At 38.5% G+C, this 72,089-nt stretch overlaps 1 protein-coding gene across 5 annotated transcripts; it reads left to right on the forward strand.

Moving 5' to 3' along the window:
* The first annotated feature begins 14,532 nt into the window (after positions 1–14,532).
* TRA2B (transformer 2 beta homolog) lies at positions 14,533–33,360 on the forward strand. 5 transcript variants are annotated; one of them, XM_049628422.1, is made up of 9 exons: positions 14,539–14,761; positions 26,210–26,343; positions 27,396–27,558; positions 28,422–28,610; positions 28,840–28,955; positions 30,067–30,150; positions 31,889–31,948; positions 32,428–32,501; positions 32,939–33,360. In XM_049628422.1, exons 1-9 carry the CDS (start codon positions 14,726–14,728, stop codon positions 32,947–32,949), a joined length of 867 nt encoding a protein of 288 aa, XP_049484379.1. In that variant the 5' UTR covers positions 14,539–14,725; the 3' UTR covers positions 32,950–33,360. The 5 variants fall into 5 exon arrangements, 2 of the variants coding, with proteins under 2 accessions (XP_049484379.1, XP_049484380.1); XM_049628423.1 differs by having other exon boundaries at positions 32,431–32,501; XR_007457298.1 differs by lacking the exons at positions 27,396–27,558; positions 28,422–28,610; positions 28,840–28,955; ... (2 more) ...; positions 32,428–32,501; positions 32,939–33,360 and adding an exon at positions 20,989–22,960 and having other exon boundaries at positions 14,533–14,761; positions 26,210–26,288.
* Positions 33,361–72,089: the final 38,729 nt, after the last annotated feature.

Below are 72,089 nucleotides of genomic sequence, written 5' to 3' on the forward strand. Positions count from 1 at the left end.
ACCCCCATTTGATAAAGGAGGACATTGAAGCTTAGGGGAATTTAAAAAATTTTTTTCTAATTAAAAAACTTTTTTTTTTATGTTTAAATGCACAAGTGGGGAAAGGGGCAGACAGAGAGGGAAAGAGAGCATCTTAGGCAGGCTCCATGCTCAGTGTGGAGCCCAACATGGGGCTCGATCCCATGAACCATGAGATTACAACCTGAGCTGAAATCAAGAGTTGGACACTCAACAGACTGAGCCATCTACATGCCCCAAAGATAGATACTTTTAAAAATAAAAAAAAAATCCCCCAAATCCATGATGAAAATATATCAAAACATTCAATAAAGACTGGATCCAATAAGGCCAGGATTAGGGTGAGGCAAGTGAGGCCAAGTCTCCTTAGCAAGTATAGGACGCCAGAGCATCTTAAATTCTCACATTTTACACAAGGCAGCCACTCACTGCTCTCTAGTAAAAAACACATTTGTGTCATTTTCTTTTAAATTAGTTGACTCCCTTTGTGTAGGAGCCTGGCCTAGGATCCTTCATTCTGCAGGTTCCCTTTGGAGCAGACTAGCCTCGGTGTCCTGCATTTCCCAGACCGGCCTCGAGTGTGTGTGTGCGTGTGTGTGTGTGTGTGTGTCCTCACCCCTGACAATGGGGACAAATTCTCAGGGGAGTCAATCTGATTGGCCTAACTTGGGTAAGTATCTACTTACAGTCTACACAGCTGAGACATCTTTATTCAGTGCTGTCACAGATTGTATACCTACTCCATCTCAGTCACTATGTTAGGTATTAACAAAATATCTGCCCCTTACATTAGCCCTGTCATTTAGGTATTACTGCCTTCACTTTTCAGATGAGGAAAGTACGTTTACAAAGACATTCCAGGGATTCGTCTAAATCCACAGAACTAGTAATTGGCAGAGCCAAGATTAGAATTCAGTTCTTCTTTCTGTCTAGCTGCAAAGCCCACGCTCTTTTCAATAAATACACTGCCTCCCTTTCTATATATGAAGGACATGATAGGGGCACCTGGGTGGCTCAGTTAGTTAAACATCCAACTTCGGCTCAGGTCATAATCTCGCGGTCCGTGAGTTTGAGCCCCGCGTCGGGCTCTGTGCTGATGGCTCAGAGCCTGGAGCCTGCTTCAGATTCTGTATCTCCCTCTCTCTCTGCCCCTCCCCTGCTCTTTCTCTCTCTCTCTCTCAAAAGTAAATAAAATATATGTTTTTTAAAAGCAGGACATGATAACTGTTCAAGAATTTCTCAATATTACAGTAAATTTAAGCTAAATTGCTGGACTTTTCAAAAGGGAAAAAATTACTTATCACTTGGAGAGAAGCTGGTTAAGGGGAAAAAACAAGGGAAATACTTATGAAAGGCATGGTATGCTAGTTTAGATAGGAATTAGGACTGCAGAACTGGCTACGAAAGATACTCCTGCTAAAAGAAAAAGCTTTACAAGCCCATGACTACTTTAAGCATGAAAAAGTTTAGATGAAGCTCTTTGCTTTTGTTTTTGTTTCTCAGATTTTAATGTTTTTTTTCCTGTTTATCAAATAATGCATTCCCCTGAAGAGGATTTGGATAATTCTAGTAAGTATAAATTAGGAACACTTTCCCCCAACTATCACTACCTTCCTTGAGGGAGCCACATTTGACATATTTGGCCCCGTATCTTTTATTCATTTTCTTCTCTATATAGTTGAGATAATTCTTTTTTTTTTTAACGTTTATTTATTTTTGGGACAGAGAGAGACAGAGCATGAACGGGGGAGGGTCAGAGAGAGGGAGACACAGAATCTGAAACAGGCTCCAGGCTCCGAGCTGTCAGCACAGAGCCCGACGCGGGGCTCGAACTCACGGACCGCGAGATCATGACCTAAGCCGAAGTCGGCCACTTAACCGACTGAGCCACCCAGGCGCCCCGAGATAATTCTTTACATACAGTTTGACAGCTATTAAGGAGTAAAATAAAGATGAACAAAAATAAAGATGAATAAAATCTAATAAAAACATGTTAGTATATTCAGGATTTTATTTGTCAGGACTCTCATTTGCAAACCATAGACACTGATTATGGAAATTATTCAAAAGATATCAGTCATGGGCATTGAGGAGGGCACCTGTTGGGATGAGCACTGGGTGTTGTATGGAAACAAATTTGACAATAAATTATATTTTAATAAAAAATAAAAATAAAAGATATCAGTGAATTTTAGACTCTTCAGAAACTCTGAGAACAAACTCAGAAGCTGAATGGTCAGAACATGCCTCAAAATGATGCTATAGAACTGGTGTGGCAAAGATACAAGGGCTACTGTCCCTGAGCACAGCCACCATAGCTTAGAGCCACCCATACTGCTGACCCTGGATGGGGGACAATGGCAGCTCCAAGATAAAACTGTATACAAATGGGAACTTAATTTACAATGGAAGCAGTACCACATAGGAAAGAACACATTATTTAATGTGCTTCCCCCAGTATTGGGGAAGCAGGAGGTACCTATATGGGCAAAAGTAAAATGATCTATGTCTCACACCATACACAAAAGTAGACTCTACATGGAATTTAACCTAAATGTGATAAATGAAAACAGTAAACAGAACAAAGTATAGAATATCTTTATAATTTATGATCAAGGAAAGGCTTCATAAATAAAATTTCTCAGTACACTGGTAGCCAGTTTAAGACCATAACAGGGATCATATCAAATGAAAGAGCTATAGCACCAGAATCTCCATCAGATGCTGAGGGACAAGCCATGCAGCCTAAATCAGAGCCCTGAATACCCTTGGTCCTGGATAGGAGTGGTAGAGAAATGCCACAAGGAGGAAGCAAGTGACAGACACCCTCTTAGGGCCTTCTTGGACTAAATCAGGAGTGACTGGGGATGGAAGGGAAGGTTCCAGAGATTTAGCTGGAGATTTTTACTGTGTTGTAACTGATCATTCGACCTCTCACCATGCCATGCTGATGTGGTCTGGGAAGATTTGTGTTAAATTTTTAAAAAAACTCTATCTGCTCAATTTTAATGGTATTGGCCCTATAATATTCTGATGAGGGTGTTATTAACATTAAGACACTCATCTTCTCCATAGCAAATCAGCAAAAGAGAATCTCTCATATCAGATTTGTCTAATAGACAAACATCAGAAGACAAAGAGAGTTTTAACCCTCTCTCTCACTTCGGTCCTGTTCAGAAAATTTTTCCTGTGTGCCACGCCCTGTTTTCTATATTTCATCATGTGTTTTCATTTTTTTAAGGTTTATTTATTTATTTTTAGAGGGGCGGGAAGGGGCAGAGAAAGAGAATGCCAAGCAGGCTCTGTGCTGTCAGCACAAAGGATAAGATTATGACCTGAGCCAAAATCAAGATCAAACGCTTAATGGACTGAGCCATCCAGGTGCCCCTCCTCCTGTGTTTTCATAAGAAAACTACAACTGCAGGGGCGCCTGGGTGCGGCAGTCGGTTAAGCGTCCGACTTCAGCCAGGTCACGGTCTCGCGGTCCGTGAGTTCGAGCCCCGCGTCAGGCTCTGGGCTGATGGCTCGGAGCCTGGAGCCTGTTTCCGATTCTGTGTCTCCCTCTCTCTCTGCCCCTCCCCCGTTCATGCTCTGTCTCTCTCTGTCCCAAAAATAAATAAAAAAATGTTGAAAAAAAAATTTAAAAAAAAAAAGAAAACTACAACTGCTGTCAAATGTTTAACAGAAACCATGAGAAGAAAAACCTAGAGGGACATGTAAGGGTACATTCATCTTAGGGTGAGAAAGAATTTTCTCAGCTTAAATATAATTTAAAAAAATTCCTAACAAAGAAAATGTGTAGCTCTGATTACATGAAAATTTAGAATTTCTTGTGGTCCACGCACATGGAGATAGCTGCCGAGCTAACAGTGATTTCCTATTGACCATGTTTGTTCCATTATTTCTTTTTCCAGTAAAAGAGCTGCACCCCGGGAAAGGGACAGGCACATGACCCAAGCTAGCCAATCATAGCACCTCTCTCCTCTCACTTCCTATTCATTTTTTTCTCCATTCATTACATAACTATTTATTGAGTGGGGATTCAGTAATGAGCAAAATATTCCTGTCTTCTTGAAGCTTAGCATTTTAGTCAACGCATTGATAAACTGCCTCCACTAATATATAATTACAAACAGAAATAAGTTCTCTGAAGGAGAGGAACTTGATTCTGAGAACATATTTCAAAGAAAATAGACATATATTAGCAGCAAGAAGGAGGAGGAGGTCAGTCACTGGGAGGCGTGGTAGGGTGGAGGGAAGAACTGGGTAGGAATTAGCCAGGTGAAAGGGGCGGTGGGGGCAGAGAAAGCACTGTAGGCCAGGAGAACCACAGCCATCAGTCAGTGGTAAAAGCAACAGATTAGGGGCACCTGGGTGGCCCAGTGGGTTGAGCGTCCTACTTTGGTAATGATCTCGCAGTTCATTAATTCAAGCCCCACACGGGGCTCTCTGCTGTCAGTGCAGAGTCTGCTTTAGATCCTCTGTCCCCCCACTCTCTGCCCCTCCCCCACTTGCACTCGCTCAAAAATAAAACGTGGAAAAAAAAAAAAGCAACAGATTAGCAGAGATAATCTCTATCACTGGTTGTTAAAGAAATGCAAATTAAATTAAATGGCTTCCAGACGTCCTGTTTCACTTATTAGATTAACAGAGTTCTTCATTGGGGTTGCAATGGTATGAACATTTGTAGATTGGAACTAGGAATGTAAAGTAATTCAACTCTGGAAAGCAAGTTGACATTATGTTTCAAAAGTCCTGGAAAAGGGATCTAATGTAGAGTAAATGAATACAGACAATGACACTGTACTATTCAAAAAAAAAAAAGTCCTAAAAAAGATCGTACTTGTTGACAAAGTATTTCTCCTCCTAGGACTCTATCTTAAGCAAGCAAAAGAAAAAAAATTTAAATTCAGATGTAGATTTATTAACAAAACTATTCACTGAAGAATTATTTGAAATGTTGAAAAAATAGGGAAAAAAACATAGAAAGTTGTTCAAAAAATTATATACAGTACAGCCATATGGTAGAATATTATACAGCCAGTAGGTATACATGCAAGCTGTAACATCACTTTTATAATCAGAGAAAAGAATCCAATTAAAATGTTCCAACTGCCAACAAGATATTTTAGTATTCAGTGCATAATTTGTTGTTTACTTACAACTTGCTGAATAAAAATTCCTGATTGAAAACAAATATGATTTATAAATACCAGATGTATTGTAAGATTTTAATGTGTGTCCAATTTGTACTATATGCAACTGCCTACTTGACAGCTTCCACTCTGTTTCATAGCATCTCTAACATACTCAGTTCAAAATTCAACCCTTATCCCTTCTCTTCACCCCCTTTAAATTCCTTGTCTCCCAGGTTTCCTCCTATGTCTGGAGGACCACCACCCTTCTTGAGTCCTTCTTGACATCCCTATCCCCATACCCTCCAAGGCAACTCAATTCTGTCTCCAAAATAGATCTAAAATCTGTCCATTTCTCCCATCTCCTTTGTTACCACCCTATTACAATGGTCTCTCTCCTGGACCAGCGTGACAGCTCCCTAACTGGTCTAGTTTTCCCCCCCTTCTATCCCATTCTCCACCCAACGGGGAATGGGATCTTATAAAAATAAAAATTGAGTCAAGCCATTCCCCTGCAGGGTTCCACACTGCATATAAATAACATCTGACATCCTTTCTATGACCTACATAATACTTGCTAACTTACGGACTAGACAGTTGTTCTAAATGTTTTATATTTACTAACTCATGGAATCCTAACAACAAATCTGTGAGGTAGGTATCCTTATAACTCCTAATTTATAGATGAAGCAAATGAAGTACAGAGGTTAAACTTGTCCAGGGTCTCTCAGTCAGTCGTGAAGGAGACAGGATTCTACTTCATGTGGTAGATCTGCTCTGGGCACCAAGCCCTCTTCGTACTCTGACGTACTCACTGATATCCCATGGTCTGGTCTCTAGGCTCCTAGAACCTGCCAAACATTCTCACCTCAATGCCTCTGTGCCCTGGCTGATTCCTTCCTAGGAACACTGCTTTCTTGCCCCCCCCCACCTTTTTCTTAACATTTATTTATTTATTTGTTTATTTTGAGAGAAAGGCAGAGACAGAGGGAGAGCGAGAATCCCAAGTATGATCTGTGCTGCCAGCGCAGAGCCTGATGTGGATGTGGGGCTCAGTCTCACTGATGTGAGATCACAACCTGAGCTGAAATAAAAAATTGGATGCATAACCAAGTTTCTTGCTCTTTAAAACAGCTGGCTTCTTGGGATCCCATGGTGGCTCAGTTGGTTAAGCATCCATCCAGCCCTTGATTTCTCCCCAGGTCATGATCTCGTGGCTATGGAACTGAGCCCTGCATCTGGCTCCATGCTGAGTGTGAAGTCTACTTAAGATTCTCTCTCTCTCCCTCTGTCTCTCTTCCCTATGTGCTCTCTTTCTCTCTCTCTAAAATAAAAAAAATAAAAACTAAAAATAAATAAACAGCTGGCTTCTCATCTTTATAAAAAGAGCATGGTATAAAGATCATGGCATATATTTACAATGGAATACCATGCAACTGTTTTTAAAATATGAGCTAAATCTATATTTACCAATATGGAAAAATATTCAGTGTATTTTAGATTGCTAAGTGAAAAAAAAGCAAGTTGCAGAATATCATGTTAAAAGAATATGGATAGCATGATTCCATGCATTTTGTAAAAAAAAAATCTATCAAAGGTCTAAATGTTTATACGCTAAATTTTTAAGTGGGAGAGAGTGAGGGGTGAAACTGGGAAAGAAAGGGGTAGGGTAAACCGGAATTTTCACTTTTTACATTGCACACTTATGATTTGAGGGTTTTTTTTTTTTAATCTTCAGCCTGTATTGTTTATATAATAAGAATTCTAAGACAGAGGCGCCTGCATGGTTCAGTCAGTTAAGCATCCAACTTCCACTCAGGTCATGATCTCATGGTTCATGAGTTCGAGCTTGGGATTCTCTCTCTCCCTCTCCTTCTGTCCCTCCACTACTCACACACGTGTGCTCTCTTACTCTCTCTCAAAAATAAAAAATACACATAAAAAAAAGAATTCTAATACAAACATTTTCTTTGTATGTTAAATGTCTGAGTTCTAAATTTTGTTATTTTGGTATTCTAATTTTTGCTACCTTTATTTCTTTCCCAGATTTCTCTAGATAGCTGGAGAAGGTCTCTAATTATTTTATTTTTTAAGCTGACTTTTTGTTTAGTGCTCAGGACACTCCAAAGTGATTGGTTACTTCACCACAGTTATTTATATTATACAGCCATAGTCATCACAGTAAGTGTTTCGTAATTTCCTCTCAGTTCTAAACTGGTTCATGAAAATCTGCCTTAACTAAGTCTCCAAGTTTTGACTTGCACATTCATGTTTCTAAGCAACAGACAGGCGTTGAGTCATTTAATCTACTATTAGTTCTCCGAGGACATCCCCACATCACTCCTTTAAGGATCTTGCTTATTCAATGTAAGGTTTCTGTGACCATCGCTATACTGGTAATTCCAGGTCTGTATATTCTACCCAGATCTCCTCTGAGTCCCAGGTTGCTATAACCAGTACTCACTGGGCATCTTTGTTTGGATGTCCCAGCAATACCTCATTTTCTACATGTCTCAAACTGAACTCATCATTCTGCCCACTTGACCCTATTTTCCTTCCTAATGACACCATTGTCCTTCCACCTTGTCACCCACGCTAAACCTAAAAGTTGGTGTAGCTTTTCTCTTGCCTTCACTTCCACGCCCCAGCAGAATTTTAGGGGACCACTCCTGGGAGCACTTCTGAATCAGTCAGGGTCTAATGAGGAGATATAAACCACATGGTAACATGAACAGGGAATTTTTTGTTTGTGTGTGGTTCTCAAACAACTTTTAATGACCAGAGTCACTCTCTAGTAGGTGTTCATTTCCTAGAAGGACAGTCTTTGTCCAGCAATACGGCCATGATATCCATCTGGCTACATCTGACCTTCTTCCTGATACAAGAATAAGGCAATTTCAAACATTTCCCATGGAATTGTATGCTGTGCTTTTCTTCTTTATAGGGAATTTATCTTTTCTGATTATAAAAGCTTTTGGGTTTTGTAAACTTCCCAGTTTCAGATACATGCAAGTGAGACCAGTAAGAATTCCTGAGTCACACTCCAGGGCAGACTTTCCACAGTTTGTGCCCCTGAGTCACGCCGAGCCCTGAAACCATGGGGTTTGAGGTAGGAAAGCAGCAAGCCTTACTTGCTGACTTCCTATCTGTTCGAGAAGATTCTTTTCCAGTTCTAGAGGCCACTCATGTTCCTTGGCTTATGGCCCCTTCCTCCATCTACAAAGCCAGCAGGATGACATCTTCTGACACCATTTCACTCTGATCTCAAACTTTTAATATAAATAATTATTAACTATAACTGGGGATAGAGGCAATGAGAAAATAACTAGTAAGAAGTAAAGGGATCTCTGAAGAACATAGGAACAGCAGATATAAGGAGAAGCCTTACCCCTAGGTCTGTCAGAGTCCCCTCAAAAGACCCTCTTCTCCTCAAGAGCTAAAGTCCAGACTGTTTCACAGAGAGCACAGCTGTGGCTCACTGGATGTCAGAGAAGTTGCTGAGGTGCCATCCTGGCAGAACTTAACAGAAATTTGCCCTCTAGAATTTTTCAGAAATTGGCTCTCTAATACCAGGGAAAGCTGTTCAGGGGACAGTGTCTCACCCACAAAACCACCTGATGGCGGTGCCAGGGCAAGCCACCAGCTTCTGGAAGCCTCTGGGTGCTGCTGTGTGCTATGTACTATGGAGGCAGGGCACTGGAGAAGCTGCAAATGCTGCAGGAGCCAGAGGCCTCTGCTACAAGACCTGCTTAGGGGTGGGAGTGGGTGCTTGAAAGGAAGCTGCTGGCTGCTACGAGCTGCTTAAAGCCATGCACTGCAGGAGCTGGGATCTGGAGACGCTGCCAACACACTGCAGAAATTCAGGGCTGAAGAGAGCTGAATGTCTGTAGGAGCTGGTCACCAGGGAAGCTTCATGTGCTGCAGGAGCCTGCGGAACACTCTAGAACATAGTAAACCCTTTCCTCCTATAACACCTGCATAATGCCTTATACTGACAAAGCTTCAGTGCCAGCTGGCAAAAAGAATATATATATTTAAAGGGCCCATATCTATTTTCACGGGAGCAGGCAAGAAGGATGAATTTGGGGCAACTAGTACAGGAAGGCATGTCCATTCTTTCTTCTCTAACACCATTGCCACCGCTTTGGTTCAGGTTTACTCACTTGCTCACTCTTTTTATTCCTCGTCTGGAACATTGGAAGAGTCTAGAAACTGGTCTCCTGGCTTGGCTGCCCCTGGCCAAAATGATGATGTTGTGTGAATTTGCAAAAGTAGGGCCTTCCTTTGGGTGTACAAAGCACACTGCCTGGGTCTCAGCTTTCACAGACCCTTGCTAGGTATGCCCTGCACAGCTGACAGCAGAGATCTTGTTCCTCATCTGTCCCTAGACTCCAGTCTTTCTTGGCCACATCACTCCTCAAATCCATGCTCCAAACTGCCAACATTTTTCTAGAACCTAAACATGACAATATAACTCACCTCTTAACACTTCAATACTTCCCTATTCCCTACTAAATAAAATCTAAACTCCTTAAAAAGGCATACAAGGTCCTGTGTGATCTACCCCTTGCTTTCTTCTCTAGTTTACTGAATGACTAAACGAATAAAAACAAAACAATAAATCAAAGAAAGAATGAATGCATGAATTCCAGGACAGAAGTTGAATATCAACAACAACAAAAAAATATGTTGAGGAAGAGGGTCTAGTCTCTAAGGAGAAACAATAATCAAATTTGGGGGCAGCTTCTTGCTTTTCTCTATGCTATGAGATTAAGCCTCAGTTAAGAGGGCACCCCCAAGCAGGCACATTATTTCCTCTTGCATGTACTTCCCCTACCGAGACAAAGTTTTTATGGTCATTTTCCCCATCTCTTTGTCTTTTCTCCACATATTCCCATCATCAAGACCAGTCAGGTCTACCGTCTCAGTCTACTCACTTACTGTTTCCTCTCTGTTCTTTCTGTCACTGGAGTCCAGTCCTTTCCACCTTGTATTTGCAGTACAGGAACCACATCCCACAGGGCCCCTCATTCAACAGCCTGGCCCTTTACTAGATGCTGGAGATATAGACATGAATGGCACATAAGCCCTCCATTGACTGACCTCAATGTCTTTGCCAGGACAATATTCCCCCCTTTCAGTAAGTCAGTCCCATGCTCAGGGACCTAAAAAGATACTCGTTGCCTTCCCAATCATTTCTAAATTCACACTTTGTTGTCTTTCATTCACTCAACAAGGGTTACTAAAGGCTTACTACATGCCAAGTGCTGGTACTAGGTATAAAGCAGGGGATAATATAGGCATAGGCCTTGTCCTCAAGGAATCTAGTCTAATGAAGAAGAGATATAAAAGCCAAAATCACAAAAGTAATTATATAATTATTGTTTAATTGCAACTGCTATGAATGATATGAGGGGTGCTTATAAGCGTATGTAAACAAGAGATCTAATCTAATCTAAACCAGGAAGCAAGGCAAGGTCTGAGATCTGAGTAGGAGCCCAGCTTTAGGGGAGTGTTGGGAGAAAGAGCTGTTGTTGAATGTCCCAGGAAGGACATTCAAAGGTCTAAGATTGAGAATACAAAGAGTGTGAGAAACTGTGTCTACAGCATAGCAAACAAGGGGGAGAGTGGCAGATAAGGAACAGATCTTGAGAGAATTGCAACTTGTATTAAGGTTTTTGGAAGTTAAGAGAATCCATTGATAGTTCCAGAACATGTGGTTACCATGACCTGACTTACTTTTTTCCCTCAACATTTTATTATGAAAATGTTCAAACATAGTGAAGAGAATTGTACAATGAACACTTATAACATTTTGCTCCTGACCTAATTTTTAAGTTACATCACAGTGACAAGTATCTAGGTGTTAAAAAAGGGAGAAAGAAATTTAACCTCTTCCTCCCAGGGAGAATACAGGAAGTTTAGAAATGGTATAGGCTAGCCAATAAAATGACTAGAAATTAATAACTGCACAAAAACACAAGGGCTATCTGCAAAATTTGAAATAATTATTGGGGGGAAATGTACTAGAATTTTTTTCTCAGGTACACCCTATATCATTTCAAATTGGTGAACTATGACTCCAGCTCCAAGGTAATGGTTGGAATCTTTTTGTAACTCTTTTCTCTTATTAGAATTAGAAATAAAGTGTTTAAAGCTGTGAAAACGCCCAAACACCAACTCACTTTTAAGATAATTAGAAATTCTCTGGGCACTTGAGTGGCTCAGTTGGTTGGGCGTCCGACTTCGGCTCAAGTCATGATCTCACGGTCTGTGAGTTTGAGCCCCGCGTTGGGCTCTGTGCTGACAGCTCAGAGCCTGGAGCCTGTTTCAGATTCTGTGTCTCCCTCTCTCTCTGCCCCTCCCCTACTCACGCTCTGTCTCTGTCTCTCTTAAAAATAAATAAACATTTTAAAAAATTAAAAAAAAAACAAACTCTCTAGCTAACTGAGTTGATGAGGCCCTGATAAATGGTGGCAAGGGACCTGGAGAAGAAAAGAAAATTTTTTAAATTATACAGGAAGTAGAATTGACAAACTATGTTAACTAAATAAGGAGGGGAAGAGAGAAGAAAGTTTTAGCAGGGACATTTAGATGGCAGAGGAGGAACAGATTAAAATGATTAGTTTTGGGCATGGTAATTTTTATAAGCTTCTGAAATATCCAGGTAAAAATTCAAGCAGGCAACAAGAATTTAAGCACAAGACTGAGGAGGGCGTTCAAAGGTGTAAATTTAAAATCGGAAACCATCAGCATGTAGGTCGCCAATTGAAACTATGAAAGCAGATGAGGGTGACCCTGGAGACTATGTAAAAAGAGGACAATTGTCACCTTGAGTCATCACCAAACCCCTGGGTCTCAGGTGCCTTAAATACTGATGCTGTACCAAGCAAGAATCAAATTGCCAATTCTTACAACTCAATAACAAAAATATTAATAATCCAACTAAAAAAACGGGCAAGGTATATGAATAGACACTTCTCCAGAGACAATCTACACATGATTGATAAACACATGAAAAGATGCTTAACGTCATAATTAGGGAAATGCGAATCAAAACCATAAAGAGATACCATTTCACACTCATTAGAGTGGCTAGAATTAAATGGCATCTTCCTCTCCACCCTCCTCCTGCATCCCTCCCAGCTCTAAGGAATCTGAAATCTACTTTGTCTCTATACTTTTGCTTATTCTGGACACTTCATATAAATAGAACCATATAATATGAAGTCTTTTGTGACTGGCTTCCTTAACTTAGTGTAATGTTTTCAAGGTTTATCCATGTTGTAGCTCAAAAAGTTAAACATAGAGTTACCATACAACCTAGCAATTCCACCCCTAGGTGTATTCCCCAAATAATTGAAAATTATGTTCGGACAAAACTTGTACATGAATATTCATAGCAGCAGCTATTACTATTCACAATGGCTAAAAAGTGGAAAAGTGCACTTTTGGGTGCAAAAGTCTATCAAATGATGAATGGATAAAAAAACATGATTATGTCTATATAATAAAATATTATTCACTAATAAAAAGGAATGAAATACTGATATGCTACAACATGGATGAACCTTGAAAACATTACACTAAGTTAAGGAAGCCAGTCACAAAGGACTTCATATTATATGGTTCTATTTATATGAAATGTCCAGAATAAACAAATGTATAGAGGCAAAATAGATTTCAGATTCCTTAGAGCTGGGAGGGATGCAGGAGGATGGAGAGGAAGATGTGCAATGACTATTAGTGAGTACAGGTTTTTTTTCCAGGGGTGATGAAACTGTTCTAAAATTGTGGTGATGATTGCACAGTTCTGTAAATACAATAAAAAACATTTGAATTGTGCACAGGTCTTACAGGTATCAAAATGCATCACCAGCCAGGTACCATACTTCTTTTTTAATGGGTGGGGGAATGACAGGTGCAGTGAGTAAGGTCTGAACAGTACAGTACTGTTTATATTTATATTTATACTTACTTATATTTATATGCACTTGGGTGGCTCAGTTAGTTAAGCGTTGGACCATAGCTCAGGTGATGATCTCATGGTTCATGGGTTCCAGCCCTGCTTAGGGCTCTGTGCTGACAGCTCAGAGCCTGGAGCCTGCTCTGGATTCTGTCTCTCTCTCTCTCTCTCTCTCTCTCTCTCTCTCTGCCCCTCCCCTGTTCATGCTCTGTCTCTCTCTCTCTCTCTCTCTCAAAAAAGAATATTTAAAAAAATTAAAAAACAAAATCCCAGTTAGGAGTGCACCCAACCAGTTCAAACCCATGTTGTTCAAGAATTAACTGTAGGAATTAGCTGAGCACCGGGTGGCTCAGTCAGTTAATTGTCAGTCCCTTGGTCTCAGCTCAGGTCATGGTCTCATGGTTTGAGAATTCAAGGCCCACATCTGACTCTTCACTAGCATCACAGAGCCTGCTTGGGATTCTCTGTCTCTCTCTCTGCCCCTCCTCTGCTCCCTCTCTCTCAAAACAAATAAACGTAGGTTTTTTTTTTTTTTTAAGTTTATTCATTTTGAGACAGAGAGAGCAAGTGGGGGAGGGGCAGAGAGAGAATCCCAAGCAGGCTCCGCACTGTCAGCATGGAGCTCAATGCCTGCTGGAACTCATGAAACATGAGCTCATGACCTGAGCTGAAACCAAGAGTCACTTAAACCATTGAGCCACCCAGGCACCCTAAGACGAATAAACTTAAAAAAAAAAAAAAAAAAAAAAAGAATCAACTGTAGATCATGCTGTTGGGGGGTAGCAGAATTAATCTTCCCTCCTGTTACATCATTATAGCAGTACATGCTTCTAGCACTTAAAATCATAGTTTACAAACGTGTTTAACGGTTCTCCCTCACTAGACCACTAACTTCTGCAGAAAAGAGAGATTGTGCCTGATTTCATCACATCAAGATGTGATAAAGTCCTTTGGCATTTAATAGGTGCTCAAATGAAAGTTTACTCAGGAAGAAAACATCTACAATTGAAGCTAAATAAATGCAAAGTAAAGCAAGGAACCTAGCATACGGATATCCACCCTCTCCAACCAAAGGAAGGCAGAATAAAAGACAAAAACTCATAAAGCAGAAGAAAGGACTCAAGGATGGGCGAAAAGGAGGGCATCTCCTCCCTCCCACCGCCACGACAGTTTCCCTGGTAGGTTCCAGAACATTCAGGCGTGGCTGGTGTCACTGCGCCCCTTGGCGACCACCTCTTGGTCAGACCATCCAGCGCGCTCACTTTCCCGCCTCATTGAGACCCAAAGATAGGGGTAGGGCCGCGCGAGGTGCGGGACTTACGTCACGTCCGGTTCCGGACGCGGCACGCTAGAAAGAGGAGGCAGAGCGCGGAGGGGCGGAGCCAAGAAAGCGCGCGTTCTGAAAGGGGGAGGGGCCGGGTTAAGGAGCGCCGCGTCACGTCCGGCAGACTTAGAGCCCGTGCGGAGGCGGTGCGGAGCGCTTCGATACTCAGCGGCTCGGGAACTTGTGCGTTCTACGAGGCTGCGGCGGAGCCTCTATATAGAAGGCGCAAGAGGTTGGCAGCTTCGATTGAAGCACGTCGAGCGGCGATAGCAGCTAGGAGTCATGAGCGACAGCGGCGAGCAGAATTACGGCGAGCGGGTACGTAGAGATGGTGCAGGGGGCGGCTGTGTGGTCCCAGCTTGCTTCTCTTCCAGGCCCGTCGGCCTCAGACCTGGAGACAGAGGCGATTTAGGCTCCGAAGTCTGAGGCTGGGGAGGAAGGGAGTTGGGTCTAAAAAACCCTTGCGGGGAGTGTCTTTGGTCGTGAAGGAGGCCGCCGTGGGGGGTTATGTAGCTCCTTACCCAAGACGGCGGCTTTTTTCCGTTACGAGAGGGGGAAAGCTTAAAAATGGCCGCTGCGTCCCCTCGGTGTTGGGGGAGGGGAGCGGTATCTCATTTCGCCGTTGCTCTCCTGCGAAGCTTCGCTGCCGCCATCTTGGGCTGGCGGGCCGGGCGGGCTGCCAGAGGCACAAAATGGCGGAGAAGCCGCGCGTCCAAGGCGGGCCCGCGCCTCAGTGGGCCGTGTGGGGCGGGGAGAAAGAGGGGCAACCTACTCAGAGGGTTTTCGCCCGGCGTTTAGGTTAAGAAAGGATCGTCTGTGGACCCCGAAGTGATGGAATCTAGGAAGTTCTTGGGACCTCTCTTACGGTGGGGGAAACTAATCCGAGGTAGTCAAGTTCTGGGCCCGATAGAGGTGGTTTCGCGCGCGCTTTGTGTTCGGCCTAAATGGAGTGTTTCTCTTTGATACCGAAAGTGCTTTCAAACGAAAAGTCATTATCGGAGTATCCGAATAGACTAGACCCCGAGGCCGCTGAGATTTTCTTCTTAAATGGAGTAGGTATTTTTCACGGGATTGTGTAGGAGAAACTGGCGGGCAACTTGCGGCGCCGTTATTTCCTTTTGTTTTGAGGCATTCTAAATCTGTGAACCACTACTCTGTTGGTACACTTTTTTTTTCTTTTTCTTTTTTTTTTTTTTAAAGCCTCCACCTCTCATGTGGAGTTGGGTGAATGTTAACTGGAGGAGTAAGACCGTTTCCGGGCTTAAAAAACGTGATGTAAAGCTGGTTGCGAGGCTGTGGGTACTAACAGTGATGCAAAAATAGAAAACTTGCCAGAATCTTAACATTCGAGGTTGTGGAGAACTTTATTGAAGAAGGAAGTTGATTTTTTACTTGGTAGGAATACGTGGGGGTGCTTTTACAGTTTGGTAGGTTTTCTTTTTCTTCTAGGGCCATCGTAAGACCTCCGTAACAGTCGTCAGGTAAATCTATTCAAGTATCTTAGCAAACTCTTGTAAAAAGATTTGGGGCCTTTCATTAGAAAGGCATTTCTAGAAACCTCTATCATAGCTCCTGGAACGTTGTCGAAATTACTGTTTAACTTGGGAGCTAAATCTGATTGATTTTGGTCTGAGATAATCAGGCTTGACCCCCTATTCAGAGGAATATTAGCTTTTTTCATTTTTCCCTAAGGCTTTTGATCCCAACATTACCAAAACGTGTACGATTATTTTTATACCTTTGCTTTCTTATGGTTAGAAAGTTTGGAGTGAGCGCACAAAGGGTTAAATGTGATTTCTGATTTCTGCCGGTTGACTACACTGTTGAACTGTATTTGGACTGGAAAGCAAATGATGACTTTAAGTCTTTTGTTTTCTGAACGGTTATTGGGTACTATTTGCACTATTGAGAGGATGCAAAATGGCCGGTTTCTGAGAAAAGCTCTCAGTTGAACATACCTTAATGTTACTTGTAATCATGTGCTTGTGAAGACGAAACTTGCCCCAAAATAATATTTGAGCATATTTTACATATGGGAGGAAACAATTGTTGGAAGTAGGTTCCTGGCTTGAGACCGTTCAAGAGAGGTTGTCATCCAAATAATTTGACATTTTTGAACATCTGTTTTCTTCCATAATCTTATTTATGTAGATTTATTCACCAAAACCTTATGGAAGGAAAGTTACAAAATAATTTCAAGCTGTATGTTAGAAATTGATGTATTTCTTACGTAAGAGTCTTGGATCCTGGAAAGGTTTCTAAACTTTCAAGTTGTGGCATACTTCTATGTTGTTTTGTTTGGCATTTGTTTTGTGTGTAGATTGCTTTGCAATTGGTGAATTGGAAACTGAAGAGGTTAGAATAGGCCTAAAAAAAAAGTTTGGATTCGTAGAGTGCCTGGCAAAAACCCTGAAGCTTAATGGAACAGATTAGATATAATGCTGTAAAAATGATGATGTATATAGTAGGTCTGACTGGCTATAAAAAAAAACAAAAAACCCTTCTTTTGACAGTGCCTGAAAGCAGTGAAAAAGTTGCATTCAGGGTAATAATCTTGGACATGTTTGGTATGAATAGCTTCTCTGAAGCCTGAAAAATTAATTCAGCTCTAGGCCCTCAAACATTTCAAACTGTTAATGTAAATCATTAAAACAAGCCTAATCTGTATTAATGTAATTGCTTAAAATACAAATCTCTTTAGTTTGGCTGGAACCCCACCCATCCCCAGCCTGTCCCTTCATTTAGCTATCCAGAATCCAGACACTCCCATATCCCCAGCATAATTCTGGAAGTTTTTTTTCCCCCAGTCCTTTAGACTTCAGAAGTTTCTTTCCTAAACAGACTGTAGGCGTGTGATAAATTGTCCTCCATCTGGTCACCTATAGGGTTTTACTTCTTGGGTGAATGAATATACGAACAGAACTGTTGTTCGGTGTGTCCTTTTATCTTCTTTTAAATGCATAATTAGGGTATGTTGCAGAATTTTTGTGGTTCATGTCACACTATTATAGCAGAGTGGCTTTTACCTTTATTGTGAGATTTTTTTCATGTGATTTAACTCAAAGTCTGTTTCTATCTAGAGTTAACTTATTTGATGTAGGCAAACCCGTGCAAAATAAAATACTTTTCATCTCCAAATTCACTTCTCCCAATACTTTCCAAAAGTTGCTGGCAAATATTTTTGGGAAAAGGGTTGACCAGTCAGCCCCTTTGCAAAAAGTCCTAGCAGTTATGTCATAATATGGACAAATAACATAAAAAGAGTTGTTGGTGGCTAGTTTGTAGGTGCATAGCAATATTGAGGCGGGTAATCTTTAAGGCCTGGTAATGGTCATAGTATTCTATTTAGAGTATGCGATGTTTGTGTGTTTGGTCTTGACACTGGTTTAATGCTCTGCCTTCCTAATGAATGTAATTTCTTTAGTTTCTACAAATAAGTCTATACTTAGAGAATCCAGAAACTAAATAAGGAAACACTATTATATGAACAGGTGGTTTTAATTTCTGCCTTGCTGTCAAGATTACAATAGCAAGCAGTTCAAGAACATATTCTGGTAGAATATTGGCTATAGTTACTGTAGAAATAATGTTTGCACTGTAGGTACAATATTATCTAGTCTTACTCTTTATGGAGATGAGTAGTATCCAGATACCATCCCATCAAACTGCCTTTCAGCTTTCTGCAGTTTTTCTCTTCTGCTTAATCTTGGGTTGTCTTTCTGTAGTCTTTGTTTTTGGCCCCTAACTCTGAATTCTGATTTCCAAAAACTGAACCATCTGAATCTATTTCTTTCTAAAGAATTGCAGCCATTGCACCACATTCCTTTAATAAAGGATTGAATTAATGTCAAGTGAAAGGAAATAGTTTGCATTGTTTCACTGTGAGTCTGGTTAGGTATGAGTCTCTTGAAAAAACCAGGTTGAAGAATATTTTTCTTGGTTTTAACTAAGAATGTTTTTAATGTTGTTTGGAACTAGAAGGTGGCATTTTCAAACTGAAATTACAAGTGATAACAAGGTAAGTACTACGGTTTTTTTAAAGAGGAATTCAGATGGTGAGATGTTAATTAATAGCATTCACCTTTCCCCTTTATCTCTAACAAAGCCCAAAACCTAATTGATAAATATTAACATTTTCATAGTTAACATTCTGCCCAAGAGAAGTATTTTTAGAGCCTTAGCATTCTGTGTTATGTTCAGTTTTCATACATAATTGTATTTCATTATTTTTTCTAGAAGGGATAGTGATTAGTGTTTAGGAATTTTAAGTGTTTTATCCAGTTTAGTTTTTTGGGGTATGGATTACATCGAATTTTAGATCTTGTTTTCATTTAGTCTTGTTTTTAAGCAAGCCAAAAAAAGTTGTTCACTATAGCAAATTTGAGTTTCTAAATTCTCAAAAATCTTTTTGGATTGGGTGTGGAGGTTATTTTCAGATTTCTACTTTGATTAATATAGACTGCCCAATACTGCAGAATGCATGAGCCCCTTCTTAGAGTCAATATTATTGATGCAAGAGATGGGCTTAAAACTGATATAGGTAAGTCATTTTTTTTTCCCCCTTCCAGAAAATATTCTGTCTTTGGAGTATTTTTCTCCACCCAACCTTCTGGTAGAGTTTACAGAAAAATAAAAACAGTCCATTAGTATGAGCATTAACCTTTATATAGCAGGATCAACCAATTTTTCTTTGTCTCATCCCAATTTTTTAAATATTACCTTGTTAGCAACCTACTGAATTTGTACATGTTTTTAATGTTATTTGAATTCAGTTGTAGTCCCTAGAGTCGTTCTAACAAAAAATTATGTTGATGATGTAAGTTTCTGCTTATTTCTTCACCAAATGGGCAATAACATTAGCCCAGTAGTTGGTTGTCTGGTTTTATTAAAGTGGCCACTTGAGCTCAGTAGTTGAGTTAAAATAAACCTAATATTTACATTATCTAGCAACATGTTTTTTGGTCTTTGAATATAAAAGGAGGAAGATGGTTTGGAAGAGGTAATAAAATATAAAAGCAGGAAGGCATCCATATTGAAAAGTTCCAATGCATAGAGCTTTGGCCTCCATTCCAGTATTTCGTGCATCTAAAGCCCTGTTTCTGTATGTTATCTTTAGGAGGCCCCAAGAGGAAACCTGCTTGGGCATTCTGATTCCACGATTACATTTGTGCTGCCAGCAAACATATCCCATTACATTTTAGTGATGGATATTAAAAGGAAATCAATTACTGTGATTCCCTTAAAAAGCTATTTAAAATTTTTCCTGGGTTAAACAATAATTGACTTTCAGCGACAAAAAAACGAGACTGAAAATTATGCTTACTTTCTCAGGAAAGGCATCACAACACTTGCCACTATAGCCATGGTTGTCTTCATGCCCACATAAGTTATAAAGACTTTGTTTTCTCTCCCTCCCTCCCTCCCTCCGTCTCTCTCTCTCTCTCTCTCTTTTTAAAGGAAGCTTTAGCCCCAATCACCCCCAAAGAAAATAAACTAGTAAATTGTTGACAAGTGAGGTACAGGTGAGGTACAGGATAACAGGGAGAAGTAGAATGTTTTGTGAGGCAGTATTTATTTTGTTTAGGGTGTTGAACAGACACTATTACATTTTATTGATCTGTTAAGTGATGATTGAGTTTTTTGGTTTTTGGGTTTGGTTTTTTTTTTTAATAATTTTAGGAGGTGAGCTATAATTTTTTCCCAATATTGCCACCTTAAAAAGTAGGATTTCTTCTTTGGACTGCATAAGATTTTAATACGTTTGTTCATTGAGGGGGAATTCACAAAAAAATTCTTTGAAAACCTCACTGTTGGATTCAAGTTCGTTTGCTTTCTTTCATAACTACTTGGATACAGTAGTTGGTTGATCTGATTTTGTCTTTTTATGGTTCTAGTGCTAAATTTAGTAGTCGGACCATTCATATTTAAAATTTCACTAGAGCAGCTTTCTAGGGGTGGGTTTTGAGCACTTTAGTCCAAATTTTCTGATTCCCTGACATTGTCTTCTACGGAGCTCTTTATGCAGTACAAAAATGTGTGACATTACATATCTTTACCTTATCTATTATCTAGACAAGTCACAATTTGTAAACCTGTCCAGCCCTGAGCTTTGTCATCATTGTACAAATGAATTGTCCGTGCTTTCCTTTCTTGCACTTTTGTATTAATGTGTCACTTTTTGACTAGAGTTGTGCTTTTGACACTTAACATTCTCTTGATGAATACAATAAGTAAGAAGTGTGAAATGTAATTAAAGTTCTTAAATGTTAGATGAACAGCAAATGTTCAGTTGCGCACTTCGCATTCAACTTAAGCATGATAAATCTGTCTGAAGTAGACAATGAGAATGAGGTTGGTTACCTAGTATATTTTAGAACCAACAGGAAGCTAGTTCCAGTTTTTTGAGCTGCATATTCTAGGGTTTTTTTGTTTTTGTTTTTTTTTTAATCAAAAAAAGGGATTTTTTTTTTTCTAGTTTCAGTTTTGGCACTGGATTTTATCCTGGAGTTTTAAAATATTCTTCATCCTGTTCTTTTTCTATTAAGGTTAATGTTGAAGAAGGAAAATGCGGAAGTCGTCATTTGACAAGTTTTATAAATGAGTATTTGAAGCTCAGGAATAAGTGAAGCTGAAATTTGAAAAAATAAAAGAAAGAATGCATGCTAATTATCAGACCAGAAGTCCCACTTGTAGAATATTGAGCAATTTGTGTGAAGTGGGGAAGATGAAAGAAGTCAGAATTTGAAACGGAAGAATGAAGAAAAGAAATAAAAATGAAGTTAAGATAAGAAGTAATCTGGAATCAGAAAGCACTACGCTAAGTAATTACTAGTCTGTTTATGTGTCCCTGTATATTTTGCTAAACATGCATGCATTATTTGTTTAATAGAAGAAAATATATACAGGGCAAAGAAGTGCCTTCCAGGGGAAACGTTTAAATTAGGTAATTCTAATTTTAACTTCTTAGTCAAATGATTGAAATGCAATTTTAAAAAATAACCCTTTGTAGTCAAATATGAGGCAGGAATGAGCTCTCCAGCATGGGTAACAGTTGGCTTCATGTTGTCTCTCTAGATTTTTTTGTATAATGCTGCTGGTCCTGGGCCATGAGTGAGTACCTCCAGAGTTGGGATTGGTGGTCTGTGCCACCTCCATGGACTCTTAAAATTCATTGACCCCTATCTTTTAGTACTGAGCAATATATAGTAGAATGTTTTCTAAGTTTGTCGTAGTTTTCCCAAAGAATGTCACCAGGATGGTTATAGAAGCAAACCAGTGAAGAGGATAGTTCCTTTTGGCATTTATGAAAATTCTTTCTAGATGGCATAGGGGAAACCTATGACCAATTAGGCCCTAACTTTAAGATGCAGGTTCTAAATTCACAAGGATGATTCTTTTCTTCTGTTTAATGCCTGTTCCAGTTGAATGACTAGGATTACTGCTAAAAATATATTAGCTTCCCTTACAATGAGGTGGGTCACATAAGTGAACAGGATCTCTAACTCAAAGTGGCAATAGTGGTAGTTCAGAAAACTGCTCTATTCCCTTTTTCTCATTTGCTGCTGTTAAAGTTTAACTGTTACAATGACGTGAGAGGTATAGATTATAAAGTAACTTAGTTTTGGTTCCTCACTCCCACCACTTACTTTGAAAAATAAACCCTAAAGGTCTGTCCTTTCCCCTTCCATGTGTTTTGTTTTAGTTGAATAAAAGAATACGATGGTTAGCGAAATGTTACTTTCTATTGGATAGGACAAGTGAACTGTCAAAATAATACCCAGTGGTAGCTAACCAGTAGTTGTTTTCTGTTGGGAAAGCCAAGGGTATCACTTCTTCCTGAAATGAAGACAACCTAAAAAAACAGAGTTGTCAGGTCTTCTAGCTCTTGGAAAAAGTGGTTTAAATTACGTATCTAAAAGGATCTATCTTCTAGGATTTTAGGGCCAGTTGTCAATATGAAATTTGTGCTTTTTATAATTATTTCTGCCTTGCAAGGAGAAGAAAATTATTCTCAATTCATAGTAGTTTCCAGCATTTGCTTTACTGGTTTGTAAATTTTGCCACGTATAAACTAATAACGTTAATTTTGCGCTCTGAATTACAGATTAGGCAGAGAGCTGAGGTAAAAAAGAGGTGAATTGATACTTTCTGTTCAAGTCCATGAATTCCTGAAAGGCCCTTGGGGTCTAAAAGAGGAAAAACCTATTAATCCTCTAAATGGAAAGAAAGCACTTTGGAATTTGATTATATGGCCTAAGCTTGGATAGATGTATGGCAAAAATAAACGCTGATGCCCATAGACCATTGCATCCATTCAGGGTTTTCTTCTCTTCCCACCCCACCCATCCCCCCCCCTTGACCAAGGCATCTTTGAGTCTGACAGTGCCTCCTCTCAGCCCTGCTCTGCCTATTGGGGAAGTAAGAGGGAGACAGGCCTCTTGTCCTGGGGCAGGTGGAGCAGAGAAAACGAGAGAAACAAGGTTCCACGAAGATAATTTCACCAAGAGAAATCAGTAGGTAGGAAGCCTAAAATTTCTGAAATTGAGTAAATCAATGAGACTTAGCATTAAAAACATGTATGGTGCTTTTAACAAATGTAGAAGATGAACTCCAAAGTTATTAGAATAAGCTCTAGTTTAGGGACTTGTATTTTTAAATGCTGTGTAGGTTTACTGTATACCTCTAAGAGCCACTGTTCAAAATCTAATTTACTGCATCCAGTTTCTAATACAGGAGAAACCTAATGATTTGATGGTTCCAGATCTTCTGGTTTCCTTCATCTCTTTCAAAAGGTTTTTCTAAGATACTGTCATGCTCAGAATAGGAAGATGCAGAAAAAGGTATTTTGTTGAAAGGCTGAGTTAGTTTTTGTGACATGTTCCCTTTAAGTTGTATATTAGAATATGACTAAGATCCAGTCTACAGAAATGATTCCCTGAGCAGAAATTCAGGGAATTTTTTGGCTTTGTTATTTATGCTAATTGTAAGTTCATGATCCTTTTTCTTGAGGTATTGATGTCCAGAGAAGTGTTTTTGGTACGGTTTAAATGTGCTGACACTTAAAACTTTTTAGCCCTAAGAGTGGACTTCACGTTTTCCTTGTGTGGAGGTTTTCCCAGCTGGGTTTGCAGATTTGCCTGTGGATTAAGGTTTAAAGTTAACTTTGTTTTTAGATTTGGCTAATAATTTTAGGTCTCATTTTTTTTTCTCGAGCTAAATTTCCTTGAATATGTATTTCCAAAATAGCTAATGGCTAACATAACCGTAAAGGGGTTTAAATTCTTTAAGAAATATTCCTGACCAGAAAGGGAGGAGGAGGCATTATTTAGGTGTTAGCCTAACCAAATGTTAGTGTAGAAGGGGAAATCTTTGGATTCTGGCTGGTGTTTCCCCTATTCCTGGTCTAAGAAATGATTGCTTACAAAATATGTCTGCAGATAGTTAATTTTAGAGGTTGAGAGAAAAAGCTCATAATTTCGTAGATACTGTATCTTTGACCCTAGAGATTACTAGAAATTCATGAGAAGCTTCATAAGGCTTATGACCTAGGCTAAAAGTGCTGTCTCTTCTCTCAGTGGACCGACTGGTAACGCAGGTTAGAATAAGGCTTTTCTGCTTAATGAAGCCAGAGGCTTAAAAAGAGATCTTGACTTTCCACTCTTTTTTCCTTTGTATTTTGATTCCTAGGCTGATGGATTTAACTACTTGATTGATAATCTTTTAACTGTTACTGTGAGCTATTTGAGCACTCTGCTCTCCTTTCCAGGGTAAATTGTTTTCTTTTGGTTTCCACTAAAAGCTATATAATCATTCCATGAAGTAATTTTTCTAGCATTGAGATAAACAAAGACAGTTAATTTAGGGGGTCTCAATTTATCTCTTTGCTTCTAGATTAGTTTTTGCCTGTGGTAAAGATGTCAGAAACCACACCACTATTTTTGAGAACTTTGTCCAAGAAGAGGAGGGAGGTGGAGTGTGCTTTTAAATGTCTCTGTGCAGAGTATTAAATGTCTCTCTGCCAGAGAACCCCAAGAGATTAATTGGGGTCGCCTAAGATGCAGTGCACCCTTTAACCATTCCTTGTTAAAGGCAGCTGTTCTCATTAATAACAGTATCCTTTTTTTCCTTGAATTTCTTTATAGTCACTCCAGGGGAAGGAGAGGATGCTGTCACATTCCATGTCCCTTCCATGTTTTATATTGACTAAAGTCTTAACTAGGGAAGTTTCTAGAGTTGTCAGGCCTAATGACCAGAACTCCTTTTACTGGCAAGTTATTCTCTTTCCTGTTCTAAACTTCAAACTCAGTTTCTTCTGTATTGCATATAAATTTTTTCCCATTATGCTGTAGACCACAGAACATATTCCAAAAAGGTTTGATGAACTGTAATTTAAAATAATCCTATTCTATCCTTTCAAGAATGGCCAGAATATTCTGAAAGTCTACCACACAGGGAGGTCTCTGTGATCATTTTTATCCAGTAGCTTCGACATAGATTATTACCCCTATAGTAATGTTGGGTCCTCTTGAATCTGGCCATTTCTGCTCTGTCTTGGGTGGAAAGACTCACCAGACTTTATGCCTTTTAATTTGCATTAAATTGGATAACCTAAAATGAGGGTTGTCTTGCTAGCTGCTGATACCTTAGTTAGCTATCAGACTGAGTGGCTTTGTTCTCTCTCCTCTGAATCCACTGGGTTTTTTTGTCTGTTTCGGTGCGTTGGCAGAACATCTCCTTGGTTCAGTTACTTTAAATGTATGCTTTTTATACTGATAAGTTGGCTGTGCTTTTGCTCATTGATGAGCTAGTCAACCCTTTTTATCCATTCTCTTTGCTGCTTTCTTTAGAGATCTTCCTTACTGTGTCACTTAACTATCAGCTAGTCTAGTTTTGATTGGGAATACTATGGCTATACAGTATATACTTACTTAGACTTTGGTTTTTTCACATACAATTCTGAACTCTCCCTTCCTTAGCCTAGATAGGAGCCCCTGATTTAATATGTTAACTTTCCTAGCTACTTACTCCCTAATCCCCATCAGTTTGCCATGGTTCATCTCCATTTAGCTGAGGAGGCTCTAGATCTCTGGCACTATCTACTCTTCCTTCTGCACAGTTCACTGCCTTTTCTGCTGTGGCTCCATCTGGTTGCTTTATTTGAGCTTCTTAAGGGCCTCCTACCATGGTTAGGTGGAATTAGGGTCTAGTATCTTTCAAGCTGGTCCTTTCTACTAGGTTTCTACCTTTTGCTAGGACTTGAAACTGATCGTCCTTGCCTCTTTTCCCACTCAATAAATATAACTTGAGAAGTGAGGTCTTCTGAAAAAAATCAAAAGCATTTTAAAGTAAGTTTTATGATTTTCATAGGGTTTTGTTTTATTGATGGCAACTTGATTGAAAATAGGTATAAGATATAGGTGTCATAGTTAATAAGATTCTTTCTTACCCTAGTCTTTATGGAGTAACAATCCCAAAACACAATCCTTGGACAGTTCCCTTAACTGCTTGGCTTTGGCACCCCTTTCTGAGGAGAGTGGGGTCAGTTAATTCTTATCCCTGCTCCAGGAAAGGTGGAAGTTCAAGTAAATTGGCTTATGTCAGTTGGAGCAATGTAAATATATGAGGTATATTCAGTTCCTGCCCTTACCTATGTTTTCTTATCTTGGAAGGGGATTGCTTTCCCTCACCATTTATCTCACAGCAGCTTATTTGTTTTTAAAGTTGCCCAGAAAGTATACAAATTAAACTTTTGACATCTACGTGTAGGAATCCCGTTCTGCTTCCAGAAGTGGAAGTGCTCATGGATCTGGGAAATCTGCAAGGCATACCCCTGCAAGGTCTCGCTCCAAGGAAGATTCCAGGCGTTCCAGATCAAAGTCCAGGTCCAGATCTGAATCTAGGTAAGAAAGACTGTCTTGGGATTTTCTTCTGTTACTCTTAGCTTTGAAATTGGTGTGTGCTTTGTAAATTAGGAAGATAGAGAGGGTTGGATCATTTGTTGGCTTATTTAATATTGGTATTAGTAATGAACTTAATCGTAAGTTCTGGGATAGAAGACTAAGTGGTTAAGAACCTGGGCTTTTGGCGTTAGGGTTCAAATCTTACCTCTATTTTTTCTGGCTTGGGCAGATTACTTAACCTTTTTCCACCTTAGCTTCCTTATCTTTAAAAGGCAAGTTAGTAATACTAGTTCTTGAGAATTGTGAGGATTCACTAGGAGTTTAAGTATGACAGACTGCAGGACATTGGCTTTCATAACTAATTCTTGATAAGTAGGTGTAGTCTAATATTATATACATGTGTATAAAACAAAAATAATACCTTAACACAGCGCACTTTTTTTTTTTTTTTTTTTAATGTTGGTCAAGAGTAGGCTACACATCCTTGTTTGCCCAGGACAGCCCCAGTTTATGCCTATTGTCAGGCATAATTAACTGCACCTCTTTTCTCTCTTACAATGTGTCCTGTCTGGTTTAGATGACAGTTCATATGATCACTCCAGTTAGGAGCAATTGATTGGTTTTAAAACACTGCTGGAGAAAACTTACGGTGATGGTGATTTTATCTTAAGTGAATGGTGGGCATAAGTGGGAGAAGCCGGAAAAAAAACAGGGTGGTATTCTGAGGGGGAAGGTGGGCACAAATTAAGCTAGTGTGAAGTGCTGCATGTTTTATGATTATCAAGGTTTTTTTTTGAGTATGTTAATTGATCTTGAGTATGTAATTTTGATCTCCTTTATCTTAATTATCTTAAGAAATGGAAGAGAGCAAGTAGTGGTTTTGGAGCTCTTCCTAGTAGAGTTGACTGTAGATACAGCAGAAAAGTCTTGATCCCATGTCTGGATTATGTTTCGCCTTTTGGACTTTAACCCTAGAATAGATTATTAGAAGAATTGGAAACTATCTTATTGTCAGCTAATTAGTTATACTCTTGAAACCTTTGTCTTAACAGGTCTAGATCCAGAAGAAGTTCACGAAGGCATTACACAAGATCAAGATCTCGGTCCCGCTCCCATAGACGATCCCGTAGCAGGTCTTATAGTCGAGATTATCGAAGACGGCATAGCCACAGTCATTCTCCCATGTCTACTCGCAGGCGTCATGTTGGGAATCGGGTAAGATGACAAAATTGTTGTTAAAGCAATGGACTTTGTCTCTTCTGTTTTGAAATTAGAACTGATTATATTTGACACTGGACTTTCAGCAGTGAACACATGAGTTCCTTAGAGTCTCCTTGTGTTCTGAGTAATGTCTCTTTAAAAGGTATTTTCTGGGGCGCCTGGGTGGCTCAGTCGGTTAAGCATCCGACTTCAGCTCAGGTCACGATCTCACAGTTCGTGAGTTCGAGCCCCGCATTGGGCTCTGTGCTGACAGTTCAGAGCCTGGAGCCTGTTTCAGATTCTGTGTCTCCCTCTCTCTGACCCTCCCCCGTTCATGCTCTGTCTCTCTCTGTCTCAAAAATAAATAAACGTTTAAAAAAATTTTTTTTTTTTAAAAACAAAAGGTATTTTCTATGTTAGGGCTGTCAGTCACATGTAAGCAAAATATTGGGACGGTGTAACTCATCAAAACACTCTCTTGGTTATTCCATTTAATTTTAAGTGAGTTTATTTTGGGTACTAAGGCTTTTCCCTGACTTTTTTTTCCTCTGGCTTATAGAGATAATGCTATTCTAATTATTCTTATGTGTAGAATAAATCTTCGGTGACTCCCTTGGGCTACTTGCCCTTTAATATCCCCTCACAAAACTGCCAGTTTGGTATTCACAAATAGAAGTCACTGTTCCTGCCCCCCTTGTTTAATTCTGAGATTGAAGTTGTTTTTGGAGTCTTTTCTGCCCATTCTTAATGCTTGTGGCTATTGCTATGATATACTAGTTATTAATTTTAATTACTTATTCCCTACTTTCACTGTTAGTGACATTTCTTAGCTTCGGTTTATAAGTTTTAAAGTGTAAAATTCATCTTTCCATTTCTAGGCAAATCCTGATCCCAACTGTTGTCTTGGAGTGTTTGGATTGAGCTTGTACACTACAGAAAGAGATCTAAGAGAAGTGTTCTCGAAATATGGCCCCATTGCAGATGTGTCTATTGTATATGACCAGCAGTCTAGACGGTCAAGAGGATTTGCCTTTGTGTATTTTGAAAATGTAGATGATGCCAAGGAAGTAAGTAAAAATTTACCTGTATCCTTGTAAAATAAGTCCTGTTGTTAACTTCCAACTACTAATGAACTTGAATAAGGATAATTTTTGCTTTTACATTGTAAATAGGGTATATTTATAGTTCTTTATAAATCTTATTTCTAAGTATTCATAAAAGTATATCTTACTGTTATTGGACAGTTTGTGGCTTTGTCCAGGGTGTATATAATAACTTTCAATACATCTTTCGAAGGCAAAGGAGCGTGCCAATGGAATGGAGCTTGATGGACGTAGGATCAGAGTTGATTTCTCTATAACAAAAAGACCACATACCCCAACACCGGGAATTTACATGGGAAGACCTACCTAGTAAGTTTAAGATTGATAGCTGAGTTCGTTTCCTCTAACAACTACGTGTACTAGGGGGAATCTTTGGCATTTCATCCAGTCCTGACACAGTATAAATCATTTTCCCTGTGTTTTTAAGTTTATATCTTGAGAGAGTGGGGAGAGAGAGAATCCCAAGCAGCCTCCATGCTGTCAGCACAGAGCCTACCCCACAAATGGTGAAATCATGACCTGAGCCAAAATCAGCATACACTTAACTGAGTCACCCAGGCACCCCATCTTGTGTGTTTTGTTTTGTTTTAACTAGCTAAAACTGTATTAAATAGAACATATTCAGTGGGAACATTGTGTTTGTGCTGCAGACTGAGAGAGGACATCCCACCATATCATACAGAAATGCCATATATCTGGCTTTGCTTGGTAATTAATGTTCTTGATTAGACCATTTTTCCCATAAGGAAATCTTAAGTATTCTATGTAAAGTCAGGTATGGAACAAATCCTACTCAAGTGCATTTTTTAGCTTTGTTAAACAGTGGAAAACAGTAGACTTCAGTTTATGCATTGGACTATGATAGGCTGCTTCTTTCTTGTCCTCCTCGGTGTTTAAATTGACAAAAATCTGTGTTGGTCTCCCCTTTTTATTTTCCCCCTCAAATCACATTCTCCAAATAATGATTTTACTTTCTCTTCCTCTAGGGAAATATATGGGCTTTATTAGCAAATGACTTTTAGTTGGAAGCAAGTTAGCAGAATGTGTATTCCAAAAGATTTTTAAAATACATTTATGTATATTGTAAGGGCAGAGAAAGGACAGTGTTTATCCGATATCCGTGAAAATTTAAACCGGAATAATGCTACTTGCCTAGTTAACGTCTCTGTTAGAAAAGGCCTGTCTGTGAATTAATAATTAGGGAATTAGTAGATACCTTCATTTTTGCCCAATAGACGAGAGTAAAGAGGTTATAACTCGAAGCAGTTGCCCAGTTATGTCCTTAGAGCTCAGCTGTGTGGCTCACAAGACCCAAATAAGCCATGCTGCTGCTATTGTCTGAACAGTTTAAACAGTAAAAGTCATATGTACGAAGATAAGACCACATGGTATTTTATGAAGCTATATCATTTATTCATAGTGGAAGTTCACGCCGTCGGGATTACTATGACCGAGGATATGATCGAGGCTATGATGACCGAGACTACTATAGCAGATCATACAGGTAAGTTTACCACAATATGAGGTTTAAGTTGTTAAAATTTTGAAGGAAATACGTATTCTCTCCTCTCCTGAATCAATTGCAACATAATTTAAGGCAGCGCTATATGTAAATTTTAGTCTTTGATAAAATCACTTTTTATACTAAGAAATCTAGGACTAGAGTTTAAACTAGATTTTAAGGTTATGTGTCTTGTTAATTTAACTTAACATGTATATTTCTTTTTAAACGTCAAGTTGTAAACCAACTGAAATCCCTGGTTTGAACATGACAATAGAATCAAAATTTTAGACCATAGTTTAGATTTTCCACTTTTTTGTGCTTGTTTTGTTTTTAAGACAAGTTCCATATGCTACATTTTTAAAGTTACTGCTTTAGCAAGTGGTTTTTTTCTTTGGGTTTTTGTTTTTGTTTTTTGTTTTTTTTGTGTGTCTATAATGTGTGATGCACTAGGGAGACAGGGAAAACTAAGTCTTAGAAGAATCCAAAGAAGTAACTACTGAAGGACGATAATTTAGTGTAACAATGGTTGGTGTGTGTGTGTGTGTGTGTATTGTAAGTTTTATTTATTTTGAGAGAGCCTGCACAAACTGGGGAGAGGTAGAGGAGGGATTCTCTGATAGTGTGGAGCCTGACGCAGAGCTCAAACTCAAAAACTGTGAGATCATGATGACCTTAGTGGAAACCAAGATGCTTAACTGACTGAGCCACCCAGGCACCCCTAGATAGGTGGTGGTGGGTTTTGTTTTTAAGTTTGAGAGTGAGTGAGCACAAGCAGAGGAGAGGCAGAAAGAAAATCCCAAGCAGGCTCTGCACTGTCAGCCCAGAGTCCAGTGTGGGGCTTGATCCCAGGAATGGTGAGATCACAACCTGAGCTAAGATCAGGGAATCAGATGCATAACTGAATGAGCCACACAGGAACCCCCCCTGGAGTTTATTATTAAATATTGGTGACTTTTTTTAGGGGGTTAGGGAAATACCTATCATACTGAGAATACTTTTGAGGGTAAAAATGAAGTAAAATTCTTCAGTTCAGCAGCACCAGGTAATTTAGACCCTGTATTGCTTGTGAAAATGGAAATTGTGCAATAAGTATTGACCACAACAGCTAACCATGATTCCTTAACCTTATTTTGGGGTGTGGTATTGAGATGTAAATGTCTTTTTTTTTTTTTTTTTTTGTATGCTGTTTGGAATATTTAAAGAAGTTGAATGTGGAAGTGAGTCCTAAAGCGTGCAATTGTCCAGGATTTTATCCCTGGCAAAATCTCTCTTGGAGAGAACATATTTTTAGTTTATTTTGAGAGTGCAAGGCAAGGAGGGGCAGAGAGAGTCTCAAGCATGCTCCACATTGTCAGTGCAGTGCCAGACACGGGGGCTTGAACCCACAAAATGAGGTTATCACCTGAGCCAAAGTCCAACGCTTAACTGACTCAGCCACCTAGGTGCCCAATTATATGGGACTTGAAGAGATTGATTGCAGAAGATGGGAAGATTAAGGTCTTAGGTTTGATTTTTATTCAGATGAGCATTTACTTTAGAAATGTTTGTTCTGATACTCAGTTTAGCCACCAGAGAGAGCTCTATGTCAGTTTGTTAAAAGGGTGGCAAATGTAGCCCCTTAATTACTACCAGAAAACTACCTTTCACTTCTCTGTGGGAGTTCTAACTTTACTACATTAGTAATACATTGTTTTTAAAACTTAAAAAATGAGTATGTGTTACTTTTCTGCCTTCACAGAGGAGGAGGTGGAGGAGGAGGAGGATGGAGAGCTGCTCAAGACAGGGATCAGATTTACAGGTATGGCAGGAGAGGATTTTAAATCTACACAACAGTAAGATGGCTCACATAAAAGATTTAGTTACAAGTATTTTGATGGTTAATTACAAGTTGCGTCACACAAATTAGATTGTATGAAATACAAACATTCTGTAACTGAAACCAGGGACTGTATACGACTCCATGTGTGTGTTTACAGACGTGAATTAGGCTTACACTAGGGTATCTTCTTGTACTGTTGAGGTTTTGTTAGCTTTTAATGATCATCTCAGGATAAGCAAGTGAATATTCAAGTCACTCTGTCTTTGACAAAACAAAACCACTTTGAAGTACTAGTAAAATTTGTTCGGGTGTTGGTTCATGATGGTGTGGTTAGAAATAGTGGTTTTATTATCAGGACTAAAACGGACTTTGAAATACCATGACTGTTGAAAGTTGTATATGTCATCTAGTCTAACTTTGTGGAGTGAGTCTTAGACGGTCTTGACATTTGTTTACAGAAGGCGGTCACCTTCTCCTTACTATAGTCGTGGAGGATACAGATCACGTTCTAGGTCTCGATCATACTCACCTCGTAAGTTTTTAACTTGATTTTTTTGTTTTATCTGTATTTATAATCTCTCCTGCCCCTCAGTTGTGTGAGGGTTCAAGAAAGTATATGCAAACAATTCCTTGGAATCTCTCATTCTTGTTACTAATTGAAATATAAACATATTCTGGTCACCATTTGTAGCTTTTCTTTCTAGGAGTGCTTGCAAGTTTTGTATAGCAAGGAAAATTTGAGTGACTTTAAAACCTTAGCTCTTGAGTTAGACTTCCCAGCTATTTCTATTGTTTAACATTTGTTCTTTGATTTCTAATGTAACTTGTGTGAAAGGGGTCTTTCTCTAGTTTCCCTGTAGAGAATCTGGTGCATAGAATTTTCTAATGGTAGAATAGTCTAAAAGTCTCAACATTAAAATATGTTTGATAAATGTACTTCATTACTGAAACACTATTATTTCTTCCTAGGTCGCTATTAAAGCATGAAGTTGAAGACTTTCTGAAATTTACCCTAGAGTTGGGATATTGTTTGTGGACAATATTTTTATTGTCTCCTGTTTAAAAAGTGAACAGTGCCTAGTGAAGTTAGGTGACTTTTACACCTTTTATGATGACTACTTTTGGTGGAGTTGAAATGCTGTTTTCATTCTGCATTTGTGTAGTTTGGTGCTTTGTTCAAAGTTAAGTGTTTTCAGAAAAGTATGTTTTGCATGTATTTTTTTACAGTCTAAATTTTGACTGCTGAGAAGTTTCTATTGTACAAAACTTCATTTAAAAGGTTTTTCTACTGAATCCAGGGTATTCTGAAGATCGAAGCCTGTGTGTAAAATGCTACCATATGGTAAAAAGCAACAATAAAGTTTGGTTTTTACTTTTCTTTCTAACATTAATGCTTAGCAGAACTGTTCAGATTAGGTTGTCAGTAGCAAATTTCAAGACAAAAATACCCATTTTCCTCCAATCCATGAAACATACTATACTTAATATACCTGCAACTAAGTGTTAAAAATTATGCTCTGTAACCCTGTACTGCTAGTATTAGAACTAAGGAACTTTCAATACAGCAAATGCTTAATGCTTATATAAATGTGGATTTGTCAGCCTTTATGTAATCTGTATTATATAAAGCAGGGAATAAGAAAAGAGGTACATAATGTATGCCTTTAAAAGGCTATTTCTTAAAGCTGTTACAAGGGGATAATGGTATTTCAACTAGTTATCAGCAAGTGACAATACATTCCACCACAAATGTACTCTTGTTCTTCTAGCTTTTAGACTATGGAAAAAACTGAGTGCTTCAGAGTTCTGGAAAAGAGAAGGGAACACTACACCTGTGTTGTGGATGAACTGAAGACTGCCTGTTCATTTTTTAAATATTATTTTCAGGTCCTTTGCTTACCAAAGGAAGTCCAATTTCACTCAAATGTTTTGAGAACTGTGTTTAAATAAATGCAAATGAAAAGAGTAAAAGGCTGGTACAACTCAGTTTACAGAAAAGATTTTATTTTAACCTTGTTACTTATAGTGGGTTTTTTTTAAAAATAATTTTTAGTCCCTTGTACAGTATCCCTTGGGCTAAAATATATTCTTTACTGTTTTTTGATTTTTTGGTTTTTTTTTTTTAATAGCTGTACATTTCCTGGGAAACCTATTTAAGAGGGGAGTAGGTACATGAGTGGTCGTCTTCATTTGGATGGTGTTTACATTAAATAAGTCTAGTCTCCATACTTACCCTGAGGGTGACAAATTCAAGGGAAATTGTTACAGGTAATTTATTGAAATTAGTATGTCCCAGGTACTTTGTAAAGCACTTTACATATATCAGTTCCTTTAGTCTGTAGCAGTCATCAGATAGAACTTAACAGCTATTAAAATGGCAATGCCAAGAACTGAATGTGGGCAGATTGCAATCCTCATTCTGTACTCAGTCATGATGCCATTCTGCTGCCAGTTTGGGTAACCAGATGATTCAAGATATTGGTAATGGTGATAAGGGTGCCTGGCTGGCTCAGTTGGTAGAACATGTGACTCAATCTCAGGGTTGTAAGTTCAAGCTCCATGTTGGGCATGGAGCCTGCTTAAAAACTATAGCTAATGTGCACAGGCAGTATTTGCAGGCCTTAATTTGTTAACACAGGGTGCTGTCACACTTGCATGCCTCTCTCATACTTTGGAAACTGTCAAATGCATAGAATTTTACTCCTGCATGTTTGTGGGGTTTTTGTCAGTGGGTTTGTTTTTTTTTGAGAGGACCGTGTGTGTGAGCAGGGAAGGGGCAGAGAGAGAGAGGGAGACACAAAATCTGAAGCAAGCTCCAGCCTCCGAGCTGACAGCACAGAGCCCAGTGTGGGGCTTAAACTCACGAACCCCACAAGATCATGACCCTGAGCTGAAGTCGGATGCTACCAACTGAGCCACCAAAGTGCCCTTCATGCTTGTGTTTCTCATAAGCATCTGGCACTGACTTTGTACCTCCTACATTGTTTCAAATCTATTCTCAACCAGTTTTAGACTAACAGTTGGTCCCTAAGATGTAGAATGTGGTCCAGAAAGGGTTGGATTGTATAGTTTTGTAGTGATAGAATGTATATGAAGGAACATGCATGGTACCACTTCCAGCTGTCTTCCTAGGTGGAAGGGTAGGTAGGCCAGCACCAAAACGGTGTGAGAATAGTGGGTATCTAGTGCAGGGCTCACTGACTGAGCTGCCCTACTCAAACTCTTAAGTCTTGTACTCTTACCTCTTGTTACAGAATGTGGGGTAAGAAATACAAAGATTTCCCAGCTCTCTAGCCCCAGGTCTAGAGCAACTTTGGAATGCAACCAGGCCTAATTGATGCATCCCAGAAGGTGTTGGCTTGCAATTAATTCATCTAAACCACCTATTATCCTGCCAGTAAGGTGTTTTTTTAAACCTAGTGATCAGTTGGACCTTTGGATCTGGAAGCATTTTGACTATAATAAATTGCTACCAGCAGGCAGAACTTGAAAATTTAGAACTCACCAGGTTTGATGGGCTAAAGAGTGGAGACTCCTTTCGTATTCTGGGATACAAAACACATCTGTTCATCATGTGCTGTGATGGTGGTCATCTGGTCAGTCCTTTGGGTTAACTGTTGCCATACAACAATTTCAAGACCAAATCTAGAACCATAGGAGAGACCTTGGATAATTTAGGGATAGGATAAATCAATGTCTTAAAATTCTTGCCTTAAGCAAAAATAACCCAGGCTTTTATATGCCAGTACTAATAATATATTGTTTACAGCTGTAGGCCTGAGATGATTGAAACCAAATGTAAAGTCAATTTGGAGGACTGCTGAATTAAAACAGTTAAAGTTCATAATCCTGCTAGGGTCTTGTGAAAGCAAACATTACTCAGGAAATAAGTCAGATCCCAACAATTGGCATAAGTTTTTGGGTTTTGTTGTGTTTATTTGGAGGCCTTTGAGAACCTCCAAGCCCTCCAAAATGTTAAGTTGATTCCCTTACATAAGGAAAGTATGCCTCAGGGGGTGCCTGGGCTTCTCAATTAAGCCTCCCAACTTTGGCCCAGGTCAGGATCTTGCCATTTGTGAGTTCAAGCCCTGCATCAGGCAGGCTCTGTGCTGACATTTCTAAGCCTGGAGCCTGCTTTGGATTCTGTGTCTCCCTCACTGTCTCTGCCCTTCCCCCGCTCACGTTCTCTCTCTCTCTCAAAATAAACATTAAACTTTTTTGAGTATGCTTCAGGATTAAACTAACAATTCTCAACCTTCATTTCCTGCTGAGTATTTCAACTCTGCAAAGGCTCAAGGGGAGAAACAGTGAATTAGACTAGGGGAAAAATTTTCACCCAGGATTTCATTTACAGTATCAGAATTTGATAAATTTTATGGAGATTGTTTGCTATAAGAGTATGCACACTAGCAGTTTTGCTTCAGACAACAGACTGAGGTCTTAGGTAAGACACTAAACTCTTTGAAGAAGAGGCCAGAAATCTGAAATAACCACCTGTGCATATGAACCTTCTCAGTTTGGCCAAGGGGTTGTACAATCTTTTGTACACTGTACTGGAAAAAAACCAAACTTACCAGAAATTCTGGATACTGGTTTGCAGTTAAACTACTTGGGAACCAAGGATAGACACTTGTGATCAAAAGTCAAAACTGGGGCTTGCAGCTAGGTGAGGAATAGGATTCTGTTTGAATTACTCCTGTTAAGGCTAGGAAAACCTCAGTTTGTTTTTGTGGGGATTTACTAGGAGGGATCCTCTTTGGGATAAAGGCCAAATGGAAGCCATTTAGGACTGCATAATAAAAGTCATACCTGTCTCAGGATTGCAGAGGAGCAGTTGCTCTGGAAATAGAGAATGCAGACATGATTTTCTGTCACTTACTCAATTCTGCCAGTGTGGAGACCTGAGCATGTTAAGTGGTGGTTTTAAACACGCATGCTAATTAGACACTTTGTACCTGAAATTTAAAAAGGTTTTATTATTATTACAGTGAACATTTTTGAAGCAATCTTCCTATGTGTGCATCTTAACAGTTTTTGAATTCCTAAAGGTAGGCAAGCTACACCACCTCTGGACTAAATCCGGCCAGTGTCCTATTTCTAGTTTTTACAGCCTTGACCATTCGTTTCCGCATTGTATAGGACTGCCTTCCTATTTTAATGGCAGCATCAAGTATTTGTGACAGACTACATGACCCACAAAATTTACAAATAATTAACTGAGCTCTCCTAAGAAAAGCTTGCTGATAACTAATTTTAGCCCACAGGTACCCATCACCTCCCCATCCTACTGAGCCTGGTTTGTAGAGGTGGCTCCCTCACTTCTATACCAGAATCAGACTAATATTCAAGACCCACTCAGGTGACTGATGAACAGCAGTTTTCCCAGTGAGAACTAAGAGTAGTGTTTATCTCGACTGTGTTGGTCTAAAACAGTTTGTGGGCGACTGCTTGGCAGTAGCGGAATAGCAAGGTTAGTAATACAGCAAATGCTTTATCAAATTATCAAATTTGAGTATTCATGTAGGCTAAACATCACTTCCAAGAGCCTGTCTTGCTGGTAATAATGACCCAACTCAGCTCCAATGTGAACTAATAACTTGGAGAGGAAAAGAGTCCTTTGTGCCTTTTTAATTCTTTCACTGCCTCCAAGGACAAGTGACATTGGGAATAGAGCACAAGGGTCTTCCATTATTCATTCCATTCGTTGCTGCTTAATTCCCCACTATGAGATGTGATGATGGAATTACACCCTAAATCTTGGCATTTTGTAGGAAAACGATTATTGGGCTAGAATGAGTTTAGAGCCCTAAGCAATGATCACAGGTGCCATCTTTTTTAACCTTATATTCAGTTTATGCGTTCAATTTTATAAAGGTCAGGGAAGACCACATTTAATATGACATTTGAGTAGAGAGATGAAAGTGAGTCATGGATGTTTGGGGAAGGAATATTGGTGGACTAGTAAGTTCCTTGGCTTGTTCAAATCTAACACCAGGGAGGCCAGTGTGGATAAAAAAAGGAATAAGATCACGTGGATAAGCAAAGAACCATATCAATTCATGATTTTTGTAGACAATGAGGAAAATTTGGCTTTTACTTGTGATGGCATGGGGAAACATTAGGTGTTCACTGGAAGAGTGAGATGTTCACAAAAGCTCAACTATGGAGTGCCAAGCAATGTGTAATGAATAAAATGAGCTCTCCATTTGGAAGGACCAGCATATGTAGAGGTGATTTTCATTATAAAATGGAAGAACTGTTAGATAGAACTTGGGGTGCTATTGAAATCCTAGTGGAGGGGCCCTGGGCAAGACGTGGGTCAAATGACCACAGTACTCAGGGGTTAATGATCATGTTTGCAAAAGTGCTTTATAAGCCATAAAACCATATAAATGAAGAGAATTTTGAAAACCATCCATACATATGGAGGCTGAATGGTCACTCAGCAGACTTTAGTACAGACAGGTCTCTTAACTAACCCACAATCTCTAACATTTCTTGTTCCCATAATTAAAGTGTTTTTATTTGCCAACTTTTTCAACCTTGTAGAGCTCCTCCAGATACTTCCAAGGGAAATTGGTCAACTATTGCTGTGTAATAAACCATAAAACCTCAGAGGCATACAGTAAGTATTTAGCTGCTGATGTCAACTAGGCTCCCCATCTGCAGGACAGGTGGTGTCTTAACCTAGACTGCACTGGCAGAGACCAGTTGACTTCACACTGCAGGTGTGTGGGTCTGCTCTCCATGTCTCAGCCTCCTTGGAAGAGTGGTCAGGCCAGCACATGTTCCTTTTATCATGGTGGCAGAAACAATTGCCCAAGTACATTTCAAGCTTCTGCTTGTCTATTAACATTCCATAGGTAAAAGCAAGTCACGTGGCCAAGGGGAAAAAAAGAAACAGGGTGAGGAAATACACTACCTGTAATTAGTTGGGGAGATCACAGATTACATGGCAAAGAGCATAGACACAGAGAAGGATCAGTAAAATCTACCAGGTTTCCCACTTGCTGGTATTGAATGTCATTTTCTCACCTTCCTAGTGTGCAGACCTGTCAGATATTCCCCAGTGAGTTTTGCTGGAGGCCTGCCTAACACCAAAGGTGGAGAAAATCCTAGATACTCTTTACCCCAGCCTCCTGATTCTAAAGCCTGTGTGTGTGACCTAGGCTTGGTCAATCAGATGTATCCAAATTTCAAATCAGTAACCAACAGCCCCAAGAAGTAGGGACACTAGAAATAATCTATTCAAGTGGGTAGTTCCTCACAGAGGTAGGGAGGAAGAGGAGGAGTGAAGCTGGGGGTGCGGTGCTTCTAGGTTTAATAGCCAGACTGCTTGTCCTGCTTGTCTGTCAGCAGTGGGACAAGCTGTAGTGACCAGGGTTTTGCAGTGGTGATGACCACACTGAACTAAATGGTCTAACTGGCTGTTAAACTTCCTTCCACGACTGGTTCTCCCCTCTCCCTGCAGAGTCCACAAACTACCAAATGGTCTTATTTAAAAAATATATATATATATGTATATTTTATGAATATATATTTTATAAATATGTATATATAATCTTTTCTGCTTAATTCAACTGGCATCATTTTCTATTTTTTACAGCCACGAATTTTCACTGATAATACTCCATTGTGACACCTAATTGGTAGCCATCTCTAGTCTTAATTCCTAGCCCTTCTAATCTAATCCATTTTTCACTTAGCAGTGAAGATCTTAAGATATAAATGTAAATCAGATCATAACACTCCTTTACTTTGAAACATGCTCCTCTCTCAAACCTTGTTACAAACTCAGTACATTGCCTGTCTGATGTAAAAAGAAAAAAAATAAAATCCTTTAATGGCTTCCTGTTGCATTTAGACATAAATCCAAACTCCTAGAAGCCTGCAAGAACATTATTTAGCCAACCCCCTAACCAACCAGGTCTCCAACCTCATCTTGCAACTGTCTTTTGAATACTAGAAGCTGAAACTTCCTCAGTTCTAGTAACATGGAGCCAAGCCACTTGGGAAGAGGAGAGAAAATAAGGTAAGATGGAGACCTTTTGGAACTGGGTGCCTCACAATGGTACTTTGGCTTGAAACTATTACTTCCCTAATGCTTATTTTGCTTACCACCTGCTTGGCCTTAGCAATTAATTTTCCCAACCAGTAAAGGCCTATGGTCTTGATTATGTTTACTTGTTTTTTAGAACACTAGCAGGGGAGATGGGCAGAGTGACAGAATCTTAAAAGCAGGCACCATGCTCCCTGCAGAGAGCCCCATGCAGGGCTCAATCCCAGGACCTTGGGAGCATGGCCTGAGCCAAAATCAAGAACTGGCTGCTCAACTGACTCAGCCACCAAGGCACCCCAAGGATTATCTTGTTTAAATTATTATCTCAATGTAGTGGGTATATTTTCTATTAAATCCAAAATGTTAATGGACTCATAATCACATACTATCTTCTCCCTCCACCAAAGAACATTATCTCATTAAATATAAAGAGAATTGCAACAGTGTTTGTATTATTATGAAAATTCTCTGCTTTAGTCTGTGTTATTTGAATGAAAAGTTATCAAATGACTTAGGGCTTCCAGACCAGGTGTACAGGAGCTTGGAAGCCACCACTCCATCCTAACAAGTAAAAAGCTGAACAAACTGAAAAATTAGCCTATTTTAGATCCCTTAAGAGTTAAGGTCACAGGGCAAATCACTGCTCCCAAAATTGGGAACAGGCAAGCAGATACAGAGAATCACAACTTAGATGGAGAAGCCCACAAGTAGAAATCTCCAAAAGAGCCAGTGTCAGGGTAGGAAACCCTGGACTGTAAGTGCTGGATTGCTGGAGGCTCGATGCAAACAAAGTCTAAGATTCAAAAACTCTTAAGGGGACCGGGCCAAAGGGGAATCCTCACACTTCTGTTGACTTTTGCCTCCAAAGGCTCAACTAGTTTTTTCACAGTGAAGTCCCTTTGTGCTTCTGTCGGTGGGGAGGGGAAAAGAAACCACTATGAAGTTTGCCAGAGCATTCGGTACTTCTTAACAAGGTTTGCCCCCAGGAAAAACTAACCAGACCTTAACCTGCTGGGGTTTTATCAGAGGCTAATGATCTGGGTAAGGGAAATAACCCAATCCCAGCCCCCTCTAACCATCCTAGCCCACCCTAAAGGGTCTCAGGTAGTGGGGGAGAGGCTTGTGGGGAATGGGGACACAAGCATTTGTGAAACTTACGGTGCAGAGGCACAGACATGCTAAAAGACTGAAACCTGGTCACAGGACTAGAGACCACTTTTCCTCCACCCGCATCTTACCACCATATTACTAAAGGCCTGCAGCAATCCTTTTACCGGGTACATCATGTCTATCAAGAAAAAATTACAAGGCCAAATGCACAGTTTAAAGAGATAATAAGCATTAGAACCAGATTCCGATATGGCAGGTATGTAGAATGAACAGATTGAACTAAAACAATTATGATTAATATACTAAGCTATAATGGACAAAATAGATCGCATATAGAAAGAGATAGGCAATGTGAAGAGAGACGGAACTTCTAAGAATCAAAAAGAAATGCTAGATTCTTCACAGAGCCAGAACAAACAGTCCTAAAATCTGTATGGAACCAGGAAAGACCCCAAAGAGCTAAAGCAAGCCTGAAAAAGAAAACCAGCTGGAGGCATCACAATCCTGGACTTCAAGCTGTAATAATCAAGACAGTATGGTACTGGCACAAAAACAGACACTTAGATCGATGGAACAGAATAGAGAACCCAGAACTGGACCAACAGACATATGGCCAACTAATCTTTGACAAAGCAGAAAAGAATATGTAATGGAATAAAGACAGTCTTTTCAGCAAATGGTGTTGGGAAAACTGGACAGCGACATGCAGAAGATCGAACCTGGAGCACTTTCTTATACCATACACAAAAATAAACTCAAAATGGATGAAAGACCTAAACACAAGATAGGCAAGGCAAAGGAAACAAAAGCAAAACAACTATTGCAACCTCATCAAGACTCAAAGCTTCTGAACAGCAAAGGAAACAACAAAACTAAAAGGCAAGTGACAGAATGGGAGAAGATATTTGCAAATGACGTATCAGATAAAGGGCTAGTATCCAAAAATAAAGAACTTAGCAAACTCAACATCCAAAAAAACATAATCCAGTAAAGAAATGGGCATAGGACATGAACAGACACTTTTCCAAAGAAAACATCCAGTTGGCTAACAGACACATAAAAGATGCTCAACATCACTCATCAGGGAAATACAAATCAAAATCACAGTGATGGTGATGCAAGTTGGTGCAGCCACTCTGGAAAACAGTATGGAGGTTCCTCAAAAAACTAAAAATAGAACTACCCTACGACCCAGCAGTTGCACTACTAGGCATTTATCCTAGGGATACAGGTGTGCTGTTTCGAAGGGACACATGCACCCCCACGTTTATAGCAGCACTATCAAGAATAGCCAAAGTATGGAAAGAGCCCAAATGTCCATCAATGGATGAATGGATAAAGAGGATGTGGTATATATATAATGCAGTATTACTCGGCAATCAAAAAGAATGAAATCTTGCCATTTGCAACTACGTGGATGGAACTGGCGGGTATTATGCTAAGTGAAATTAGAGAAAGACAAAAATCATGTGACTTCACTCACATGAGGACTTTAAGAAACAAAACAGATGAACATAAGGGAAGGGAAACAAAAATAATATGAAAACAGGGAGGGGGACAAAACAGAAGAGACTCATAAATATGGAGAACAAACAGGGTTAAGAGAGGGGGATGGGCTGAATGGGTAAGGGGCACAAAGGAATCTACTCCTGAAACCATTGTTGCACTTTATGCTAATTTAGATGTAAATTAAAAAAAATAAAAAATTAGAAGTTAAAATTATTTTAAAAAACAGTGAGATACAACTTCACCAGTCAGAATGGCTAAAATTAACTCAGGCAACAACAGAAGTTAACAAGGATGCAGAGAAAGAGGAACCCCTTTGCACTGCTGGTGGGAATGCAAACTGGTGCAGTCACTCTGGAAAACAGTATGGAGGTTCCTCAAAAAACAACTGCCCTATTACCCAGCAATTGCACTACTAGGTATTAATCCAAAGGATATAGCTGTGCTGTTTCAAAGGTGCACATGCACCCCAATGTTTATAACAGCGTTATTGGCATTAAATAGCCAAATTATGGAAAAGACCGAAATGTCCATTTACAGATGAATGAATAAAGATGTGGTATATATACACAGTGGAGTATTACTCGGCAATCAAAAGGAATGATATCTTGCCATTTGTAACAACATGGATGGAACTAGAGTATTCTGCTAAGTGAAATTAGTCAGGAAAAGACAAATATATGACTTCACACATATGTGGAGTTTAAGATAAAAAACATACATAAGGGAAAGCAAGCAAAAATAATATAAAAACAGGAAGTGGGACAAAACATGAGACTCTTAAATATAGACAACAAAGTGAAGGTTGCTGGAGGGGTTGTGGGTGGGGGATGGGGTAAATGGGCAAGGGGCATTAAGGGAGACACTTGTTGGGATGAGCACTGGGTGTTATATGTAGGGGCTGAGTCACTGGATTCTCCTGAAGTCATTTTTGCACTTGGATGTAAATTTTTAAAAATTAAAAATTTTTTTAAGGAAAAAATGCTAGAGATCAAAAACACCAACAGAAATGAATTTCTTTAATGAACTTATTCATAGGACATAGCTGAGGAAACTGAGCTTAAGAAATGCTCAAGTCGGTGGAGATAAAAGAAGTAAAAACTAGTCAGGATGAAGTAAAAATGCTATAACTGAGCTGCAATCACAAATGGATGCTGCAACGGCAAGGATGGATGAGGCAGAACAGAGAATCAGCGATATAGTGGACAAACATAGAGAATAATGAAGCAGAAAAAAAAGAGGAAGATGAAGGCAAAAGAGCACGATTTAAGAATTAGAGAAATTAGTGACTCACTAAAAAGGAAAAACATCAGAATCTTAGGGGTCCCAGGAGAGGAAAAGAGAAATAGGGGTAGAAGGGTTATGTGAGCAAATCATAGCAGAAAAGTTTCCTAACCTGGGGAAAGACACAGACATCAAAATCCAGGAAGCACAGAGGACTCCCACTAGATTCAACAAAACCCGACCATCAACAAGGCATATTGTAGTCAAATTCACAAAATACTCAGGCAAGGAGAGAATCATGAAAGCAACAGGGAAAAAAGTCCTTAGCCTACAAGGGAAGACAGATCAGATTTGCAGCAGACCTATCCACAGAAACGGCAGGACAGAATTGAGTGGCAGGATATATTCAATGTGCTGAATCAGAAAAATATGAAGCCAAGAATTCTCTATCCAGCAAGGCTGTCATTCAAAATGGAGAGATAAAAAAAGTTTTCCAGACAAACAAAACTTAAAGGAGTTTGTGACCACTAAACCAGGCCTGCAAGAAATTTTAAGGGAGACTCTCTGAGGGGAGAAAAGATGAAAACATACATACATACATACATACATACATACCAAAAGCAACAAAGACTAGAAAGGACCAGAAAACACCACCAGAAACTTCAACTCTACAAGCAACATAATGGCAATAAATTCATATCTTTCAGTACTCACTCTAAACGTCAATGGACTCAATGCTCCAATCAAAAGACATAGGGTAACAGAATGGATAAGAAAATAAGATCTATCTATATGCTGTTTACAAAAGACCCACTTTAGACCTAAAGACACTTTCAGATTGGAAGTAAGGGGATGGAGAACCATCTATCATGCTAATGGTCAACAAAAGAAAGCCAGAGTAACCATACTTATATCAGACAATCTAGACTTTAATAAAGACTGTATTAAGAGATGCAGAAGGGCATTCTATCACAATTAAGGGGTCTATCCACCAAGAAAACTTAACAATTGTAAATATTTATGCTCGAATTGTGGAAGCACCCAAAGTAGGGGACTTCAACACCCCACTTACAGCAATGGACAGATCATCTAAACAGAAAATCAATAAGGAAATAATGACTTTGGATGACACACTGGACCAGACGGACCTAACAGATATATTCAGAACATTTCATCCTAAAGCAGTGGATTATACATTCTTCTCCAGTGCACATGGAATGTTCTTCAGAAAAGATCACATACTGGGACACAAATCATCCCTCAACAAATACAAAAAGATCGAGATCATACCATGCATATTTTCAGACCACAACACTATGAAACTCGAAATCAACCACACGAAAAAATTTGGAAAGGTAACAAATACTTGGAGACTGAAGAACATCCTACTAAAGAATGGGCTAACCAAGAAGTTAAAGAGGAAATTAAAAAGTATATGGAAGCCAATGAAAATTATAACACCATAATCCAAAACCTCTGGGACGCAGCAAAGGCGCTCATAAGAGGAAATTATATAGCAATCCAGGCCTTCCTAAAGAAGGAAGAAAGATCTCAGATACACAACCTAACCTTACGCCTTAAAGAGCTGGAAAAAGAACAGCAAATAAAACCCCAAACCAGCAGAAGACAGGAAATAACAAAGATTAGAGCAGAAATTAATGCTATTGAAACCAAAAAAAACAGTAGAACAGATCAATGAAACCAGAAGCTGGTTCTTTGAAAGAATTAACAAAATTGATAAACCACTAGCCAGTACGATCAAAAAGAAAAAGGAAAGGACCCAAATAAATTAAAATCAAGAATGAAAGAGAGATCACAACCAACACAGCACAAATAAAAACAATAATAAGAGAATATTATGAGCAATTATATGCCAATAAAATGGGCAATCTGGAAGAAATGGACAAATTCCTAGAAACATACACTACCAAAACTGAAACAGGAAGAAATAGAAGATTTGAACAGACGCATAACCAGTAAGGAAATCGAATTAGTAATAAAAAATCTCCCAAAAAACAAGAATCCAGGGTCAGATGACTTTCCAGGGGAATTCTACCAAACATTTAAGGAAGAGTTAACACCTAGTCTCTTGAAGCTGTTCCAAAAAATAGAAATGGAAGGAAAACTTCCAAACTCTTTCCATGAAGCCAGCATTACCTTGATTCCAAAACCAGACAGAGACCCCACTAAAAAAGAGAACTATAGACAAATTTCCCTGATGAACATGGATGCAAAAATCCTCAACAAGATATTAGCCAACAATACATTAAAAAAATTATTCACCACGACCAAGAGGGATTTATACCTGAGATGCAAGGCTGGTTCAATATCCACAAAACAATCTATGTGATTCATCACATCAATAAAAGGACAAGAACCAAATGATCCTCTCAATAGTTGCAGAGAAAGCATTTGACAAAATACAGCATCCTTTCTTGATAAAAACACTCAAGAACACAGGGATAGACGGATCATACCTTGAGATCATAAAAACCATATACGAAAGACCCAACACCAGTATCATCCTCAATAGGGAAAAACTGAGAGCTTTCCCCCTAAGGTCAGGAACAAGACAGGGATGTCCACTCTCGCCACTGTTATTCAACATAGTATTGGAAGTCTTAGCCTCAGCAATAAGACAACACAAAGAAATAAAAGGCATCCAAATAGTCCAGGAGGATGTCAAACTTTCACTCTTCACAGATGACATGATACTCTATATGGAAAACCCTAAAGATTCCACCAAAAAACTACTAGAACTGATTCATGAATTCAACAAAGTTGTAGGATATAAAATCAAGCACAGAAATCGGTTGCATTCCTATACACCAACAATGAAGCAACAGAAAGAGAAATCAAAGAATCGATGCCATTTACAATTGCACCAAAAACCATAAAACACCTGGGAATTAATCTAACCAAAGACGTGAAAAATCTATACACTGAAAACTACAGAAAGCTTATGAAAGAAATTGAAGAAGACACCAAAAAATGGAAAAAGATTCCATGCTCCTGGATAAGAACAAATATTGTTAAAATGTCGATACTACCCAAAGCAATCAACATATTCAATGCAATCCCTATCAAAATAACACCAGCATTCTTCAAAGAGCTAGAACAAATAATCCTAAAATTTGTATGGAACCAGAAAAGATCCGGAATAGCCTAAGCAATCCTGAAAAAGAAAACCAAAGCAGGAGGCATCACAATCCCAGACTTCAAGCTATACTACAAAGCTGTAACCATTAAGACAGTATGATACTGGCACAAGAACAGACACTCAGAACAATGGAACAGAATAGAGAACCCAGAAATGGACCCACAAACATATGGCCAACTAATCTTTGACAAAGCAGGAAAGAATATCCAATGGAATAAGACAGTCTCTTCAGCAAGTGGTGCTGGGAAAACTGGACAGCGACATGCAGAAGAATGAACCTGGATCTCTTTCTTACACCATACACAAAAATTAACTCAAAATGGATGAAAGACCTAAATATAAGACAGGAAGCCATCAAAATCCTTGAGGAGAAAGCAGGCAAAAACCTCTTTGACCTTGGCCGCAGCAACTTCTTACTCAACATGTCTCCAGAGGCAAGGGAAACAAAAGCAAAAATGAACTATTGGAACCTCATCAAAATAAAAATCTTCTGCACAGTGAAGGAAACAATCAGCAAAATTAAAAGGCAACCAACAGAATGGGAGAAGATTTTTGCAAATGACGTATCAGATAAAGGGTTAGTATCCAAAATCTATAAAGAACTTATCAAACAACACCCAAAAAACAAATAATCCAGTGAAGAAATGGGCAAAAGACATGAATAGACACTTCTCCAAAGAAGACATTCAGATGGCCAACCAACACATGAAAAAATGCTCAACATCACTCATCATCGAAACACAAATCAAAACCACAATGAGATACCACCTCACACCTGCCAGAATGGCTAACATTAACAACTCAGACAGCAACAGATGTTGGCGAGGATGCGGAGAAAGAGGATCTCTTTAGCATTGTTAGTGGGAATGCAAGCTGGTGCAGCCACTCTGGAAAACAGTATGGAGTTTCCTCAAAAAATTAAAAATAGATCTACCCTACAACCCAGCAATTGCACTACTACTTATTTATCCAAGGGATACAGGTATGCTGTTTCGAAGGGACACATGCACCCCAATGTTTATAGCAGCACTATCAACAACAGCCAAAATATAGAAAGAGCCCAAATGTCCATCGATGGATGAATGGATAAAATATTTAAATACACATATATATCCATATATATAGATACATAGATATAGATATATATAGAGAGAGATAGACATAGATATAGATACACACACACAATGGAGTATTACTTAGCAATCAAAAAGGATGAAATCTTGCCATTTGCAACTACGTGGATGGAACTAGAGGGTATTATGCTAAGTGAAATTAGAGAAAGACAAATATCATGACTTCACTCGTATGAGGACTTTAAGACACAGAACAGATGAACATAAGGGAAGGGAAGTAAAACAGGGTGGGGGACAAAACATAAAAGACTCTTAAATACAGAGAACAAACAGGGTTACTGGAGGGGTTGTGGGAGGGGGGATAGGCTAAATGGGTAAAGGGCATTAAGGAATCTACTCCTGAAATCATTGTTGCACTATATGCTAACTACTTTGGATGTAAATTTAAAAAATAAAATAAAAAAATAAAAATAGAATACAAAACTATAAAACCCCTAGAAGATAACATAGGAGAAAATCTAGATGATCTTAGATATGGTGATGATTATTTAGAATTAACACCCCAGGAGCAATCCATGACAAAACTAACTGATAAGGTAGATTTCATTATATTTAAAAGCTTCTACTTGATTAAAGACAATGTCAAGAGAATGAGAAGACAAGCTACAGACTGGGAGAAAATATTTGTAAAAGACATATGATAAAAGACTGCTATTCAAAGTATACAAAGAACTCCTTTTTAAAAAATTTTATTTATTTTTAGAGAGAAAGAGAGAGAGCGAGGGGAGGGAGAGGGAAAGTCCTAGCAAGCCCAGCGCTGTCAGCGCAGAGCCCAATGCAGGGCTCACACTCAAGAACCATGAGATCATGACCTGACCCGAAACCAAGAGTCAGACGCTCAGCCGACTGAACCAGCCAAGTACCCCTGCAAAGAACTAGTAAAACTCAGCAATACAAAAATTAACAACCCAATTAAAACATGAGCCAAAGACTTCAGCAGACACTTTCACCAAAGAGATAAACAGCAGGTAAGTGGGTGTATGAAAAAAAGGCATATGAAAAGATTTCCACATCGTATGTCATCAGGATATGCAAATTGAAACAAAAATGAGATTACCTATTAGACTGTGCAAAATGCAGAACACTGACAATATCAAAAACTGATGAGAATGTGAAGGAACAGAAAGTATCCTTCACTGCTGGTGATAATGAAAAATGGAACAGCCACTTTGGAAAACAGTTTGGCAGCTTCTTAGAGAAGTAGACATATTCTTACCATATGATCTAGCAATCACAATCCTTGGTCTTTATCCAAAGAAGGTGAAAACTTATGTCCACACAAAAGCCTGCACACAGATGTTTATGGCAGCTTTATTCATAATTGCCAAAACTTAGAATCAACCAAGATGTTCCTCATTGGGTGAATGGATAAACCAGGGTACATGCAGAAAATAGAATATTACTCAGCACTAAAATAGCCAAGGTATCAAGCCTTGAAAAGATATGAAAGAAACTTAAATGGATATTTCTAAGTGAAAGAAGCCAATTTGAAAAGGCTAGATACTGCACTATGTCAATTATATGACATTCTGGGAAAGGTAAACTGTGGAGGCAGTAAAAATGTCAGTGATTGTCAGGGTTTGGGGATGGGGGAGAGGGATGAATAGGCTGAGTACAGAGGAGTTTTAGGCCAGAGGAAGTATGCTATGACAGATAATGAATACATGACTTTATACATTTTTCTAAACCTACGGAGTGTATAACACCAACAGTGAACCCTAATGTAAACTAAGGACTTTGGGTGATAATAATGTCTCAATGTAGATTTATCAATTGTAACAAATATACTACTCTGGTAGGTAAGGGATGTTAATAATGGGAGAGCCTATGCATGTGTGAAGACATCGTGTATATAGGAAATCTTGGTACTTTCCTCTCGATTTTGCTGTGAACCTAAAACTGCTCTTAAAAAAAAAAAGAAGAAGAAGAAGGTCTTGGGGCACCTGGATGGCTCAGTAGGTTGAGCACTCCACTCTTGATTTCAGCTCAGGTCATGCATGATCTTATGATTTGTGTGTTCAAGCCCTGCATCAGGCTCTGGGCTGACAGCGTGGAGCCTGCTTGGGATTCTCCCTCTCCCTCTCTGCCTCTGCCCCTGCCCCACTTATGATCTCTCTCTCTATCTCTGTCTCAAAGTATATAAATAAACATTTAAAAAATAAGGTCTTAAAATAAAAAGATAGAGTTATACAAAACCCAACAATTCCACTTCTATTTACCCAAGGTAACCGAAACCATAGATTTATACAAAAACTTATACATGAATGTTGATAGTAGCACTATCCAACAACCCAAATGACCCTTCAACTCTTGAATGGATAAACGTGATATTATTGTTCATATAACAGAATATTATTTGACAATAAAAAAGAATAAAATACTATCATATGCTACATATGTATAAACTTACTATACATTTTGCTAAGTGAAATAAGCCAGTAAAAAAAAGAACATATGTTGTACGATTTAATTTACATGAAATGTGCAGGACAGGCAATTTTATATACAGAAAAAGTAGATTAGTGGTTGTCTAGGGCTTGGGGTTTGCAGAAGGAATAGGGAGTCACTGGTAATAGGTGTCCTTTAAGGATGATGAAAAAAATTCTAAAACTGATTGTGGTGATGGTTGTATAACTTTGTGAATATACTAAAGGTATTGAATTGCAATTTAAGTGGACAGATTTTATCTTAATAAAACTGTTAAATTCTAGTCACCAAAAGGCAGTATTAAGAGAGTGAAAAGGCAAGTCACTGTGACAGAGTTGCCACATCTGATAGAGAACTTCTAACCAGAATATGTAGAAAGGGAAGACAACCTGTGGAAGCCAGCTCCCCAAACAGTTCCCTTTGGTCTTTGCATCAGGAAGCAAAACACCCTTGTTTAGTTTGTCCTCTTCCATATTGAACTAGAAAGAATGCTGCAAGCAGGAGTGTTACAGACATGACAAAATGTAGCCTCAAATGATAGGTCAAAAAAGACATGGAAGCTTCTGCCTTGCTCTCACCTGAGTCACTTGCTCTGGGCAAGGTCAGCAACAATGTTGTGAGAAAATTCAAGCCATGCCATGAAGAATCCACATGCCAAGGAACTGTGGTCTCCTGCCAACCACCAGCACCAACTTGCCAGCCATGTAAGTAAGCCATCTTGGAAGTGGATCCTCCATACCTACTCAAGCCTGGAGATGACTGCAGCCCTAGTTAACCTCTTTGGCTTTTTAAAAAATGTTTATTTTTGAGAGAGAGAGAGAGAGAGAGAGAGAGAGAGCCAGCGCATGAGTGGGGGAGGGGCAAAGAGAGAGGGGGTCAGAGGATCTGAAGTGGGCTCTGCACTGACAGCAGTGAGCCCAATGTAGGGCTCAAACTCATGAACCATGAGATCATGACCTGAGCCGACGTTGGATGCTCAACTGACTGTGCCACCTAGGTGCCCAGTCCTAGTTAACCTCTTGACCGCAACTTCTAAGAAACCCTAGCCAGAAGCATCCATCTAAGCTACTCCAGAATTCCTGACCCACAGAAACCAAGATAATAAATGTTCACTGGGGTTTTAAGCCAGAATGTCTTGAGGCAATTTATTACTCAGAATAGATAATATACAACACAATTTTCTAAAAAATGGACAAAACCTTGAACAGAAATTTCATGTAACAAAAAAAGATATGCAAATAGCTAATAAGCTTAGCAGGGAAATTCATATTAAAGCTTCAGTGAAATATTACTATATACCCACAAGAATTCCTAACTTTCTAAAAAAAATTTTTTAATGGTTATTTATATTTGAGAGAGAGAGAGAGAGAGAGACCAAGCATGAGCGGGGGAGGGGCAGAGAAAGGGAGATGCAGAATCTGAAGCAGGCTCCAGGCTCTGAACTGTCAGCACAGAGCCTGATGTGGGGCTCAAACTCACAAACTGTGAGCTCATGACCTGAGCTGAAGTCAGATGCTTAACTGACTGAGTCACCCAGGCACCCCTAGAATTCCTAACATTTTTAAGTTGACATTAACAAGTGCTGATGAGTATGTAGAACAACTGGAACTTTCATATATTTTGCAGGCATAAGTTTACATTGGTACAGCCACTTTGAAAAACTATTTGGCAATGTATTTTAAAGCTAAATATTTCTAAACCTGATGACCTAAGAATTTCACTCCTGAACATATACCTCTGAGAACTGTATGCTTACATCTATAATAAACATGTACAAGAGGGATGCCTGGGTGGCTCAGTTGGTGAAGCATCTGACTCTTGATCTCAGCTCAGATCTTGATCTCAGGGTTGTGAGGTTAGGGTCCACATTGGGCTCTACACTGGGCATGAAACCTACTTTAAAAAAAAATGTACAGGAATATTCATAGTAGATTTATTCATAATAGACCCAAACTGGAAACAACTCAAAAGCCTTTCAAGAGTTAATAAATAAATTAATATAGTTATACAAAAATAAACCATACTGGTTATACAATGGAATACTTGGAATACTATACAGCAATAAAAAAAATTTAACAACTACTACATTGATTATGTGGATGATTCAAACAGGCTTAATGTTGTTGAATGAAATAAACCAGACACAGAAGACCACATACTGGATGATTCCATTGATATGAAGAGGTTCAAGAACAAATAAAACAAACTGTTGTTGATAGAAATCAGAAGAGTGATTACTTCTTAGGGGGTTATATTGCCTGGGAAGAATCATGAGGGAGGATTTTGTGTTACTAGAATATTCTATATCTTGATCTGGGTATCATTACAGGAGTGTATTCATATGCAAAATTCATCAAGCTGTATAATCAAATTCTATATACATTTCAGTAAGTTATACCTCAATTAAGAAGTTAAACTAGGGGCACCTGGGTGGCTCGGTCTGGTAAGCGTCTGACTTTAGCTCAGGTCATGATCTCACGGTTTGTGAGTTTGAGCCCTGCATCAGGGGCACCTGGAGGGGCTCCAGCATCTGGAGCCTGCTTTGGATTCTGTGTCTCCCTTTCTCTCTGACCCTCCCCCACTCACACTCTGTCTCTCTCTCTCAAATATAAACAAACATTAAGAAGAAAAAATTTAAACTAAAAGGGAGGATTTACATAAAAGATGAACCACACAGGGGATGGAAGAAAATATTTTAAAATTATCTTTAACATGTTAATGTTGTATTAAAGTATTACATATATGAATAAGAATATTATACCTAAAACCAAGAACAATTAGACAACAAGACAAAACTCCTCAAAATTAAAAACATGATGGGTTGGGGGCACCTGGGTAGCTCAGCTGGTTGAGCATCCAGCTCTAGATTTCAGCTCAGGTCACCATCTCAAGGTTTGTGGACTTGAACCTCACGTCAGGCTCAGCACTGGCAGTGTGGAGTCTGCTTGGGATTCTCAATCTCTCTCTCTCTCTCTCTCTCTCTCTCTCCCTCCCTCCCTCCCTCCCTCCCTCTCTGCCCCTCCCCTGCTCACGCATGCACTCTTTCTCTGTCTCTCAAAATAAATAAAATTTTAAAAATTTATATAAAAAACATGACAGGTGGAATAGTAAACAGTTAAATAAAAGGGTGAAAGGTAAAGATGAAGAAAATCCCCAGAAAGTATAATACAAAAGCAAAAGGTAGAAAGTATGAGTAAAAGAAATTAAGAGCATTCTAGGAGATGGGGAAAAATAGAATTTGCAGAAAGAAAGACCAAAGAATATGGAGGGGAGAAAATTGTTTAAGATCGAGTACAGATACTTCTCTATATTGAAAATGTCTGCTAAGTACCCCGCATACAAATCCATGTCATGAAAGTTAAAGAATACTAAAGAAAATATCATAAAAAGCTTGGAGCGAGGCAGGAGATGGAAGGAGAGAAGCAGAGGGGGAAGGGATAGAGACAGAAATAGAGAAAACACAGGTCTCATTCAATGAACCAGATAACAGGGGTGCCTCACTGCTTAATTGGTAGAGCACGTGATTTTTTTAAAAAAATAATTTATTGACAAGTTACCTAACATACAGTGTATATGGTGTGTTCTTGGCTTTGGGAGTAGGTTCTCATGATTAACCTCTTACATAAAACACCCAGTGCTCATCCCAACAAGTGCCCTCCTCATTGCCCATCACCAATTTTCCCCACTCCTTTCCACCGTCAGTTTGTTCTCTGTATTTAAAAGTCTCTTATGGTTTCCCCGCCCCCCAGAGCATGTGACTCTTGATCATGGGGTCTTGAGTTTGACCCATGTTGGGTGTAGAGATTATTTAAAAATAATTGCAGTCAAATGCTCTACCACTGAGCTATACCCGTGAGTTCGAGCCCCGGCGTCAGGCTCTGGGCTGATGGCTCGGAGCCTGGAGCCTGTTTCCGATTCTGTGTCTCCCTCTCTCTCTGCCCCTCCCCCGTTCATGCTCTGTCTCTCTCTGTCCCAAAAATAAATAAAAAACGTTGAAAAAAAATTTTTTTTAAATAATTGAAAAGCCGGGGCGCCTGGGTGGCTCAGTCGGTTGGGCAGCCGACTTCGGCTCAGGTCATGATCTTGCGGTCTGTGAGTTCTGGCCCCGTGTCGGGCTCTGTGCTGACAGCTCAGAGCCTGGAGCCTGCTTCAGATTCTGTGTCTCCCTCTCTCTGACCCTCCCCTGTTCATGCTCTGTCTCTCCCTGTCTCAAAAATAAATAAACGTTAAAAAAAATAATAATAATTAAAAAAAATAATAATTGAAAAGCCAAAAAACTCCAAAGAACCAGATAACAGAATCAGAATAACATGGGTCTTTGCAAAAGTGACACTGGATGCTAGAAAAGAGTGAAGAAATACCTTTACTATTCTGAGGAAAAATTATTTTCAACCAAAAATTCTATACTCAAACTTAAATATGAGGATTGAATAAAAATATATTCAAGCATGCAAAGACTTTCCTTCTTTAAAACATATATTTTTCCTACAGGATTTTTAAGGATTCTCCTAGAAGGTGTACTTCAGCAAAATTAGGCATAACTCAGGAAAGCAGAAGGAATAGGATCCAAGAGACTGAGAATCCCAGCCAGAAAAGCAGCCAAGGGAAGCCCAGTATGACAGTTGTGCCTTGTCTAGGGATGCCCAAGTCTACATTGGAGAGAAATCTCTATAGGAAAAATGAAATTATATTTTTTACATTCAGAAAAATATTGAGTTTTAACAGATTTGTTATTTTCCCAAATAGTTGGAGGAAGTTTAATTATATGCACACGAAGACCTTAGAAAATGAAAAGATAAAATGATTTTCACCTTCATGATAAAAACCAAAATTTGCAAGAGATAAGAAAGCCATTCACCCATTCATCAAGAGGATGTAACAATTGCATATATATGCACCTAACATCAGAGCACCTAAATTAAGGACATATTAATAGAACTGAAGGGAGAATAAATACAATAATAGTAGGGGAGTTCAATTATCTATGTTTAACAATGCATAGATCATCCAGACAGAAAATCAATAAAGAAACATTGGACTTGAACCATACTTTAAACCAAATGAACATAACAGAACATCCCATGCAATAGCACCAGAATATATATTCTTCCTTTTTTTTTTTTTTTTGTTTATTTTTGAGAGAGAGATACAGAATACAAGTGGGGGAGGGGCAGAGAGAGAGAGGGAGACACAGAATCTGAAGCAGGCTCCAGGCTCTGAGCTCTCAGCACAGAGTCCTACACAGGGCTCAAACTCACAAACTGTGACATCATGACTGGGGCTGAAGTTGGACACTTAACCAACGGAGCCACCAGATGCCCCAGAATATATATTCCTCTAAAGTACACATCAAACATTCTCCAGTACAGATCTTATGTTAGGAAACAAAACAAATCTTTTTTTTTTTTAAGTTTATTTATTTATTTTGAGAAAGAGAGAGAGAGAGAGAGAGCAAATGAGGGAGGGGCAGAGACAGTGGGAGAATCTCAAGCAGGCTCAGCACTGTCAGTGCAGAGCCTATGTGCGGCTCAAACTCACGAAACCATGAGATCATGATGTAGGCTGAAATCAAGAGTCAGATGCTTAACTGACTGAGTCACCCAGGCCCCCTGGACACAAAACACATCCTGACAAATTTTGCTTACTTATTTATTAATTTATTTGAAGATTTTATTTTTTTTATTTTAAGTTTATTTGTTTATTTTGAGAAAAGGGGGAGAGCAGGGAAGGGGCAGAGAGAGGGAGACAGAAAGAATCCCAAGCAGGCTTCATACCAGCAGCACTGAGCCCAAGCAGGGGTTGAACTCATGAACTGTGAGATCATGACCTGAGCTGAAACCAAGAGTTGGATGCTCAACTGACTGAGCAACCCAGGCACCCCTAAATATTTTAAGTAATCTCTACACTCAGTGTGGGGCTCAAACTTACAATGCTGAGATTCGAGAGTTGCATGTTCTACTAACTGAGCTAGCCAGGCACCCCAAGTCTTGACAAATTTTAAAAGACTGAAATGCATATCAATTGTCTTTCTAAACACAACTGGTATGAAACTAAAAATCAGTAACTGGAGGAAAAGTGGACATTTTAAAAATATGTAAAAATTAGGGTCCCCTGAGTGGCTCAGTTGGTTGAGCATCTGACTCTTGATTTTAGCTCAGGTCATGATCCCAGGGTCGGGGAATTGAGCCCTGCATGGGGCTCCATGCTGAGCGTGGAGCCTGCTTAAGATTCTCTCTCTACCACCTATACCTGCCAAAATGGCTAGAATTAACAACTCAGGAAGCAACAGATGTTGGGAGGATGTGAAGAAAGGGGAACACTTTTGCTCTGTTGGGGAGAATGCAAACTGGTACAGCCACTCTGGAAAACAGTATGGAGGTTCCTCAAAAGGTTAAAAGTAGAACTACCCTATAACTCAGCAATTGCACTACTAGGTATTTTTTAGAGAGTTCTTTAGAGAATACCAAAATGCTGATTTTAAGGAGCACATGTACCCCAACGTTTATAGCAGCACTATCAACAACAGTCAAATTATGAGAAGAGCTCAAATGTCCATTGACTGATGAATGGATAAAGAAGATGTGGTGTATATATACAATGGAATATTACTGGGTGATTAATAAGAATGAAATCTTGCCATTTGTAACAATCTGAATGGAACTAGAGTATATTATGCTAAGTGAAATAATTCAATCAGAGAAAGACAAATATCATATGATTTCACTCCTGTGTGGAATTTAAGAAACAAAACAGATGAACATAGGGGAAGGAAAGGAGAAATAAAATAAGGTAAAAACACAGAGGGAGGCAAACCATAAGAGGCTATTAAAAATAGAGAACAAACAGTGTTGATAGAGGGAGGTGGGCTGGGGAATGGGTTAAATGAGGGATGGGTATTAAGGAGGGCACTTGTTGGGTAGCACTGGGTATTATATATAAGTGATGAATCACTAAATTCTACTTCTGAAACCAAACTACACTGTGTATTAAGTTAACTTTAATCTAAATTAAAAAAAAAATTCTCTCTCTCCCTCTGCCCCTCTCCCCTACTCACACACTATCTCTCTAAAATAATTTTTTTAAAGCAGAAATTAAACAGCACACTCCTGAACAGCCCGTGGTCAAATAAGAAATCACAAAGAAAATAAAAAATAAAACAAAAATGGAAACACAATATATCAAAACTTATGGGATGCAGAAAAATTAGTTCTAAGATGGAATTTTTAGCAATAAACACCTAACATTAAGAAAGAAGAAACATCTCAAATATATAATGTAACTTTACATCTCAAAGAATTAGAAAAGAAGAACAAACTAACCCAAAGTAAGCAAAAGGAAGGAAATAACAAAGGCCAGAGCATAAATAAATGAAATAGGGACCACAAAAACAATAGAAAAGACTGATAAAACCAAGAGGATGGCTTTTGGAAAAGATAAAATTGGCAAACCTTTACCTAGACTAAGGGAAAAAAAAAAGAGAGTGAAGACTTAAATAAATGAAATCAGAAATGAAAGATGAGACACTACAACTGATACCACATAAATCCAAAGGATAAGAAACTACTAGGCCAACAAATTGGATAGCCTAGAAGAAATGAATACATTCCTAGAAACATACAACCTACCAAGACCGAACCATGAATAAATAGAAAATCTGAACAGACCAATAATGAATAAAGAGACTGGATCAGGAAACAAAAACCTCCCCCCAAAAGAAAAGCCCAGGAACATATGGTTTCACTGGTGAATTATAACAAACATTTAAAGAATTAAAGTTAATCTTTCTCAAACCCCTCCAAAAAACTGAAGAGGAGGAAACACTGCCAAACTGCCTTCATGAAGCCACAATTACTTTAACAGCAAAGCCAGATAAGGACACTAGAAGAAAAGGAAACTACAGGAAATATTCCTCATGAATAGAGATGCAAAAATTCTCAACAAAATATTAGCAAACAGAATTCAACAATACACTGAAATGATTACACACTATGATGAAATGAGATTTATCCCTGGGATGCAAAAATGGCTCAACATATGCACATCAATAAATATGATACACCACAGTAATAGGATGAATGATAAAAATCATATGATTATCAGGTGTGCCTGGCTGGCTCAGTGAGTTAGGCATCAGACTTTGGCTCATGTCATGATCTTGCAGTTTTCGAGTTCGAGCCCCGCTTGGGGCTCTGTGTTGACAGCTCAGAGCCTGGAGCCTGCTTTGGATTCTCTGTCTCCCTCTCTCTCTACCCCTCCCCTGCTCATGCTCTGTCTCTGTCTCTGTCTGTCTGTCTCTCTCTCTTTCTCTCTCAAAAATAAACATTTTAAACAATCATAAGACTATCCAATAAATGCAGAAAAGGCATTTGATGAAACATCTTTTCATGATAAAAAATCAACAAATTGGGTATAGAAGGAATATACTTCAGCATAATAAAGGCCACATACAACAAATCTACAGTTAATATTACACTAAAAAATGAAAAATTGTAAGTTTCCCTTCTAAGATCAGGAACAAAACAAAGATGCCCACTGTCATCACTTGTACTCAACATCATATTGTTAGTCCTAGCCAGAACAGTTAGGCAAATAAAAGAAATAAAAGGTATTTAGATAAAAACCAAAAACATAAAAGTGTTGTTATTTGTAGATGACACGATTTTATGTATAGAAATCCTAGGGGTCCCTGGCTGGCTCAGTTGGGTCTCAGAGTCATGAGTTCAAGCCCCACATTAGGTGTAGAGATTACTTAAACAAACAAACAAACAAACTTAAAAAAAAATCCCAAAGACTCAACCAAAAAACTACTGGAAGTAATCAAGGAATTCAGTGAAGTTGCAGGATATAAAATCAACATATAAATATCAGTTGTATTTCTATACACTAACAATAACAATAAACTATCTGGAAAAGAAATAGGAAAACTGTCTCATTCATAATAGCATCAAAAAGAAAATAAAATACTTGGGAATAAATTTAACCAAAAAATTGGAAGATGAGTACAATGAAAACTACAAGACCTTGAGGAAAGAAACTGAAGAAGATACAAATAAATGAAAAAATGTCCCATGTTCACAAATTGGAAAAATTAACACTGATAAAATATACTATCTGAAGCTAACTATAGATTCAACACAACCTCTGCCAAAATTCCAATGGCATTTTTCACAGAAATATAAAAAACAATCCTAAAATTAGTATGGAACCATAAAAGACTTAAATAGCCAAAGCAACAATAAGAAAGAAGAACAAAGTGGAGGGCATCATACTTCTTGATTTCAAAATATGCTACAAATCTACAGTAATTAGGGGTGCTTGGTTGGCTCAGTTGGTTAAGCATTCAACTCTTGATCTCAGCTCATGTCTTGATCTCAGAATAAACCCCAGCATATATGGTTCGTTGATATTTGACAAGAACACCCATTGGGGAAAGAATAGCTTCTCCAACAAATGATGCTGGTAAAACAGGATAGCTAACATTCAAAAACTTGGAAAGATTGGAACTCAATCTTATACCACTGAAACAAATTAACTCAAAATAAAGACTTAACTATAAGACCTGATACCATGAAATTCCTAGAAGAAAACACTAGTCTGGGCAATAATTTTTTGGATATGACTCCAAAAGCACAAGCAACAAAAGCAAAAATCAACAAATGGGACTACCTCAAAGTAAAAAGCTTCTGCACAGCAAAGGAAACAATAAAAAAATGAAAAGGCACATTGTGGTAGGGGAAGATATGTGGAAACCACCTATGTGATAAGGGGATAACATCCAAAATATAGAAAGAACTATAACTCAGTAACAAACAAAAAAATCTAATTTTAAAATAGACAGGGGAATTAATAGACATTTTCCCAAAAGGAAGACATCTAAAAGGCCAACTATACATGAAAAGATGCTCAAGTATTCATCAGGGAAATGCAAACCACAGTGAGAGATCATCTCATATCTGTTGGAATGGCTATCATCAAGAAGATAACAGATAAGAAATTCTGGCAAGGATGTGGAGAAAAGGGAACCCTCATTTACTATTGGTGGGAATGTAAATTGGTTTAGCCACTATGGAAAACAATACGGAGTTTTCTCAAAAAATTAAAAATAGAACTACCACCTGATCCAGCAATCCTACTTCTGGGTATATACCCAAAGGAAACAAAACAGGATATTAAAGCGATATATGCACTCCCATGTATATTAAAACAGTATTCACAATGTGCAACATATGGAAACAACCTAAGCTTCTGTCAACAGATGAATGAATAAAGAGAATATCATGTAAAAATATACAATGGAATGTTATTCACCCATGAAAACAAAGGACATCCTGCCATTTGCAACAACATGGATGAAACTTGAAAACACTATGCTAAGTGAGATAAATCAGAGAAATACAAATATTGCATAGTATCATTTATATGTAGAATCTAAAAGAGCTAAACTCCTAAAAACAGACAGTAGACCAGTGGTTACCAGGGTTGCAGGGTGGGGGGACTTGGGGATATATTGTTTAAGGGTACAAACTTGCAACTATTAGATAAATAAGTTGTGGAGAGCTAATGTATAGCATAGTGATTATAGATAGCAATACTGTATCATAAACTTCAAAGTTTCTAAGAGAGCAGATCTTAATTCTTCTCACCACAAAAAAGAAATAATTATGTGACATGACAAAAGGATTAGCTAATGCTATGGTAGTTATCACATTGCAATATATAAATGTATCAAATCAATGCATTGTACATCTTAAATTCACACAATATTATGTGTCAATTATATCTTAATTTTTTTAAAGTCACAATTTGGGGGCACCTGAGTGGCTCAGTTGGTTGAGCGTCCGACTTTGGCTCAGGTTATGATCTCATGGTTTGTGAGTTTGAGCCCCGCGTCGGGCTCTGGGCTGATAGCTCAGAGCCTGGAGCCCACTTTGGATTCTGTGTCTCCCTCTGTCTGCCCCTCCACTGCTTGCACTCTGTCTCTCACGTTGTCTCAAAAATAAATAAACATTAAAAAATTTTTTTTTAAAAAAGTCACATTTGAAAACCTAGCAAAAGAAACCATGATCATTTCAATAGATGCAAAAATGCAAGACAAGGGTACCCACTCTCTCTGTTCCTATTTAATATACTAGACATCCTAACCAAAAAAATTAGGCAAGAAAAAGAAATAAATGTGTCCAAATCAGAAAGGAAGAAGTATACCATCTAGTGTTTGCAGGTGATGTGGCATTCTACAGAAAATTCTCAAGACTTCACCAAAAATGTGTTACAACTAATAAATGAATTCAGTAAAGTTGCAGGATATAAAATCAACATACAAAACTCTGTTGTGTTTCTATCCACTAATAAGGAACTATGTAAAAAAAAAAAAGAAAGAAAAGAAAAGCATCCTATTCATAATAGCATCAAAATCAATAAATCCTTGAAAACAAGTTTATCCGTGGGGTGCCTGGGTGGCTCTGCCGGTTAAGCATCTGATTTAGGCTCAGATCATAATCTCACAGCTTGTGAGTTCAAGCCCCATGTGGGACTCTGTGCTGACAGCTTGGAGCCTACAGACTCCTTTGGATTCTGTGTCTCCCTCTCTCTGTCCCTCTCCTGCTCGCACTCTGTCTCTCTCAAAAATAAATAAACATTAAAAAAACACAAGTTTGGCAAACCATAAGAGACTCTTAAATGCTGAGAACTGAGGGTTGATGGGGGTGGGGGAAAGTGGGTGATGGGCATTGAGGAGGGCACCTGTTGGGATGAGCACTGGGTGTTGCATGGAAACCAAATTGAAAATAAATTATATTTAATAAAAAAAATCAAAAAAACAAGTTTATCCAGGGATGTGAATGCTTTGTATACTGAAAACTGTAACACAGTGATGAAAGAAACTGAAAAAGACACAAATGTAAAGATATCATGTGTTCATGGATCAAAATAATTAATATTGTTAAAATGTCCATACTACCCAAATTACTACCAAGTGGTCGGCAGATTTCAAGCAATCTCTACACCAAGATTCTAATGGCATTTTCTACTGAAATAGAAAAAACAAAACCTAAGCTTCATATGAAACCACAAAGGATCCCAAATAGCTAAAACAATCTTGAGCAAGAACAAAGCTGGAAGCATCATACTTCTTCTTGATTTAAAACATATTACAAAATGACAGTAACCAAAACAATATGGTACTGGTATAAAACCAGAAACATGTGCCAATGGAACAGAACAGAGAGTCCAGAAATAAGCCCACACATATACAGTCAACTAATCTTGGTGCCAAGAATACACAACAATACCAAGTCAACTAACAATAGTGCCAAGAATGCACAACGGAGAAAGAATGGTCTCTTCAAAAAATGGTGCTGGGAAAACTGGATATGCACATGCAGAAAAATGAAATCGGACCCTCAGTTTACACCATACACCAAAATCAACTCAAAATGAATTAAAGGCTTACTTAAACATAAGACCTGAGACCATATCACTCCTGGGGGTGGGGGGCGGAAGGATTTATGACATTGGTCTTGGCAATGATTTTTCGATTTGACACCAAAAGCACAAGCAACAAAAGCAAAAATCAACAAGTGGGAAGACATCAAACTAAAAAGTTTATGCATAGCAAAGGAAACAATCAACAAAATGAAAAGACAATCTACAGAATAGGTTAAAATATTTGCAAACTCTATATCCAATAAGGGGTTAATAATCAAAATATATAGGGGCGCCTGGGTGGCTCAGTCGGTTGAGTGTCCGACTTCAGCTCAGGTCACGATCTCGCGGTCCGTGAGTTCGAGCCCCGCGTCGGGCTCTGGGCTGATGGCTCAGAGCCTGGAGCCTGCTTCCGATTCTGTGTCTCCCTCTCTCTCTGCCCCTCCCCCATTCATGCTCTGTCTCTCTCTGTCTCAAAAGTAAATAAACATTAAAAAAAAAAGAAAAATAATCAAAATATATAAAGAACTCATACAACTTAATTGCAAAAAAGTCAGATAACCCAATTAAAAAATGGGCAAAAGATCTGAAAATGTGTTTTTTCCAAAGATGATGTTTAAATGGTCAATATGTATATGAAAACATACTTAACATCACACTAAGCAGCAGCAGCATGCAAAGCACAATGAGATATCACCTCTCTTCTGTCAGGAGAGCTGTTCTGGAAAAGTCCAGAAATAACAAGTTTTGGTGAGGATGTTGAGAAAAGGGAACACTTGTACACTGCTGTTAATAATGTAAATTGGTGCAGCCACTATGGAAAACATATAAAAGTTTCTCAAAACAAGTAAAAATAGAACTACCATCTGCTCCAGCAATGCTACCTTTGGGTATATATCCAAAGGACATGAAATCACTATCTCAAAGAGATATCTGCACTTCCATGTTCACTGAAACATCATTAATAGTAGCCAAAATACAGAAATAATCCAAATGTCCAACACATGAAAGATTTTTTAAAACGTGGTGTATACGTGTATATACACACACACACACACACACACACACACACATTTAAAATATTTAAGTATATTTATTTAGTTCGAGAGAGAAAGAACCAGCAGGGAAGGGGCAGATATATTAAGTAGGCCTCACACCCAGCATGGAGCCCAATGTGGAACTTAAACTCATGAATGACCCTGAGATGAGATCAAGAGTCAGATGCTTCACCAACTGAGCCACCCAGGCGTCCCATAATGGAATATGATTCAGCCTTGAGAAAGAAGGAAATCCTGCCATTTGTGACAACATGGACGAACCTGAAGGACATTATGCTAAATGAAATAAGCTAGACACAAAAAGACATACCGCATGGTATCATTCCTGTGTGGAATCTTAAAATGTTAAGCTCATAATAATGTAGTAACGGAGAGTGGAATGGTGCTTACCAGGGGCTGGGGATGGGGGAAAGGGGAGATGCTGATCAAAGGGTACAAACATTCACTTACAAGATGAATAAGTTCTGGAGCATTGCCTGGGTGGCTCAGTCACTTAAGCATCCAACTCTCGATTTTAGTTCAGGTCATGATCTCATGGTTTGTGAGAGGAAGCCCCACACTGGGCTCTGCACTGACAGCAGGGAGCCTGCTTGAGAGTCTCTCTCTCCCTTTTTCTCTGCCCTTCCCCTGCTAGTGCTCTCTCTCTCAAAATAAATAAAATTAAATTTAAAAAAAGTTCTGGAGGGGCACCTGGGTGGCTCAGTCAGTTAAGTGTCCGACTTCAACTCAGGTCACGATCTCACAGTCCGTGAGTTCGAGCCCCGCATCAGGCTCTGGACTGATGGCTCAGAGCCTGGAGCCTGGCCTGCTTCAGAGTCTGTGTCTCCCTCTCTCTCTGCCCCTCCCCTGCTCGTGCTCTGTCTCTGTCTCAAAAATAAATAAACGTTAAAAAAAATTTTTTTTAAAAAGTTCTGGAGACCTAACGTAGAGCATGATGACTATAGTTAATATTAATGTACTATATACTTGAAATTTTCTAAGAGGATAAATCTCAGTTGTTTTCATCACACAAAAGAAAGGTAAACTTTATGAGGCGCTGAATATACTAAATTAGCTTGACTGTGGTAATCATTTTACAATGAATACATATAACAAAACATCACATAGTGCATCTTAAACACATACAACGTTTATTTGTCAGTTACGCCTCAGTAAAGCTGGAAAAAAAAACAGGACAATATAAAAGCCATTCACAATATATTATAGTACTTGACTCAGAGGTGAACAATACTAACATCATTATAGTAAGGTAAATACTGCATATTAATATACTGAAAATTGTGATATGCCTGCATACTGAGAGGATGGGGAAGAAGAAAAGGATGGATGTACAAGCAAAGAGTGCTAAGATCTCAACTTCGGTAACAAGAAATGGATAATGTCTAAAACTGAGAAAGTAAGAAACAACAATATAAGCACAATATTTAGAAATAGAGGTAGATACTAGAAGAAATACTAGAACAAAAAGGCAAAATGGGTGTGGGTGGCTGTCTCTGAGAACAAGAACTGAGAGAGGAAGAAAGGGATAGAGTTTCCTGAATTTTTATTTATTAAATATGGTTTTTAAAATATTTTAACAAAAATACCTTTCATAAAATAAATTATAAACAAGTTAATGCTCTTCCTCCCTTATTTACTTATTAATGGGAATTCCACACATTCCATCTGAAGAAACAGATTTCACCAAATGATAAAGAAATGTATTGTGTTTGGCTTGAAGCAAAAAGAAAAGTAAATAGGCAAAAGTGAGTGCATGTGTATGTGTGGTAATGTGTGCATGTGTGCTAACGTAGACATGCTTTTCATCACTTTCCCTGATTAAAATTTTCCTTAACCGACAAAGAGGTTATTTAATGCTTCCAAATTTCATGTGGTCTGGGAACTTTGAAAACAGCCTCTTCTGTTTGATGTCCCTCTTGTTTCTGTTGAGAATTTTTGGCTCAGCTGTGTGGCATTTCAGGAAATTTAACCACCCTGCTAGTGATCAAAACTGACCTGTTGGGAAATCAAGAAATGGACAAAGGAGGGGCTTGTTATAGCTAGAAAGAACAATGAAAAAGAAAATGAAACTCTACTTAGAATAAGCAAAGGTTATGAGAAAATAAAACTTATTCTGGAGGATCTTGCTGTGTTTAGGAGCTGTGGTCTTGCTGGTGATTGCAGTGATTGGCTTCTCTTGAGGAGTTACATGAACCAAAAGTGTGGAATTATAGATTAAACTAGAGAATACAAATGTTATGCTGTAAACAGAGTCGTTTTGGGAGCGAAGGGTTTCTGTTGTTTTAAGTTTGGTATGATAAACTGAAACAAAATAGGAGTATCTGTTACAGTCAATCATTCATTTACTCAATAACCAGGTACTGTGTTATTAAATCTTTTACTAGGCACTGAGAGTGAGGGTAAGAGTCAGAGGCAAGTGAATGGACAGGATTCAAAGAGAAACTGGCATATGTAGGTGTCCGGCTTTAATAGAGGAAACAAGACAGGTACTGAAAGAAATACGGCACATGTAGAAAATGATAAAAGAGGGACAGATAAAAGCTGAAAGTAGCAGCCATCATTTTGAATTAGGGGAATCAGACCTGGTATGAGGAAGGAGATGCCTTTTGAGCCTGTGCCTTGGAGAATGGGTAGTGCATGGGGGGCTAGACCTCATAAAATAGAGTCACTTGGGGAGGGAATTACAGATACTTCTGACCCTTATTAAGGGATTAATAGTATTTACAGAGTTAATGGTCCAGCCTGGATCTGAGGGCTGGAATCAAAGTTTCTGAGACACTTACTTCCATTTAGCAGAAAGTAGGAGGGTGTCCAGCAAGTCACTCTCTGACCGGAAACTGCTGACACCAGGCACCAGCAGGCCTGCTGACTCAGGGCAATGGGAGCAGCCAACCCCTTGTCACCCCTGGGCGCATGAGTCTTTACTACAGCTGTTGGAACATGGCCAGGATTGCAAATTGCCTTTCATGCCACTTGCCAAGAGTGAGTGTTCACTAATTTTTTTCTCCCTACTCTGGGCAGAGGAATAAATGGTAGTGATTTCCTTGGCTTTCTCTCCTGAAAGAATGGCAGTTGTTTCAAAATGTATAGTCTGGTAAACTTTGTGTATTTCAGACCCAAGTATAAACTTCAGACCTAAGGCTAGAAGTTATAAAAGTATAATTATGTTTGTGCATATGCCTATTTATTATCACAGCATTTAAAAATAGCTAGATGGATGAAACATTTATGTCAAATTTAAAAGTAGGGAAGACAAGATATTTTTCAAGATATACACATATAAAGTAAGATGATACATATCCATGTAGTAAGATGATAAAAACAAGCATTAGGATAATAAACACAGAGTTCAGCATAGTGGTTAACTCTGCAAGGGAGGGAGGGATACACAGGGAGCTTCTGGTTCTATCTGTATTATCTTATTTTGCAATCTGAGTGATAACCATAAGAGCATTTCCTATACTATTCTCTACACTTATTTGTGTGCCTGAAAAATCTAAAATATCACTTAATCTCAAAAGTCTTTATTTTGCCTTTTTATGAGCGTTATTGAGGTATAATTTACATACAATAAAGTTTACCAATTTTTCGTACGCAATTGTGTACCAAAGGGTCAATGTGTTCTGACAAGTATATGGTTATGTATCAACCACTAAAATTGTAACTTAGAACATTTCTATCACCTCCCCAAATCAAGAATATAAATTCACCAAGAGGCAAAATCTTATGGTTTTAGCTATGAGAGAAATTGATATTCAACCAGTCTTCCCACTATAGCAATAAAAGTGGATAAAATACATGAAATAACTTGTTTTCAGATGTTACATAATAGGTAATATAGTACCATGATCCTTGAGAGAGGGGAAAAAATGAGGTGAGCCTCATAGTCCCTGACTTTCTGTCTGGAGTCAATTTCTGAATGGTGGTTTAAGGAAGGCTAACCTAAAGAGAGCACAGCATTCTCCTTGATTTAACAAGATAGGAAGCAGAGTCTGAGGCTACTTAGTTATCTGGAATTTGTGGGCAAAGTAACAAAGATAAAGGAGCAGTACCAAGAAGCTACTCCAGACATGTACATATGGACCCTCTTGAGTCTGGCCAAATATTAAACTGTATGTACAAGACAAGGCTGTGAGCTAATAACTACTGAATATCATACAGGGTAGGAAATGTTCAACTTTAAACTAGCCAGAGTGAAAATACTTTACAAAGATGATACCTCAGTAGAGGCTTCAGAAAGATCACATGTTAGGAGAAAAACTAATCTAGACCAAAAGTAAATGTTTCTCTAGATCCACCCTAACAAATCTTAAAAATAAGTCTCAAGAGGTTGAGCTAATTGCCAAGTCAATAACTCTATGACAGAACAAAATCTCAGTCTAGGTACTCATTGAGGTACATTCATAACGCCCAGCATATACAAAAAAAAATTACTAGACAAAGCAGGAAAGTATAATTCATAACTGGGACAAAAATTAATCAATATAAATATACCCACAAATGATGGAAATGATGTTATTATCAACAAAAGCTTTAAAATAGACATTTTTCCAGGGCACCTGGTTGACTCAGGCAGAAGAGCATGCGACTCTTGATCTTGGGGTCATGAGTTCAAGTCCCATGTTGAATGTACAGGTTACTTAAAAATAAAATAAATGAACTTCAAAGAAATAGACATTTTTTCCAAGCAAGACATACGACTGGCCAATAAACACATGAAAAGGTGCTGAATGTAACTAAGCATCAGGGAAATGCAAATTAAAACCACAGTGAGATATTGCCTTACACCTGTCAGAATGGCTAAAAACAAAAACACAAGAAATAATAAGTGTTGACAAGGATGTAGATAGAAAGGAATCCCTGTGCACTGTTGGTGGAAATGTAAATTGATACAGCCACTGTGAAAAACAGTATAGAGGTTCCTCAAAAAATTAAAAATAGAAATACCCTATGATGAAATTACTGAGTTTTTACCCAAAGCAAACGAAAACACTGACTCAAAAAGATGTATGCATCTCTGTTTGTTTATTGCAGTATTATTTACAGCAGCCAAGATAAGGAAGCAACCCAAGTGTCCATTGATAGATTAATGGATAAAGAAGAATGGCATACACATACACAATGGAATATTGCACAGCCATAAAATGATGAGATCTTGTCATTTGCAACAACATGGATGGACCCAGAGGGTATTAAACTAAGTGAAATAAGTCAGACCAAAAAAAAGACAAATACCATGTAATTTAACTTAAATGTGGAATCTAAAAAACAAAACAAACAAAAAAGCAGAATTGAACTTATAAATATAGAGAAGAAACTGGTGGTTGCCAGAGGGAAGTGGGTGGAGGGATGGACAAAAAGGAGTGAAGTACTGAAATTACTGTAACATTGTTTACCAACTATGCTCAAATTAAAAACATTGTAAAAACAGTATTAAATACAGGTTCAACCATTTTGAGGCAAAAATAAACAGAATGGAAAAACAATGAGGAAATCTTGATAGAAAATTGGAAAGTACGACAAAGAATCAAATAAAAATTCAGGAATCAAAAATAAAATATATGGATTAAAAATTCCATTGAATAGGTTTAAAAGCAGACAGAGACACACAGAAAGATCAGTGAACTTAAAGTGAGCTTAAAGCAAAGTCTCAGGGATCAATTGTTGGACAATATATCAGGAGATCTACTATATGAGAAATTCAAGGACCAGAAGAAGAGGCAAGAGAAACTGAGACAGAAAAATATTTGTTGCAATATGGAACTTGAATAATGGTCAAACCTTTTTTTTCAAGGTTTCCAAAATAAAAACTCACAGATCTAAGAAGGTCAAAGAACTCTAAGAAGAATAAAAATTAATGAAAACACACTGAAGAACCATCATAATCAAATTTCTGGAAACCAATGAAGAAAAAGAATCTTTAAGAAGATTTTTTTAATGTTTATTTATTTTTGAGAGAGAGAGAGAGAGAGAGAGAGAGAGAGAGAACAAGCAGGGGAGGGGCAGAGAGAGAGGGAGACACAGAATCCGAAGCAGGCTGGAGGCTCCGAACTGTCAGCACAGGGCCCTACGTGGGGCGGAATTCATGAACCGCGAGATCATGACCCAGCCAAAGTCAGACGTTCAACCAACTGAGCCACCCAGGTGCCCCACAAAAAAAGAATCTTAAAAGCAGCCTGAGGGGGAAAAATGCATTACACAGAGGAATAATGATAAGAATTATGCCTGGCTTCTGAAGAGAAAAAAAAAAAAAATGCAAGCCAGAGTACAGTGTAACAGCCATTTAAAGTGTTGTAAAAAAAAATAAGCAAATAAAACCTGCCAACTAGCATCTACATCAAGCAAAAAAAATTCTTAAAAAACGAAGAGGAAATAAAGCTATTTCCACCAAATAAAGCTCAGAGAATTCATTGCCAGTAGATGTGCTCTATAAGAAATTTTAAATAGGTTCTTCAGGCTGAAAGAAAATGATGCCAGGTGAAAACATGAATTAATAAATGAAGGAATAAAGAACAAAGAGTACTAGAACTGGTAAATATGAAGGTTAAGTCTAAAAGACTGTTTCATTCATTTCTTAATTCATTTGAAAGATAACTACTTGAAGAAACAAGATAACAATGTACTGCAGGGTTTATGATGAAAGTAGAAGTAAAATGAGTGTAAACAACAACACAAAGGATGGAGGAAAATGAAAATGAACTATTATAATTTTCTTAAATTATATATGAATTTGTATTTGAAGGTAGAGTATCATAAGTTAAAGATGAACATTGTAAATCATAGAATAATGACTAAAAATATAAAACAAAGACTATGTATAGCTAATAAGCCAATAGTAAAGATAAACTTGGATACTGGAAAACAAAGAATCTAAAAGTAGGTAGGGAAGAAAGAGGAAAAAAGCAAAGACCAAATGAAAAAAGTAGAAAATAAGTATCAAGATGGTAATTTAAGACTGGTAATATCAAAAATTACATTAAATGTAATTGATTAATATTCTAATTTAAAAAGAGAGGTTATAAAAATGGATTTTTTAAAAAAGCAAGAATCAGGGCACCTGGGTGGCTCAGTTGGTTGAGCATCCAACTTCAGCTCAGGTCATGATCTCATGGTTCATGGTTTCAAGACTTGCATTGGGCTCTCTGGTGACAGCTCAGAGCCTGGAGCCTGCTTCAGATTCTGTGTCTCCCTCTCTCTCTGTCCCTCCCCCGCTCATGCTCTATCTCTTCCAAAAATAAATAAATAAATAAATAAATAAACATTAAAAAAAGCAGCAAGAATCAAGTGTATGTTGTTTAAGAGATTCCCATTAAATAAATGACCCAGAGAGATTAAAAATATAAAGATACAAAGAAGATATGCCACACAAACACCAATCTTATGAAAAGCTGTACAAACACTAATAATCTTATGCAAACACTTATTCTTTTTTTTATGATTTTTTATTTTTAAGTAATCTCTACACCCAACGTGAGATTTAAACTTATAACTCTGAGATCAAGAGTCCCATGCTCCACTAACTGAGCCAGCCAGGCACAAACACTTATTCTTATGAAAGCTGGAATGGTAATCTTAATATCAGACAACAGACTTCAGGACAAGAGGATTACCAGAGATAAAGAGGGGCATTTTATAATGATGGAAGGATCATATCAACAAGAAAATACAGAATCATAATTCATATGTACTTAATAAGAGTTTCAAAATACATGAAACAAACCTTACAGAACGAAAAAAGAAGAAAGAAAAACTTATACTTAAAGATGTCAACACTTCTGTGTCAAGAACTAATAGAAAAAATCAGAATATCAGTAAGACTACAAAAGACCTGAACAACACCATAAACTAACTTTTTGACATCTATAGAACACTATATTGAATGACTGCAGAATACACATTCTTTTTAAGTGTACATTAAACATTTATCACAAATGGGCCAAGGAATAAGACACAATAAATTTTAAAAGTTGAAATGCATGCCTGGGCAGCTCAGTCAGTTGGGTGTAGGACTCTTGATATCTGC

This window comes from Panthera uncia, chromosome C2 (assembly GCF_023721935.1).
Source record: "Panthera uncia isolate 11264 chromosome C2, Puncia_PCG_1.0, whole genome shotgun sequence".
In the NCBI taxonomy this organism is placed as follows: domain Eukaryota; kingdom Metazoa; phylum Chordata; class Mammalia; order Carnivora; family Felidae; genus Panthera; species Panthera uncia.

Coding starts and splice junctions, on each gene's coding strand:
- TRA2B (XM_049628422.1), top strand. CDS start 14,726: ATGAGCGACAGCGGCGAGCAGAATTACGGCGAGCGG. Junction 27,559..28,421: donor GGCGTCATGTTGGGAATCGG/GTAAGATGACAA, acceptor TTCCATTTCTAG/GCAAATCCTGATCCCAACTG. Junction 31,949..32,427: donor GACAGGGATCAGATTTACAG/GTATGGCAGGAG, acceptor ATTTGTTTACAG/AAGGCGGTCACCTTCTCCTT.